At 34.9% G+C, this 72,089-nt stretch overlaps 4 protein-coding genes and 2 long non-coding RNA genes across 9 annotated transcripts; 1 reads left to right on the plus strand and 5 right to left on the minus strand.

Moving 5' to 3' along the window:
- The first annotated feature begins 5,219 nt into the window (after window positions 1-5,219).
- LOC112711575 (uncharacterized) lies at window positions 5,220-5,850 on the plus strand. The gene is made up of 3 exons (XR_003157532.2): window positions 5,220-5,284; window positions 5,438-5,503; window positions 5,587-5,850. It is a non-coding gene; the product is annotated as an uncharacterized lncRNA (long non-coding RNA).
- Window positions 5,851-11,007: 5,157 nt separating this feature from the next.
- LOC140175203 (ankyrin repeat-containing protein ITN1-like) lies at window positions 11,008-11,592 on the minus strand. Its single transcript, XM_072202146.1, has one exon. The coding sequence runs from the start codon at window positions 11,590-11,592 to the stop codon at window positions 11,008-11,010; it is 585 nt and encodes a 194-aa protein (XP_072058247.1).
- Window positions 11,593-15,506: 3,914 nt separating this feature from the next.
- On the minus strand, window positions 15,507-22,242 carry LOC140175204 (uncharacterized). Its single transcript, XM_072202147.1, has 6 exons — window positions 22,010-22,242; window positions 21,348-21,836; window positions 21,021-21,175; window positions 20,430-20,477; window positions 16,379-16,386; window positions 15,507-15,999 (listed from the first exon to the last, which is right to left on the minus strand). The coding sequence occupies exons 1-6, from the start codon at window positions 22,062-22,064 to the stop codon at window positions 15,768-15,770; spliced, it is 987 nt and encodes a 328-aa protein (XP_072058248.1). The 5' UTR covers window positions 22,065-22,242; the 3' UTR covers window positions 15,507-15,767.
- Window positions 17,459-20,730, minus strand: LOC140175364 (uncharacterized). The gene is made up of 2 exons (XM_072203420.1): window positions 20,401-20,730; window positions 17,459-20,305 (listed from the first exon to the last, which is right to left on the minus strand). The coding sequence occupies exon 2, from the start codon at window positions 20,077-20,079 to the stop codon at window positions 17,614-17,616; it is 2,466 nt and encodes an 821-aa protein (XP_072059521.1). The 5' UTR covers window positions 20,080-20,305; window positions 20,401-20,730; the 3' UTR covers window positions 17,459-17,613.
- Window positions 22,243-44,927: 22,685 nt separating the features above from the next.
- On the minus strand, window positions 44,928-48,468 carry LOC112711581 (uncharacterized). Of its 3 annotated transcripts, none has more exons than XR_011866037.1 (3): window positions 48,122-48,442; window positions 47,372-47,518; window positions 44,928-46,451 (listed from the first exon to the last, which is right to left on the minus strand). It is a non-coding gene; the product is annotated as an uncharacterized lncRNA (long non-coding RNA). The 3 variants fall into 3 exon arrangements; XR_003157536.2 differs by having other exon boundaries at window positions 44,928-46,504; XR_011866036.1 differs by lacking the exon at window positions 44,928-46,451 and having other exon boundaries at window positions 47,192-47,518; window positions 48,122-48,468.
- A 2,534-nt stretch (window positions 48,469-51,002) lies between these two features.
- Window positions 51,003-54,791, minus strand: LOC112711582 (uncharacterized). Of its 2 annotated transcripts, XM_025764259.3 has the most exons (14): window positions 54,372-54,791; window positions 53,594-53,705; window positions 53,365-53,477; window positions 53,149-53,271; window positions 52,851-53,023; window positions 52,686-52,761; window positions 52,483-52,569; window positions 52,317-52,397; window positions 52,104-52,136; window positions 51,911-51,964; window positions 51,780-51,821; window positions 51,548-51,626; window positions 51,374-51,444; window positions 51,003-51,261 (listed from the first exon to the last, which is right to left on the minus strand). In XM_025764259.3, exons 1-14 carry the CDS (start codon window positions 54,552-54,554, stop codon window positions 51,157-51,159), a joined length of 1,332 nt encoding a protein of 443 aa, XP_025620044.1. In that variant the 5' UTR covers window positions 54,555-54,791; the 3' UTR covers window positions 51,003-51,156. The 2 variants fall into 2 exon arrangements, with proteins under 2 accessions (XP_025620044.1, XP_025620045.1); XM_025764260.3 differs by lacking the exon at window positions 51,911-51,964 and having other exon boundaries at window positions 54,372-54,695.
- Window positions 54,792-72,089: the final 17,298 nt, after the last annotated feature.

The following is a 72,089-nucleotide window of genomic DNA, read 5'->3' on the forward strand; positions in this document are numbered from 1 at the left end:
ATTAACAGGAAGAATTGTTGATTTTTGTTTTTGTTGAGTTAATTACTATTGCTTTTTTTCAAATTTCGGAGTTAGTTTTTTACTTTGATCTGAATTTTTGTGCTATTGATCTAAATCTCGGAATTTTGTTCTCAGTTAGTTGTACATATTCTTCATGTTAATTATATTTTTGTATTCTTTTATGTAAAATCTATATGGACTTGGGTTTTTTCACATTGAATAAAATGAGATTTTGACACTGCATGCAATGTTCTAATGTTACAGTGAACCCAATCTATCATTGAAGGATAGAGTGACTTTAGACTCATTAGCTAATTCTGTTGAGCAATTGACCCAAATAGTCCAATCTCTTGTTCAACGATTGGAAAATAATGTCAGCTCTCCCTCTAAGGTGTTTAAGGTCTTTGGTTCCAATTCTAATACTCTTAACCAACAAAGTAGTGCGTCGAATAATTCATTGTTGCTATGGTGTATTGAGAAAGCCAAGACAGATCTGTCAATTGCTAAAAAAAGGAGAACAGATTCACTTGCTCCAATCGATATTCCTGGATTAGAGCTACCTAGTGTGAGTACTAAGTAATAAGTAGTTTATTATTATTGTTATTATTTTTTCACTAATAACAGTTTTTCTTATATATTTAGTGGGTGCAAGTCTGTTTTAGACCAACAGTTTCAATGGGTTTGAACGAAACTGAACTTGCAATTGCAGCATACTTGTATGGTAATCATTTGATGGATAAGTAAGTAAACTCAATTAGAATTTTATTTGTTAACGGTGTTGTTGATTTGTTTAGCTATTTTTATTTATGTTAAATTATCTTTGGCAGCTACAAGGAGGATATAGTAATTTCAGAGTTTACAGCTTGCAGAGATGTATTCAGGAGCTTGATGCCAGGAAAGCCAATCGTTTCTCTTGTGCTAGACTTAGTAGCAGATATGATGAGCATAGAGTTGACCAGAGAAAGTGGTTATTGGTTTTTACCCAAAACTTTTGCAGTAAGTATTTAGGAGTGTATACTAAAATAATATTGGTAGTTGTTATTTGTATTGCGCATATAAACTAGTGGCTGAAATAATGTAGCTGTCAGAGAAGACAAAATTGGATCCTAAAAGTCTGCCGCTTTGTATCACATATGGTTATTTGGGCAAAGTTGACTGCTTAAAAAGAGTAAGTTTATATCATTTTAAATTCATATTAGCAAATATTGGCATAAAATAATTTTAATAACTAAAATGACTTTCTCTTGATTAGGTCTTTATCCCTGTATCTGAAACTACTGATGAATGTCATGAACACTGGTACCTCGTAGTGATTGATCGTGTTAAAGGACAAATCATTTTGCTAGACCCATTACCCATTGAGAAACAGTTCAAGCGAAAGAGGACAGCCTTGAAATTAGTAACTATATTTTCCTTTTTTTGTTAATTATCTACATATATGACTAAAAAAACAAACTCTAACATAGACATAAACAAGCCATTTATTTGGACGAGGTATTGGAAGATCGTTCATTCTATGACTTTGAGACCACTCCAAATCTGATTTCTTCACAATTTGAATTTGAAGAGCCGGAAGGCCTTCTGACCCTCGAAGCTGGATCGTAAGATCGTATAATTAGTAGTTATTGATATGAAATTTATGCAATTATATAATACTCTAATATAGCTTCCTCGATATGTAGGAGTGACGCGGGTGTGTGGGTTGCAAGTTGGATGATAGCTTGTTTTGAAGATGATAATTTTAACATAAAGGTAATGTTATGCACTAATCTTTTCCTTCGTTCTTTCTTCTATATTTAAGTAGTTAAGCCTAATGTTAATTATTCAAATTTTATTAGGTGGATGATGGGGTTTGCATGAAGATTGCAGTCTCACTCGTGTTAAAGATTCATAATACGATCAGCTATACGGTCAAAAATAATGCCATTGAAAATCTTAATAAGCTGAATGATAATCACCATCGTGATGATTATGAATTTCCACAAGATTAGATTTGCAACATAGGATATTTATTATTATTTTTGTTTTTATTATTTTCTTGTGGGCATATGAGCCGTCTAGTGACATACGACATTATATTTTGTTTACGTTTGTGTTGGTATTTGTTTGCCGGATTATTTAATTTCTCCATTTGACTATGTATGAATTTATACTCTTTTGGAGATTGAAATTTAGTTCTTTTATACTCTTTTATACTCTTTTGGCCTTAGTATGTTGCATGTCAGTGGTTTTTCTTCAATTGTAGCAATTGGAATGCAACAGAAAGGTTAATCTAGAACTAGGGGGCTTCACTCTTTTTTATTTTGATTTAGAGCCATAAGTAAATGCAAACTCTTAAGTAAATAAATTCAGGTCCACTTTGATATGATGCACAAAATCTGTATGGCTTTTTTTCTTTCCTGGTAATATTTTGATCTATTGAATCTAGGAAAGAGGGGAGAAGTTTAATATGCACAAATACTCTCAAACATGTTACATACTAAGGATTGGCACTGACTCAAAAAGAGGAACCCAATATTCCGCTTTGTTTTGTAATTTTTTCTTTCTTTGTTATTTTCCTGTTGTGCCTTATAGTTTAAACAATTTGATGCTTAATAGGATCAAGATTGTTATGAGCTTTCAGCTGAGTATGAAAGGAAGCATAAGACTGAGAAGTTGGAGGAACTTGGGAATATGCTAACTGGTCTTGATGCTGGGGATTCTATTGTCATTGCCAAATCATTTTCCCACATGCTTAATTTGGCTAACTTGGCAGAAGAAGTTCAAATTGCCTACCGAAGAAGGATTAAGCTATTAAAGATGGGCGATTTTGCTGATGAGAACTCTGCCATCACTGAATCTGACATTGAAGAAACCTTCAAGAGGCTTGTCACTGAACTGAAAAAGTCCCCACAGGAAGTGTTTGATGCTTTGAAGGAGCAAACTGTAGATTTGGTCCTAACTGCTCATCCCACTCAGTCCGTTCGTCGATCTCTGCTGCAAAAGCATGGAAGGTTTGTCACTGAACTCAGGAATAATTATAGTCCATTAACTACGAATTTATCGTTCCAATTCACCAGAATCTGGAAATCATTGACCTCATTGGTAATCATTGTCCTCTTTTTTCAGGATAAGGATCTGTCTGACCCAGTAGTACGCAAAAGACATAACACCGGATGATAAGCAGGAACTTGATGAGGCTCTCCAAAGAGAGGTGCATTCTTGATTTTGTGTCGACACAGCTCTGAAGAACATCGGAATAAATGAGCGTGTCCCATACAATGCCCCTCTTATTCAATTCTCTTCTTGGATGGGAGGAGATCGTGATGGTACCTTACTTTTTTTTTCCAAAGATTAGCACACAAACTTATTTCTCGTTAAATCTTAATCTTAATTATCTTCAAAGTATTCATGTGGAATAGATTTAAAATATCTTCACCTCCTCCATGATGCTTTGCTATTTCTTTGTTTGTTTTTCTTTTTGAGTTTTGATTCTCAGCTTCATATGTATAATGTCCATTACAGGTAACCCTAGGGTAACCCCTGAAGTTACAAGGGATGTGTGTTTGCTGGCTAGAATGATGGCTGCTAATTTATACTTCTCTCAGATAGAAGATCTCATGTTTGAAGCATTAAAAGCATGATCCTTTTTAGCCAAGCTTCTGCGTCTGTTTTTTGGCCAACCCTTGTTCTGCCCTTTTTGGCCAACCCTTGTTCGAGCTGCTTAGCCCTCTGTTCAGTCCTCTACGCCGTGTGTTCAAGCCTCTGTTCAGCCTCTGTTCCGCGGCCTTTCAGCCACCGTTCCGCCATTGTCCGCCTCCATTCAGCCATCTCCGTCGCAATTTAAAGCTCCTCCCTTTCCCTCTACTGTTTGAATTTCAGAACTGCTCCATCCTAGGGTGATTTTTTTCCTTCTTGTTCTTTCTTGTATTAATTATTCAGTTATTGTTTTTTTTTATTGTTGTTTTCATGGTTAGTATGTTTTCTAGTTCTTATTTTGTTGTTAGTTTGCTGTAGTTTAAAATGTTAATTGTTCTTGTTATTTTGATTTTCAGTTTTAATTGATCTTATTAACTTGTTAATTTGAACAGAGACGGAACGAGATCATATCCAAATACGGACTTGCCGAGGGATATTTCTTTGCATTTTGATCATTCCCTCTTGATGTGGGAGTTCTAGTGCAAGTGGGATTTTTCTTTTTTTCTGGGATTTTGGACTCAAGTACCAGTGTGGAATGGGACGGCAAATATGATCCAAAATTTTCAGGCAGCTGATGTATTCCTGCTAGCATTCTCTCTCATAAGCAGGGCTAGCTATGAAAATGTTGCCAAGAAAGTAAGATTGGTATATACTTATTATTATTATTGTTCTTTTTTCTCTCTACTATGGACTAATTTTTTCTTTTCCTCCTTTTCCAGTGGATTCCTGAGTTGAGGCATTATGCTCCTGGTGTTTCAATTATTCTTGTTGGAACAAAACTTGGTTAGATTCTTGTTCTTTCTTTACCTTCTTGATGTTTTGATGCCCTTGTTATCTACCTGATAACCTTCAGCATGATAGTAGTTCCGTGATCCTGTGAAGTTTCATCTTATTATCATACTAATTGCTGTCTTTTACTCATACTGTGTTTCTTTCATTATTAGAAAGTTGGGGAATAGATTCTGGATTCCAATGTCATTGCTGTTATTTTTTCCCTTTGATTGCTTGTTATTCAGTAGTGGTTTAGAGAAGGAAGTTCATCCTCGAAGATTACCTAATTCATGACTTTAATCAAGAATTGATTCAGATATACCAAACCATTTCATGGAATGCTTTCTTAATTTTTTCCTTTACCTCCTTGTTTAACTAAAAGGCTAATGTAATGATTGTTTTAAAAACTAAATGGTTGTTGATAAATCTTGAAAAAACCTTGATTTATGAAGAGTATTAGGAATTTTAAAGTGACAGAAGATTGCTACTACCTAACATGAGTAATTTGCCATGGTGGAGCTGGTGTTTCCATAAGTTCTTTTCTTATTGACTCGTTAGAATTTCTATTTCTTGATAGTCAATAACAAAAGTAGAATTTCTATTCTGAAAATTTTGTCTCTGGTCTCAATTTTTCATATAGTTTCTTTTGGAATTTGTCTTCTCTCATATATAGTGCTAACTTAATTATATGTATTTAATGCTTTCATTGTAAAGATGTCATTATTAACTTGCTTGAGCATTTCTTGACAACCAATATGCGACTTGTGTACATCTTCGGGATGATAAGAAGTTTTTTCTAGATCATCCTGGTGCAGCGCCTATCACCACAGTGCAGGTACTTCCTAGCTTTCATTGCTTCCATTACCAATATCCATTGCTATCGCTTTGTGTCTTATTTCATTGTCTTTTAGCCTTCAGTTGGTGTTCATAAGAGAGACCATCTGCTTACTTTATACATTAGTGATATGATTTTCTCTCTTTGTTGAAGGGTGAGGAACTGAGAAAACTTATCGGTGCTCCAGTTTACATCGAATGTAGTTCAAAAACACAGCAGGTACATATATGTTCTCTGCATCTATAAAAATTCTAAAGGTTAGATAATATCACGTCCCTAATGATATCTGCCTTTGAATACAGAATGTGAAGGCTGTTTTTGATGCAGCCATCAAAGTAGTTCTCCAGCCTCCAAAACAGAAGAAAAAGAAGAGAAAGGGTCAAAAAACCTGTTCCATATTGTGATCTTCTCAGTTCTAAATTGGTAGTTGGCAGAGGATGACATGGCTGTAGCCATTTCTTGGTAGTCTTTGCCATTCTATATCTTTGCTGCATAACACATGATGGTGTTGGTGTTCCGGAAACATTACTGAACCAAATGTTCGGACGAGAGGGACAAGAATCCGAGGAGGGTATTAGTTTGCTCATCAGCAGAAAGTTGCTAAAGCTGATGAATGGAGACGTGCGGTATCTGAGGGATGCTGGCAAATCATCTTTCATCTTAACAGTTGAACTGGCTGCTTCCCAGAAATTGATTGCTTAAAGTTATAGGAAAATAAATACTTTGAGTTTTTGTACATCATAGAGACTGACATAGATTAGTTGAGACAAATTTTGTACAGAAGGCTCTTTCTTTTCATTTTGAAGATTGTCCATTTTGGTCTCTTCCTTGTATCATTCCTTTGAAAGTGTAAAAATAGCACATGAATGAAAGAAAGTTATTGCATCTCATTTGTTGACTAATTTATTTTTTATTGGCTTTATTGAATCTGAATCATCTTTTATATCTTTATGCAGCAATTCAAAATTAAGTTCAACATTGTTTTGAAGAAATTCTCTGAAGTTGATGATTTGTTTCATTTAAATTAGAATTTTGAATGGCGGTTGAAACTACAATTGTAACTCTACTATGAACTCACAGTTTTCTTATATTAGAAGTGAAAAGAAGAGACATTCCATGTCATTATAAATAGTAACACAAGCTAGAGACATTCCATGATTAAGTGTCACGAACTTCAATTTTTACAGTGATTCTGGTTTTGCAGAGGGCTATGTTATAGAACTGCAAATTCATATCTTAACCTTTAACATCTCCATTTGCATTCATTTTTGAACACATAGACTGCTCATAATTTTAGAATGCAAGAAAAAAAAAGGTGAAGGGAACATTTAATTATCCAAACTTGAATCCAATTTTGATTTGCTGCATAAATAAGAGATGATTCAGAAAATTTAACCATATATTGAGTAAAATTGCAGTTGGCCTTGGATGAAAATAGAACTTAAATCAGTTAAATGTAAGACTGATCTTTGCTTTTTGAAAATGTTAAGGCATTGATAAAACATCAATAAAGAAATAAGAGAACAGACATATATAAATAAATAAGCCATACATCCCATGTTAGAAATTTCTTTAGCTATAAAGGAGATGTTATCAGTTGAAATTTACCCTTTGTTAGTGTAAAATTGCATTGGCAGGTGGTGGAATCAGCTTCTTGTGTATCATTGGTGCCATGAATTAAAGTTTTCTATAATTCTATCCCTTTTTTCTATATTAAAATCTTATAATTTTTTAGACTTGAGAATTAGTGCAACCTATGAGAACAAATGAACAATGAAGTATGGTTTATCTTACACCAGGCATAATTGTTACTACTAGATACTGCATATGGTTCCCTTTGAAGAGGTAAGATAAAATATTTAAAAAAGAAAAAAATGAAATACTAGAGTAGTTAAATTCTTTCTTTGTCATTAAACCAAAAAACAGAGGAAACACTTTGAACTTGTCATAGTAATGGTCATTCTTCTTTCATTTACTTTAAAAAATGTGTAATCTTTACAAGTAACCTATTGTACAAAATATGTGTACTAATCTATGTCAGTCTCCTGCAGCATGCGATTCATCGTCAATTCAAGTGAGAGGTGATTTGTTGGAAGACATCTTCACTGCATGAAATTGTTAGACCTCCCATAGGATGATCATATCCAAATTCTTCCTCAGCTTGGCTCAACAAGTCGGATTGAAGGTTGGTTCAAGTATGAAACGGGGATCACAAACCTCTTCCTCCACCGCCACTCTCTTTTCTCTTCAAACTATTTCCCGGATTCCTTTCCTTGTATTTATCTTCCTCTTCCTCATCAAACACAGCCTTCTTCGATGAATTATAAGAGTCATTAACAATAGAGTAATTCACAGTAAAAACAGTAAGATTCACAGATTAATCAATAATTATTCAACCCATAACAAGTTCACAAATTAACTAACAACAATTATTCAATAATCGTTATAAAAAAATTACCTAGAAGCTAGAAGCCCTAGAACAGAGCAGAGCAGTTCCTGAGCAAGAGGGGGACAAGGGCACGACCGAAGGGATGACAGGTGGAACAGAGATAGCGCCGGCGACGATGGAACAGAGCTGCTCGACGGAAAAAGAAGGCAAGCCCGGCGACGATGGAACCGAACTGCGCGACGGTGCTTTCAAAGCTGAAACAGTAGCTGCACGATGGTGGAACAGAGCTGCACGATAACGACGGTGGCTTCGAAGCTCGTTTCGGCGACGGCGGCGGGCGATGGACGGAGGTGAGGGAGTGAGATGGATGACGGAGAGAGGAAGGATGAGTTCAAGGGTGATGGGAGGGAAAGGTTCGCGTTTAGCCGTTTGCGTGCGACGCAGAGACAGATGAGAGAGATCGAGGAGTACAGAGAGAGAGAGAGAGAGAGAGAGAGAGAGAGGATAGGAAGAGGAGAGAAGAAGATGAAGAAGACTGACATCTTCATAGACATGAACGAGAAGGTTTATGATGAAGAACAATTTTGATTTCTTGTTTTTTTAATATGTTTTTGTTTTGTTATTTCAATTATTTGAAATTATAAAATTAGGATTAATTGAATTCTAAAATTTGATTAATTTAAAAGGATATTTTTGTCTCATCAAATAAAGAAAGGATGTTTAAGTCTTTTTATAAAATTAAATAAATAAATATTTTTATTTTTATTTAATTAAAAGGGTGTTTTAGTAAAAGTGGTGATATACTATATATTTAAAAAAGAAAAAATTAAATACTGACGTGGAAAATAAATTCCACGTGGCTTATTGTTATTTGTCCATATCTTAAACGTATCGATACGTATTAATTTATCATCGTACCGTAACAATCACCATTTTAAATATTTGACTAAGCATAATTTAATCGTTTATCGTATAGTTGATACCTAATTTCCTTATTCTCTTTTTCTTCCTTACCTGTGTGGCTAACAAAGCCTCAACACATTGAAGGAAATTAAAAAAATAAAAAAATAAACATTTTTTTTAATATTAACCATTATTTAATAAATCACATCCTACTCAACAAATTTAGCATACAAACTACAACAAAAATGTGAAAAACACAAAAGGAATTGGCTTGCTCTTTGAAAGCAAGCTTTTCGAGCTTGCAATTTGGATGTGATGCATCAATTGAAAGGCTAAAATCCGATGTGGAGAAGTCAGATAGCCTTCTTGAGTATGGTGACCTCCCGTAAGAAGAGTTTCGAGCAATAAACTTACAGAGTTTCTTGCACTCGAAGGCCTGCAAATGAGTTCACAAGTTTGAGTTTTACAATTCAAAATTATCTAAGCTCAAACAGTTTCAGTGAATATATATACTTTCATGAACAATTAATATGAAGTACAAAATGAATTTTTCCAGTGATATCAATGTTCAACAATGAATGATATAAGCTACCTTGCACTACTCTTTCTAGCATTACTCATGGCAGTTTCATGGGCAGCCTCTTGCATCATGATAAGCTTGGCATAGACTCTATTTTCGCCTTTGGCAAAAAGCTCATCATGAGTTCCGATACACTTCCTTGCTGAAGTATTGCAACAAGGTCAGCTTTCCGAGAATCGTGGAAAGGCGATGTGCAATCACAAGTGTTGTTCTACCAATCATAAACCTATCAAGTGCTTCTTGCACTAGCTTTTCTGACTTGAGAGTCTAACGCACTTGCCGCCTCATCTAGGAGAAGAATTTCCGGGTTCATTATTTTGAGATAAATCATTATTTCTGTTATTAATTTCATTTTCATTTCTTTTAGCCATATATTTTACTTAAAGCTTCTAGAATTGGACTAGCAATGATGGTAACAACCCATGTTTGTATACTAGTGTTAGATCTTAAATCAAATAATGTGATTCTTTTCACATGGCACAACCACCACAACCACAAATATGCATTTACTTGTTATTGTTTCTTTGAGACAAAATGCAAAAATCTTCTTTTACCTAAACAGACACTTCAAAAATGGATGAAGCATTGGCTAACCTGTGTTTCACAACCTTCTGAAAGTTTGATAATGAAAGAACGAGCATTGGCTACTCTTAAAGCTTCCTCTTAAGAGTATGTTTTTTCTCATTGTTGTCACAAACAAAGCCGGTTCTTAGCTCACTAGTCATATTTGCTGTCTCAATCATTTTAACATCAAACTCTTAACATCATTCGTATCTAACAAAACTTGTCCTACGCACAATTTCTTCAATTAATTAGTGTCACATAACATATCATATCATATGGCCTTTAATTAATATGCATAACTTCAGTTCTAGAATTTTTAACAAATAAGTAAACTACATACTAAATAAGAATGTAACTTTACTTAGCCATCACTCAAATCCAGTGATGAAATTTTAACTTTTGAGTTTACCTAATGAAGGGTAATAGAATCTCTCTATGAGGAACAAAACCGTGCTCCTTCCCGGACTTGCTTCTTCTGCCGTCGGCTACAACGAGCACAAGGAAGGCATGCGACTGAGTGCGAGATAGTAACGATACGGGAAACGACGACAATGACTAGTCTCAAGATCTTTTTCTGCCGTCCGACGACGACGAGCGCAGGAGAGACGCACGAGCGCAACTGAATGCGAGAACCAGTGAATCACAAAGAGAGATGAGAGAGCTCGAGTTTCATTGAGACATTGATGAGAGAAAGGAGATAAGACATAAGGCGAATGAACGATGTCGTATTAAAAATTAAAAAAAAATTATGCCTAATCCAGTTCAGATTATATAAACCGACCAGATAAAATCAAATTGAATTTAAAAAATAAATTATTAACCGGTTTTAGAAATTTAGTGATTGATGTTTTACCTGCAAATAGTATTTTTCTTTAACTTCTTTGAATAAAAAATATTTTACCTAATATTCATCACGCCACTTAACAGTGAACAATTGTGCGCTTAGAATATGATAAAAAAGAAAAAGACAGGAGATCAATTATACTATGAAACTTGGACAAATAATTTTCATGAAGTAAGAGCAATTAAGAAATCACTAGGAGACTAACAAACTAACCAATTATTACCGTTCATAACCGTCCACGCAACATAGTAGAGCAAGAGAAATGGTTACCTTTATTTTTCTCCGATAATTTTATAAAAAAGATATGGTACATTATATTGCAATACAAAGAAGAAGAGAAAACTATAAACCAAATGATAATTAGATTGAAATGTTCAAACACAATAAGAATTCATCAAAGTTCAATACCACACTAGCTACTTAACTAGCTTTTAGTTTTAGTCTCAAAGCCAAGGCTTAATATTTTGATCAAAGATGTCTGGTGCATAGGTTGACTTAAAGATCAGAACAAGCAATGAAAATTGCAACCAAATATATAAAGTAACCGGAACAGAGGCAAGCAGAGTCACAGGAATGACGATCCATGATCGGTTTTGGAGCATAAGGAAAAGAGAAGCACAAAACGCAGCCATCATGGTTGCAAGAGAGATGAACATGGTGGAAAGGCCTATCATCAGCTTTGTGGGCAGTGACTTGAGAAAATCATCCTCTGCATAGCGAGAAGTGAGGAGACCCAGAAACATAAGCAGTGAAGTTGTGGAAGAGAAGAGTGACACTGCATCTAATATTATAAACAATAGAAATAACTTTTTATGCAAGAAAATTGGATATCCCTTGCTTTGGTCATTGCCACCGGGAACAGTGAAAGCAGCAGAAAAAGTGATGGTAGCTACAAGAGCTGCTACAACACCGCAAGAACTAGCTGTTTCTTTGGTCCATTTCTCACCTTCTTTCACCAAATTGGTATGTTGTTCTGTGAACAGTGCTCTGGGTGTCAAATTGTCATCGTTTAAACGTTCCCTTATCATAGGTGTTGTGATACTGTAAGTATAATACCCACAACTAATTGGCCCTAGGATCACTCACTCATATAAATGACACTATCATATTTTTCATCTCTCAAACTCACTAACACTCATAAAACAAGGGAGAGAATTTTCACATTTCAAAACATACACATTTCATTATAGAACACACAAAATACATAAGGCATATATGCCTTTATATAGGCAAAGTTTCATACTAAAAGTTCATGATTCTACTAGCTTCTTAATACACATACTTATCCAACTTTGCTTCTTACTTTGACTATTCAAATAAGTAATTTCTAGCACATCTTGAAAATTCTTCATTAAACTTAGTCATCAATCTTGAAGCTTCCAATGCACTTCATGATTCTTCTAGTATGGAGGTGATGAGTGCAACTTCCTTTTAATTCAAATTCAATTTGATTTTGAACTTCTTTATTGTTGTAGAATGTTGTAGTTATACTACTCTCTTGAATGTTCTTCAAAAATCTTCAAGCTTCCAACATTAGCTTCTAGCAATATCTAGCCAATTGATGATTATTGTATTCAACTCAAACTTTGCTTCTTCAATTCTTTAACCATGTTTCATGAAGATTCTAGTCCATGCAAGTTGATTTAAAATTTTAATCAACATTGCCTCCCTTAAATCAAACTTGCAGAATTAAGCATCTTCTTCAATTTGTAAAATAACTCGATCTTCAATGGCTTTGTAAATATATCAGCAATTTGTTCTTCAGTTGGACAATACTGGATCACTAGTTTTTGTTTATATCCTTTTGCAACTAATCTTGCTTTGAAACGATCAACTTCACCACTAGGTTTGTACTTAGTCTTGTAAACCCACTTTACTCCAATCAGCTTCTTATCTGCTGGTAAATCTGTCAGCTCTCATGTGTCATTCTTCTCAATGGTATGAATCTCCTCATCCATTGCTTTCTTCCAATTGTTGTCTTTAAAAGCTTCTTCAAAGTTCAACGGCTCACAATCTAAAAATAGAGCAAAATTTATGATTTCTTCATCAGACGGATCGTTGTCATTGCCAACTTCATAATCTGCTAATCTAGCAGGTAGTCTCCGCTCTCTTTGAGGTCTTCTAGATGATTCAGGTTGTTCGGTTGCATCTGGTTGTCTTTCTTCTTCATCATCACATGTATTTGAAATTACAATCGGATGTTTTTCTATCTTTGTGTCCCAGTTCCACATGTCTTTCTCGTCGAACGTCACGTCTCTGCTGATGATTACTTTCTTTGTTTCTGGATTGTACAACTTGTATGCTTTTGAGTCTGTGCTATAGCCAATAAAGATACACTTCTCGCCTTTGTCATCTAACTTCTTCCTTAATTGATCTGGTACGTGGGCATAAGCAATACACCCAAAGACTCTGAAATGATGAATGGAAGGCCGCTTTCCACTCCAAGCTTCCTCTGGAGTTTTATCACGAACACTTTTTGTTGGACACCTGTTTAAAATATGAACTGTTGTTGCGACTGCTTCTGCCCAAAACTCTTTAGGCATTTGTTTTGACTTGAGCATGCATCTGACCATATCCATGATGGTTCTATTCTTTCTTTTAGCCACTCCATTTTGTTGAGGAGTGTATCTAGTTGTTAGTTGGTGTTGAATTCTGTGTTGCTTAAAGTATTCTAAACATGTAAGATATTCTGTTCCTCTGTCTGTTCTGAGAATTTTGATTTTACAGCCACTTTGTTTTTTGACAAACGCCTTGAATGTCTTAAAGACATCACATGCTTCTGATTTCTGCTTCAGAAAGTATACCCATGTATATCTACTAAAATCATCAATAAAAGTGATAAAGTACCTGCTACCACCATTACTTAGAACTTCTACAGAACAGAGATCTGAATGTACAATTTCAAGTAATCTTCTAGCTCTCCATGACTTTCCTGTAGGGAATAGATCTCTGTGCTTCTTTCCCAGTTGACAAATCTCACAAATACAATTGGGAATATGAATCCGTGGTAGACCAGAAACAAGTCCTTTTCTTGACAGGTAGTTTAGGCCAGAAAAATGAAAGTGCCCAAATCGCATATGCCACAACCAGTTATCATCAAGTATCACAGAACTCATGCAAGAGGGATTAACATGTTGAATTTTTAACGGAAATATTCTGTTTGAAGTCATCTTTGCTTTATCAATGAACCTTCCATTGTTGTCAAATATAGTGCAATATCCACGATAAGTTATCATCTTATATCCCTTCTCAGATAATTGCCCCATACTCAGTAAATTGTAATCAAGTTCAGGAGCATAGAAAACATCAGAAATATAACTCAGAGAACCATCTTTCAATCTAATTGGTATGTGCCCTTTTCCTTCAATAGGGATCTTTGTACTATTACCAAACTTCAATAAAAGTTTAACTGAATCATCTATTGAAGAAAATAACTCCTTTCTACCAGACATATGATTACTGCAAGCATTATCCAAGTACCATATATTTTCATCTTCAGCACATGAGTTACTTGTAAAAAATAAAGTCTGAGTACTCGGATTATCATCAATGTTTTGATGCTGATTTTCTGCAACGTGTGCTTGATTGTTATTCACCATTTTGAATCTGCAATCTGCTACTTTGTGTCCATACTTTCCACAATGAAAACAGTTAAAATTGGTTCTTTCTTGATAAAAATTGCCTCGACCTCTTCCTCGGTTGACAGGCCTGAAATTCGTTCCACATCTTCCTTGATTAGGTGGTGTAAAATTGTCGTAACTTCCTTGGTTGTAATTGCCACGACCTCTACCTCTAAAACTTCCTCTGCCTCTACTGTGAAAATTAAAACCTCGACCTTCTTGTGTACGGCTTGATTCTGCAACGTTGTTGAAATTCACTCGACTTTTCAGGGCTTCCTCGGTTGATTTTTCTGACTTCTCCAGTATTCTACTGATGTGGCTTTCCATGGTTCCTTGCAACTCTGCAATCGTCATAGTATCCATATCGTGGGACTCTAGTATCGTAGTCACCACATGGTCATACTTCATCGGCATGATGCGAAGAATTTTCTCCACTACTTTGCTATCGGGCATATCTTCTCCATAGACTCTCATCTTATTGACAAGATCTGTAACACGAGTAAAATATTGCTCAACAGTTTCTGAGCTTGACATCTCGTACCTTTCATATTCTCTTCTTAAAAACTGTAGCTTTGCTTTTTGAGCTTTATCTACGCCTTTGTATGACAGCTTCAACGTGTTCCATGCTTCCTTTGCACTTTTGGCATTTGCTATTTTGCCAAACACCGTATAATCAACTCCTTGATGAATTTGAGATAGCGCCAATTGATCTCTCCTTTGTTGGGCAGCATCTGCTCCTTCTTGCAAACCTGGTTCAATGAAATTCCACAGGTTCTGGGCCTTCAAATGGGTGGACATCAAAGTCTCCCAATAACTATAATCAAGCTTCCCATCTAACTTGGGACCGGACCACACAATATTAAAAGTGTTTGCCATACTGACTCTATGAATAAACAACTATGTGAGAACTCTCTCACACCTCACAAACTCTCAAACACCAGGCGCTGGATTAACCAGCTCTGATACCAAATGTAAGTATAATACCCACAACTAATTGGCCCTAGGATCACTCACTCATATAAATGACACTATCATATTTTTCATCTCTCAAACTCACTAACACTCATAAAACAAGGGAGAGAATTTTCACATTTCAAAACATACACATTTCATTATAGAACACACAAAATACATAAGGCATATATGCCTTTATATAGGCAAAGTTTCATACTAAAAGTTCATGATTCTACTAGCTTCTTAATACACATACTTATCCAACTTTGCTTCTTACTTTGACTATTCAAATAAGTAATTTCTAGCACATCTTGAAAATTCTTCATTAAACTTAGTCATCAATCTTGAAGCTTCCAATGCACTTCATGATTCTTCTAGTATGGAGGTGATGAGTGCAACTTCCTTTTAATTCAAATTCAATTTGATTTTGAACTTCTTTATTGTTGTAGAATGTTGTAGTTATACTACTCTCTTGAATGTTCTTCAAAAATCTTCAAGCTTCCAACATTAGCTTCTAGCAATATCTAGCCAATTGATGATTATTGTATTCAACTCAAATTTTGCTTCTTCAATTCTTTAACCATGTTTCATGAAGATTCTAGTTCATACAAGTTGATTTAAAATTTTAATCAACAGATACTCTCCACTTCCTTAAACCACTGCAATTCTCTTTGCATCTGTAAAAGGGCCCCAGGAATTGGACTAAGTTGTATTGGAGGAGCTAGCATTCCTGCCATGTGTAGCATGGAATTTCCAAAGTAATCTATGGAGGTTGAAAGAAAAGGTTTCGCACTAAGGCCATGAATAAGATTGTAAACGTTTGCTTGACGATACTCCACAGCGAGGGAAAATATGCGCCTCCTTTTTCATCATGGATCGCATAAAGTGTAAAGTGCACCTTTAATGCTTCCACAATGAATACAGCATTCCCTCGTTTTGCTGCCTCAAATATCGCATTCCTTATTCCACTTTCTTGTATTTCTTTATCATTTAAAGGAGTCACTCCTCTACATGTAGCACGTAAGAGTGCAAGATATTGTTGGTGCCCTAACTTTGCTTCGCGTATTTTCTTAATTCCTGTTGTATGCGTGTCAAAAATCTAATTATTTTCATGTGAAATTTCATATTATTAAAAGAATATTAAGTTGTCAATATTCATGTGAAATTTTATGTGAAATTTCATATGGTACCTAATAAATTGTCAATATTCCTAACCAATCCGAGCAGTAACCCTACATACACATCATCCTAAAAAAATAATTAGGGAAAAAATGATACAAATTAAAATGCCAAAATTCGAGCAAAAAATAACTACTCTCGTTATTTTGGATTTAGATCCTCTAAAGTTTGAATTTCATTTTAAAGAGTAAAGTATGATCTTCTACCCTTAAATAATTTCTCTTTCATATTTATTCTTTGTCTCACCTATGAAATCAATGATGAAAGATCACACTTTATTCTCTAAAATAAAATTCAAACTTTAGAAAATCTAAATCCCATTATTTTAATAATACTTGGAAGTTGAAAGAGAGGAAAAAAAATAAAAAAATAAATTAAAATAAAACTTTGACTTACTTTCATACAACCATCTTTTCCAAGATGGGAATTTGCTTTTATTATCACGCATTGCTAATTTTGGACAATCCCTCACCAAGTCCACAGCCACATCTAATTAATATGCACGCATCATTTAATTAGCCACATCCAAAAATCGTGTTAAATTACAGCCATTACCAAAAGGGGATCAAGATGCAATTGTAATGTGATACTAATTTACCATGAAAACAGTCCTCGTATTGCAATATATAAGTGTCATATAATTTCAATTTAAAATATTTATGTTAATAAATAATAAAATAAGACAAGTTTTAGAGACCGTTTATTTCAGTGAAGATTCAATTAAATTTTGTTACTTTATATAAAATTTAAATTAAACTGAAATTAAATATTATAGTGATAAATTTTATAATTAATCTCGAGTTACTATTTGTGAAATATAATACATAAACTAATTGTAAGAAATTAACTGATATTCACTAAAAAAAAGCTAGCTCCTTAGTATTATTCTTTAAATTTATCATACTAAATTCTAATATTAAATTCTAACTCTCTAAAAAACAAAAGTTAAAAAATATTTTTTCAATAAAAAAGTAACTAATATTCCAACAATAATTAAGTTTAATTTCAATGAATAAAGTTGGGTTACATGATCCAAGATAGAAGGATATTTGAAATGTACACATGAACTCACCACTACCAGCACTCCTTGCATAATTATCTCTGATGCTGTCATTAACAACTTCATCTAGGGCAAATTCATGGGCTAGGTGCACGTGCAGTGGCGGAACCAGAAATTTCATAAGAGGGGGGCCAATTAAATATAAAATATAACAAAAAATTAACAAAATATGATTTGTAGCATATATATCAAAAAAGTAATTATATTATATAAAAGTCAATGTTCAACTACATACTTTAAGATTTTGATATTTTTAAACTTGCTCGACGATGCTTCATGGAACTAAAATCATCAATTATCATCTCTGAAGTGAATTTTGAAGCAATTTTCTTTTCAATATATACAATCATACAATCTGCTAAAAATTCATCTTCCATCTTGTTTCGAAGCCTTGTTTTAATAATCTTCATAGCTGAAAAGGCCCGTTCAGTTGTTGCTGTTGTCACAGGAAGAGTCAAAACAAGACGAATTAATCTATCAATTAAAGGATATATATTTGATTTTCCTGTCTCTGTTAATTTTTGACACAATTCAGCAAGAGTAGACAAATTCTGAAAATCTGGAGCTTTAACCACATCAAGTTCATAATGTTGTAACTCATAATCCAATTGAATCTTTTCTTGCTCAGAAAAATCTAAAGAATAGAAATTCTTTACAAGATTGCATATGTTGCAAACACTGAATAACTTGAAAGCATCTTTAGGATCTAGAGATGTACTCAGTATGAGGAGCTCGGTTGCTTGCTCACTAAATCTACTATTTAGCTCTTTCAATTGAAAATCTATCACGCTAGTAAAAATGTCAACACGATAGTGGTGTTCAACAGTGACAACATCCTTTTTACGACGAGACCGAATTATGTCACTAAAAGAAGCACCCATATCAGGTATCTGAATAGCATGATCATTGCAGAAAGAACTAACTTTCTCCAAAAGTGCTCCCCAACTACTATCTCTTAACTGTTGAATCAATGACTTTGTACTAGAAACCAGATGCATAGCATTCAAAATGTCTTGAGATTTTTGTTGCAATGCTTGACAAAGTTTATCAGTGATTCCCATGATTTCTTTCATCATATGCAAAATGAAAACAAAATCAAATGATAATAAAGATTTAAGAGCATAAGTAGCATCACCACGTTGAGAATATGTAGATCCATTAGTAGCCAAATCTTCCAGAACTGAAGTTGTTGCTCCAAACATACGTAAAAGGCTACAAATTGAGTTGAAGTGAGAGCTCCACCTGGTATCTCCTGATCTTTTTAATGTGCCAATTTGATTTGCTCCTCTTCCTGTTTCAATTTGATTAGTTGCAACTAAATGGGAAATTTCAGTTGCATAAGCAGATCGTAATTCATCATTGCGTTTGCAAGAAGAGCACACAACATTGATAATATTACTCAAACTTTGGAAAAAAGCATGAACATCAACAACTTCTTTAGCCGCAGCAACAAGAGCTAGCTGTAATTGATGAGCAAAGCAATGAACATAATATGCATAAGGACATTCTTGAATAATTAAAGCTTGTAACCCTTTCCACTCTCCACGCATATTACTAGCTCCGTCATACCCTTGACCTCGAACATTTTGAATGTTGAGATTGTGATGAGATAATGCAGAACAAATCTCTTGTTTTAGAGTAGCAGAAGTAGTATCTTTGACATGAACAACATCTATTAGCCTTTCTTTGACAAATCCATGCTTATCAACAAATCTAACAACAAGTGCCATTTGTTCTCTTCTAGATTCATCTCTAGCTTCATCAACAATCAAACAAAACTTTGCATTACCAATCTCATTGCGAATTTCATTTTGCACCTTTCTAGCAAAAACATGTAGAATTTCCTTTTGAATAGAAGGTGATGTGTATATTGCATTTTGAGGAGCATTATCCAAAACAACTGCATCCACTTCTTTATTGTAAGAAGCTAATAATTTTAACATTTCAAGAAAATTTCCTCGATTCTGAGACTCATGACTCTCGTCATGTCCCCTAAAAGCACAAGCTTGAAACGTTAACCATTTGACAGTATCAATAGAGGCTTTAAGACGCAATCTATTGCTTAAAACTTGTTGTGAGCTTTGCTTAGCCAATACTTTGTCAATGTGACATAATTGATTAAGCAAATCTTTACAAGACTTAACAGCAATATTATGAGGAGAATTAAGAGATTTACCCACATGAGATAAAAATGCACAATCCTTTCCATTATTCACTTTTTTCCAATTGCGAAATCCTCCTGATGTGAATGGACTTGATTTTCTAGAAAATAAATAGCATGGAAGACAAAATGCAGCATCCACTTCTGGCGAATATTCTAGCCAAGAAAAACTCTTAAACCAATGAGCTTTGAAACGACGAGGATGACTTTCTAGACCAGAAAGAGGGTACTCATCCATAATAAATTGATATGGTCCAAACTTTATGTATGCTCTACGGATTTCATCTTGTTGATTGATAGGATAATTCCAAATTTGCGGACGCTTTCCGGGATCACGCATCAATGTATCAATATTAACTTGATCTATTTCAGTCCTTGCTATTTTGGAAGCAGAGGGTTGAATATCTTGCTCAACAAGTTGTGTCACAGGTTGTTCAATAATATTTTGAACATTACTCAAAGAATCTGAAGCTGAATTTTGTTCATCATATATTCTCTCTTTTCTCTTGAAAAATGAGTGAATTGTTTTCATCTTTGACATTTTTAACTTAACTTGAACTATCTAACAAAAAAAAAACAAAAATAATTGCATATATATTATTTTCTTAAAAAAAATATTAAACCTATTGAGCAATAACAAATAATTTTAGAAACACAAATATATAATAACCAAAAATAAAGTTATTGATTTACCTGATTATTTTTTGTTCCAAGTCTCACAAAAAAATAATTCTATTGAGTTTTGTCCTCACTTCAATCTTTGAACACTGTCCATTATAAAAAAAAATAAATTAATTATTTTAAATAAATAATGTAATTAATACTTGACATTGTCATTAACTTAAAAAAAATTGAAATATACCTCTTTGAATCTTTGTTGTGCATTCAATGGTTAATATTTTGTTGTTCACTTCTCTTCAATGGTTTTTCTTCATATGTCTTGTTTTGGTATGGAAAGAAAATTAGAATGAGAAGAGTAGAAGACCAAAAGTTTGGGAATCACTAAAAGAGAGAGAAAAGTGGCGCTATGCCTATGATAGTTTGAAACAAATATTTGAAAAATGTACTAGGGTTACTTTAATTAATAGTATGGGCTTGGGCTAGTATAATAGAACCATTTTTATTAATTATTAGAATGGGCTATTTGTTAACAAGAGCAACAATAATTCAAATATCTAATACATAATGCAGTTTTTAGTTTTTTTAATTTATAAAATTTTGTAAGTTATATTTTTTTTAATATTATATATAAAAAAATTTAATATTATTTTACTATTTACTATTTTTTTTAAAAAAATTTGGGGGGGACCATGGCCACCTTAGGTCCCCCGTAGATCCGCCACTGTGCACGTGGATCCCTTTATTGTTGTATAAGCAAGTGTAAATGTGAATTTAGTCATACATATAATATAAGCTACTTTCTTTATTTTAATAGTACTTGGAAGAGAGAAAAATAAAATAAAAAATAAAACTTTAACTTACTTTCATACAACCATCTTTTCCAAGATGGAACTGGATTTGATCTAGTGACGAGGAAGGTGCTTTTGCTAACGTCAACAATAAGTTATCCCCAGCTCCCTGACCCTGATTACGCATTGCTAATCTTGGACAACGCCTCAACAAGTCCACAGCCACATCTAATTAATTTCCGCCATATAATTACAATTTAAAAACACTCATGTTGATGAAATATATAAGACAAATTCTAGAGAGAGTAGTTTAATTTAGTAAAGATCAGAACCAACTAAACTTTGCTACTTTATATAAAATAATATTATTGAATTGAAACGGAAGGTAGGATATTTTTACCAAACATCTTGGAATAGTAGCACCTGACGAGAAGATCAGCGCCATATTTGCCATTTTCAGGGCGCAACACATGAAATGGAGTGACAGAATACAAATAGCGAGCCAGTTCATTGTGGCCCAATTCAACAGCCCATGTCACCGGAATCCAATAATATGGGGTTGGAAGAGTGAGCAACCTATCATGTTTTGAGACGATGCATTTTGCAGCTGAAATGTTAAAATTCTCATCCTTATTTAAAACAGCAGAACACAACACTGTGTTTGAATCAGTTGCCAGCTCAAGATCATTCGGTGACATGAGTTGCACTAACTTGTCAACAATGTGCAAATGCCCAAACGTAAGTGCAATATGAAGTGCTCTTCCGCGCCAGTGCGTCATCACCTCTGCCCTGATTGCTCCTGTCTCCACCGCCGCCAACTTTAAGGTCTCGTCTAAGTCTCCCCTTCGCACTGCCTCCAGTAATTTTTTCGTATTTGCTTCTGTTTCATCTGTATGTTTGATTCAAAATTTTAAAATATATATTTTTTTATTTGTAGTATATAAGTTGTATCAATTCTATTTTCATATATAGACGGGCATAAAGAAATACATATAGATAAAGATTCTATATGTATTTATATATATTTTTATACATGATAACTAATTAATAAAATAAAGTAACCTGGATTCCTTGATGCGCTTCCTTGTGCAGCAGAAACTGGTTTTGGTCCCTCCATGACGGAACGAAAATCAATTTGGTATATTGTCGTCAGCGAGAGCAGGCACCAAAATTGGAGATAGACACTTACACAATCTAGTTTAGGTAATTATATATGCTATCGTCTGTACTATATTATAAGAAATCAGACCTGGACATGGTATCTTCTCACCAGAATCGTGTATAATATGTTGCCCTCCTCAAACTCAAAGAACCATTATATTCTATAGCTTATTCTTTTAGTGCTTAAAAGTTGTCTAACTTATTAAAAATTAATATTTAATTTTAAAAATAAAAAATAAATAATTATTAAATGTTTAAAATTTATCATAAAAAATAAATTTGATAAAAGTTAAACATCCGGTTATAGACAACCTAAAATCCACTTATTCTGTCTTTCTACTTCTGCCTGGCTTTTTCTGACTCTCCCTTGTGTTTTTCATTTTTCTCTTTTTAATTAAAAATATTATACATATTAAAAATCTATTGCTAAATTAACTAAGGTCTAATTCTTATGATTGAAGTGTAACGTATTTACTATTTTAACTAAGGTCTAATTATCTGTATTCATAATTTTACTAAATTTCTAATTGAATTTTTATAAATTTCCTAAGTATATATTTATACGAACTAAATTAAAAAAAATTAAGTGATAAAGACTGAATCACAAATTAAATTATACATCAATGTTTCATATTTCTTTTAAATTGGGTGAAGTCTATTTGTCCTTTATTATTATGAAAATATAATAGAAGACAATTATGTATTTTCAGATAAAAAATTAAGAAATAAATATTTTATAATTATATTATATGAATTTAATTATAGAGTAATCATTAAGAATTGTAATTCATTTTTCAAACTATATATATACTTTTTTTGAAAACATACAAATGATGAAAAAAACAATTTTTTTAAATAATTAGAAAGATGGTTTAAGACTCTTGATTATTTTTCTTAAATATATTAGTAAACTGAAGAAAAATAATGTATCCGATAAAAAATATTACATTAAAAATATTATCTTTTAGTATGTTATTAATTCATTCAATATCATGAAAAAAATAAATGAAAATATTTTATTTTTATGTGCAATTCTAATTTACTTTTATTTGTAATCAAGTTCTTATTATTTACAATTTCTTTCAATTAAGCCTTTATAAGAATATACCTATAAAAATATTTCGTTTTCTTTACACATTTTTGTAATGGCAAACATCTCATCACAAACGTTTATAAAATATGAAAAATTTAATTACAAACTTTTAAAATACAATAATCTATTAATAAATTTGACAAAATTACGAAGAATCCAAATTGATTATAACACTAACTAATTTCTTTTTCTTTTACACATATCTAACAAAGAAAAAGTAAATTAATAAACACATTTGACTATAATGAATTAATTTCATATTTATTATTTTATCATCTATTAATATCGTAGTATATAATAAAGAGATTGTGTTTTTTTTTAGAAATACTAAATAAATAAATTATTTTTTAATCAAATTCAATTAATTTTTTTTTCTTTTATGCATCTCTTCCTTCTTCTTCAATTAATTTTTATTATATCAATAAATTATTAAATTAATTTAATTACCAAAATAATTTAATTATGTAGCATCATAGTGTTTTTCGTGACCACAATGATGAACTAATAAAGTAATAATACTTTTCCTTCTGGGGACTCAAAGAACAATTATGTTTTCTTTTTGCTTCTATCCACACCTTTTTATGGATTTTGTATTTAAATAAATTAAATAAATATTTTATTTATGAAAATAAATATTTTGCAAATTTTTTACAAAATTACATCATATGATTTATTTTGTTTACAGTATAAACAAATAATTATTCAAGTATTTTATTTATATTGTAAACGAAATAAAATTGAAAATGTAGCAGTTGTATGATATTTACACATGTGTTGTGTAACAAGTTTATTTTGTTTATAGTATAAACGAAATACGTGAATAGTTATTTTGTTTATACTGTACATAAAATAAGAATAAGAACGTCTATATATAAAAGTTTCGTTTATAGCGAATGTGAAAGTTTTAAACCCTTTATTTCTTTCACTTTTTTCTCGCTTTACTCTTCTCTAACTAAATCTACGAGTTACTTGAAGATTACGACATGCGCCGATCAATACGATGTGAACATTAATAGGCTGAACGTCATGTGGCACGTTGTTAGGACAGACGACTTTGAGGTTGATCTTGTTTTTTGTTTAATGCTTATGTTAAACATAAAATATGTTGTCGTAATATGGATACCTTCATAGAAATAGTGTGCAATAGATATTAGGCATAGGAATATATTTTTCTAACTGATTTGAATGATCCAATGGAATATTAGACATACTTTTACATGAATTTGGTAAGTAAAACTTTATTTCGATTTGTTTTTAAGGACTTTAGTTATAAAAAAAATAATTAAAATATATTAGTAAATTTAATTACGTTTGAATACGTAGAGATTTGTATTTATTTAATAATTAGAAAAATGGTTTAAGACTTGTTACGATGGGTAATCGGAGATTGATGGGTTGGATGACGTTGGTTGGTCCAAATGTGTGAAGGAGGAGGATTCCGAATGAGTATGCAACTCGGGAGACTCCGTCCGACTTGTTTGTACGAGGAGATGGGGTGGTACCTGTAAAGACACTCCGATGCCTAAGTTAGCAAGGGTGTGAGCAGGTCTAGAGAGTATTGGGCGTAGAGATACCTGAGGGGTGTCAGTGTATTTATAGTGGTGAGCCAATAACCACCGTTGGAGCAGTGCCATATCTTTAGGGTGTTAACCGTCCCATTATCTTAGGGAGGTTAAGATATGGCTTGATGAAGCGGTTAGAGAGATTTTAGGGGCGGTTACTCATTTGAATGAGTGTTTATCTGCAGCTAATCTCGTGCCCGACTTCTTTAGGACAAATTGTAGTCAACACCGACTTCTTAACACGAAGGTCGGTGCTCAGCAAGGCTCAATCCTCTGGACTAAGCTTTTCTTTTGGACCTGGGCCCTTATTATTGGGTCAGGGTATGAACAGTGCCCCTACTTGAGCCCAAGATCTCTTTAAGGCTTGGGTTCGAGTATTTAACTCGGGTTCGTAGCCGACTTTCTTGGAGGAGACGCGGGTTTTTAAACCGACATGATTTTCGCGACCTTTTGTTTCTGACAGTTACATCTATTCAAGCGTCGTGTCCGTTAGGGATGCACTTAGGGATTGATGGCTTTGGTAACGGTGCACTCTCATTAATGACTGCTCCATTTTTACCATTATGCCCCTCAGCATGTTTATAAATATTTTCCTTCTCTTTCATTTTTCCGTTTCTGCAATCTTTCAAATTTCTTCTTTCTTCGTTTGTGTTGCATTCTTGCGCTTGGAGACTTCTGCTTCTTCCAACCTTCACTTTTGGGTAAAGGTTAGCTTTTCTTCTTTCATGACATGCTTTGTGTTTGCATGCTTTTATTTTGTAGGTAGATAGGTTGGTTTGTAGACTTTGGCTCCGTATCTCCTCCCTTTAGAGACCGTGTTTTTGATTTTTCTTTTCTTTTTCTTTTGTAGGTTTTTGTCATCCTTTATAAGAAAAAAGAAATGGCTTCCGTAGATGTTCTTTCTCAATGGGTTGATGTCACGGTCCTAGGGGAGGAACCCTTGGTCGATGCTGAGTTTATTACTCATCTTCGTACTCACCACCGGATTTGTACTTCGGAGGAGGACGAGCCAAAGTATGAGTTGGTAGTCCCGGGTCCGGAAGACCGGGTTTGTTTTGGGAGGGCCAATGAGGCGGCCCCTCATTTTTTCTTTATGTATGAATGTATGATCACCCGTTTGGGTGTTTTTCTTCCTTTTTCGGATTTTGAGATGTCTGTTTTGCACCACTGTCGAGTTGCCCCTACCCAACTTCACCCCAATTCCTGGGGTTTTCTGAAAATTTATCAATTTATTAGTCACGCTTTGGACTTTCCGACCTCTTTGAGGATTTTCTTCTTTCTTTTTCACATGACTAAGCCTTTTAGTGGGCTAAATAACAAGCAGCAATGGGTGTCTTTCCGAGCCATACAAGGCCGGAGAATTTTCACCCTCTTTGACGAATCTTTCCATGACTTCAAAAATTATTTTTTCAAAGTGCAAGCCGAGAGGGTCACCACCCCTTTTTCCTGGATGAGAATTCTTCCCCTCGCTTTCCCCTCTATTGGTTGGAGGCCTCCCCTTGTGAGAAGTACGGTCTGGACGACCTGGACGAGGTGGAGGCGGCCATTGTGGGGTTTTTCCGAGAAGTGTGGGGGAGGGCCCCACACTTGGACACTAGGAAATTCCTCCAGGGATCGCCGACCTTTGTTCGGTCGCAACTAGGTAGTATATGCATTTCTTATTTCCGACTTGTATCTGCCGACTTGAGGTTTGCCAACTTGTAATTTTTGCTAATTGTTTCTTTTGCAGACATGGCAAGGAAGAATGCTCAGGAATCTTACCAGAGAGTTCAGGAGGCTAAAGCAAAGTCCCGGGCCAGGGCTGGTGGTGCCAGGGCGATCATCTCTCCTCCTCCTCCTCCTCCTCCTCCTCCTCCTCCTCAGAACGTGGGGACTCCCTCTCAGCCCATTGTGATTTCTTCTTCAGCCTTATCTCGGCCACTCCCCTCCGCCCGACTTCTTTCTGAGCCAGAGAAGAAGAAGCGCAAGAATTTAGAGTCTGGCTCTTCTTTCGATGGTGGGGTTAAGGCGGATGCTCTTGCATTCGTCCGAAAGAACATCTATCCTCATATAAGTATGGATGATGTTTCTGTTCGAAACCATCTCACCACTCTGGCTGAGGAGAGTTTTAGGGCGGCGGGTGTTTGTGGCAAGCTTTTGGATATTTTTGAGAAGACTCCTCTCAGCTCTTTGGGGTTAACCTCGAAGGTTGAGGAGCTGGAGGGGAGGTTTCTTTCTTACCAGGAGCATGAGAGGGAGTTGAAGGAGGAGGTCGCCAAGCTGAGGGCGGAGAGAGATAGCCTTCGGGAGAAGGAGAGCAAGTTGTGGGCCCAATGCAACATGGAGGCGAGTTTGAGGAAGACAGCACAGGAGAGTTATCAGAGTTTATTTCAAGATCTTGTATCTGTGAAGAAGGATTTGCTGAACTCTCGAAATGCGTATGCCGAGTTGGAGGACTCTATCGCTGATGGTGCCGAGGAGTCTTGGAGGATTTTCCTGGAGCAAGTCAGAGTTATTGCTCCCGACTTGGATCTTTCTCCTTTACATCCTGACAAAGTTGTTATTGATGGTGTTATTGTGGATCCCCCTGCCCCCGTAATCGTTTCCGAGTCAGAATTGAAGACTCGGGGGCAGAGGATTATTGAGTCCCCTCCTCGTTCTAAGGACACTTCGAGTTCTTCAGTTGTTCCTCCGACTTCCTCTTCATCTCCTGTGGATGCCTCTCTTCCCGGTCCTGGTGGCGCTCCTCCTGATTCTGGTAGTGGTGATCCGTCTACTCCTCTGCAGAAATAACTTTTTATGGCTATATGGGGGCTCGGCCCGTGAGTCCCCCCTTTTTTAAACTCTTTATATGTTGTTTGGTGGTGTTTGGACAATTTCTTTTGGCCTTTTAGGGCCGTAAACAAAATATTTTAGAAAGTGCCCTTTTTAAATAAGGGTTTTTAAATTAACAAAATAAATACCCTTTTTTGGATAAGGGTTTAAGTTACCTTATGCGTGTGTGCTTTTCTGATTTTGATTTTTCAAAGTCCCCTTGATCTTTTTCCGAAGACCTTTCCCATTGGCTCATCTGTTTTTCCGAGCCTTTTTGTTTAAGGACTTTTAGACAGCCTTTAAACTTTTTCCTAGGTTTTTCAATCTCTTTTTTGTTATTCCTTATGCCCAACTTTGTTTTATTGAGTTTTTATGACTTAGGTTATTTTTGCGATGCGTTTTTCTTCTGCTCGGTTCTTCACTCCGACTTTTGAGTCGAAGTGTTTTCGAGCTTTTCTACTCGGAGTTTTGTTTCGACTTACGAGTCGAGTTGTTTACGATCGGCTTATATAACCTCTTTACACCGACTTGTACCTCGTCGTTTTATCCTGACGACCATCTAGGTCGGTTCATGGGATTTTCACGTTTTGTCGAGCTTAAGTCGGCGCGTTTCGTAGAAAGACTTAGAAAATAGAAGGGAGCTTATAAGAGATATTGTAGATGAGAAAAAAAAGATCTTTATTAATTGGGGAGGTACCTTCTTGCTACTAAGGGTTTTTAATAGCCTACTTTCCCTTAGCCTCTACTATGATGCCTCGTTAAAAACCCTTCTCCAGAAAAAACCCTTTAATTTTTGGGAAAAAATCATGAAGTTGGGAAAAGAGTACATCAGGGAGTAGAGTTCGCTTTTAACTGTAGTACCTTTTCATATTACAAGCATGCCACGACCTTGGGAACTCAGTGCCGTTCAGGTCAGTTACTTTATAATAACCTTTTCCTAAAACTTCATTGACTTTGTATGGTCCCTTCCAATTTGCGGCGAGCTTTCCTTCTCCTGATTTGTTGACTCCAATGTTGTTTCTGATTTAGACCAAGTCATCCGGGGCAAATGTTCTTCGAATGAATATTTTGTTGTACCTTGTAGTCATCCTCTGTTTCAATGCTGCTTCTCTTATCTGGGCATCTTCTCGGACTTCGAGGAGTAAGTCGAGCTCCTCTTTGTGCCCCCGTATGTTTCCGACCTCGTCATGGAGAATTACCCTTGGGCTTTGCTCATTGATTTCTATTGGTATCATGGCTTCTACGCCATAAACTAGTCGGAAGGGTGTTTCTCCCGTGGCGGATTGGGGGGTTGTCCTGTAAGCCCATAGCACTTGAGGGAGCTCTTCAGCCCAAGCTCCTTTTGCTTCTTGCAATCTCTTCTTTAGCCCTGCCAGTATGACTTTGTTGGCTACCTCGGCTTGCCCATTGGCTTGTGGGTGCTCCACCGAGGTGAACTGATGTTTGATTTTCATACTGGCTACTAAGCTTCTGAAGGTAGCATCAGTGAATTGGGTTCCATTATCTGTAGTGATGGAATAAGGTATCCCATATCTTGTGATGATATTTTTGTAGAGGAACCTCCGACTTCTTTGAGCGATGATGGTGGCCAATGGTTCTGCTTCTATCCACTTTGTGAAGTAATCTATTCCCACGATCAGGTATTTGACTTGTCCTGGCGCTTGGGGAAAAGGACCTAACAAATCCATTCCCTATTTTGCAAAAGGCCATGGAGAAGTGATACTGATGAGCTCTTCTGGTGGAGCCACGTGGAAATTTGCATGCATCTGACATGGTTGACACTTTTTCACAAATTCTGTGGCATCTTTCTGCAAGGTCGGCCAGTAGAATCTAGCTCGGATTACTTTTCTGGCTAGTGACCTTGCTCCGAGATGGTTTTCGTAGATCCCACTATGTACTTCCTCCAATACCTCGGGGGTTCTTGAGATCGGTACACACTTTAACAATGGTGTCGATATCCCCCTTCTGTAGAGGATATTTCTCACCAAGGTGTAGTGTTGTGCTTCCCTTCGGATCTTTTTAGCTTCTTTCTCCTCTTTAGGGAGGATGTCGAATTTCATGTATTCGACTAAGGGGTTCATCCATCCGAGGTTTAAACCGACTACCTCAAGTACTTCTTGTTTGTCTTCTATTCTTGCTACTGAGGGTTCCTGGAGGGTTTCTTGAATCAGGCTTCTGTTGTTCCCTCCTGGTTTGGTACTTGCTAACTTGGACAGGGCGTCTGCTCTGCTGTTTAAATCCCGAGTTATGTGTTTAACCTCGGTTTCTGCAAAATGCCCAAGGTGCTCCAGAGTTTTGTCCAAGTACCTCTTCATGTTTGGGTCCTTTGCCTGATACTCTCCACTTATCTGGGAGGTCACCACCTGTGAGTCGCTGTATATCATCACCTTTGTAGCACCGACCTCTTCTGCCAATTTCAATCCGGCAATTAAGGTTTCATATTCTGCCTGATTATTTGAAGCTGGAAATTCAAATTTTAGGGAAACCTCTATCTGGGTTCCTCTTTCATCTACCAATATTATGCCTGCGCCGCTTCCTGTTTTATTGGAGGATCCGTCTACATAGAGTTCCCATGTAGTCGATTTTTCCTCCTGATCCCTTGCGTATTCTGCAACAAAGTCGGCGAGGCACTGGGCTTTAATTGCTGTCCGAGTTTCATATCTTAAGTCGAACTCGGAGAGCTCTATTGCCCATTGAACCATTCTCCCTGCAACATCCGTCTTTTGGAAGATTTGCTTCATGGGTTGGTTCGTACGGACTCTTATTGTGTGAGCCTGAAAGTAAGGTCATAGCCTTCGTGAGGCTATTACTAAGGAGTAGGCAAACTTCTCTAGTTTGTGGTACCTTAGCTCAGGGCCCTGTAGGACTTTACTGATGAAATAAACTGGATGTTGTCCGACCTCGTCTTCTTTTATTAGGGCTGATGAAACAGCTTTGTCCGCTACGGATAAGTACAGGACGAGGTCTTTTCCAGATGCTGGTCGAGTCAGAATAGGAGGTTGGCTTAAAAACTTTTTGAACTCTTAGAACGCCTCCTCGCATTCCGGAGTCCATTCAAACTGACATCCCTTTCTCAATAAGGAGAACAGAGGAAGGGATTTTAGTGCCGATCGTGCCAAAAATCTGGAGAGGGCTGCAAGTCGGCCATTGAGCTGCTGGACTTCTCTCACACAAGTCGGACTTTTCATTTCTAGGATGGCTCTACACTTATCGGGATTGGCTTCTATCCCTCTTTGTGTTAGCATAAACCCTAGAAACTTCCCTGCCTCCACCGCAAAGGCGCACTTTGCGGGATTTAGTCTCATCCCGTGCAGCCTTATGGTGTCAAAGACTTGTGAGAGGTCTGACAAGAGGTCGACTTCCTTCTTGGTTTTTATCAGCATGTCGTCGACGTATACTTCCATTAGGGTCCCCAGGTGAGGGGAAAACACTTTATTCATCAACCTTTGATATGTGGCTTCTACATTCTTCAATCCGAATGGCATGACCACGTAGCAGAAATTAGCTCTGGGTGTGATGAATGATGTTTTCTCCTGGTCTGGCTCATACATCGGGATTTGATTATATCCCGAATAGGCGTCCATAAATGATAAGTACTGGTACCCCGAGCTGGAGTCCACTAGGGTATCAATACTTGGTAGGGGATAAGGGTCCTTGGGACATGCCTTATTTAAGTCGGTATAGTCGACACACATTCTCCATTTGCCATTCTGTTTTTTGACTAGCACTACATTGGCTAGCCATGTTGGGTACTTGACTTCTCTGATGAAGCCAGCTTCCAGGAGCGCCTGCACTTGCTCTTCTACTATTAGGGCTCGTTCTGGACCGAGCTTGTGTCTTCTTTGTTGTACAGGTCGGGATCCTGGATAAACCGAGAGCTTGTGGGACATGAGTTCCGGGTCTATCCCTGGCATGTCAGAGGCCTTCCAGGCGAAGAGGTCGGAATTATCTCTTAGGAGCTCGGTCAATTTTTGTTTTAGGGTTTCCCCCAGGTTGGCTCCTATATGAGTATTTTTCCCTTCCTCTTTACCGACCTGTATCTCCTCGGTTTTTCCTCCCGGTTGTGGTCGCAGCTCTTCTCTGGCCCTTGCGCCACCGAGCTCTATTGTGTGAACTTCTCTGCCCCTTCCTCTCAGATTTAGGTTTTCATTGTAGCATTTCCTCCCCAATTTTTGGTCTCCCCTTACCGTTGCTATTCCCGCTGAGGTCGGGAATTTCATGCAGAGGTGAGGAGTGGATACCACTGCTCCGAGCCGATTAAGGGTAGCTCTGCTGATTAAAGCATTATATGCTGACCCCACATCAATGACTATGAAGTCTATACTCAGAGTCTTTGATTTTTCCCCTTTTCCAAAAGTGGTGTGAAGGGGCAAAAATCCTAGTGGTTTTATTGGCGTGTCCCCTAATCCATATAGGGTGTCGGGGTAGGCTCTTAATTCTTTCTCATCTAACCCTAGCTTGTCAAAAGCGGGCTTAAAAAGAATGTCCGCCGAGCTTCCTTGGTCTACTAGGGTTCTGTGGAGATGGGCATTTGCTAGGATCATAGTTATTTCTACTGGATCATCGTGTCCAGGGATTATTCCTTGCCCATCTTCTTTTGTGAATGAAATGGTAGGGAGGTCGGGTGACTCTTTCCCGACCTGGTAGACTCTTTTGAGATGTCTTTTGCAAGAGGATTTGGTAAGTCCCCCTCCCGCGAACCCTCCTGAGATCATATGGATATGTCTCTCTGGTGTCTGCGGTGGTGGGTCTCTTCTATCCATATCGTCTCGCTTTCTCTTTCCATGACCGTCCGGCCTTTCTATGAGATATCTATCAAGCCGACCTTCTCTAGCCAGCTTTTCTATCACATTTTTAAGATCGTAACAGTCGTTTGTGGAGTGACCATATATTTTATGGTACTCGCAGTAATCGCTGCGGCTCCCCCCTTTTTTGTTTTTAATGGGTCTAGGGGGTGGCAATCTCTCAGTGTTACAAATCTCTCTGTATACATCCACTATAGAAACTTTCAAAGGAGTATAAGAGTGATATTTTCTTGACCTTTCGAGACCGAGTTCTTCCTTTTTCTTAGTTTCCCTTTCCCTCTCTTTTGTTGAGGGAGGGGGCCCAGGTCGCCAACTCAGGTCTCTTAATTTGGCGTTTTCCTCCATATTGATGTACTTTTCAGCTCTTTCCTGTACATCACTTAGAGAAACAGGGTGTCTTTTAGATATGGACTGCGAGAAGGGACCTTCTCTGAGTCCATTGACTAATCCCATTATGACTGCCTCTGTGGGCAGGTCTTGAATCTCCAAACATGCTTTGTTGAACCTTTCCATATAGGCTCGTAAAGATTCTCCGACCTCCTGTTTTATTCCCAGGAGGCTCGGTGCATGTTTCACTTTGTCCTTCTGGATTGAGAACCTCATCAAAAACTTCCTTGAGAGGTCTTCAAAACTAGTAACCGACCTCGGAGGGAGGCTATCGAACCACTTCATCGCTGCTTTCGATAGAGTGGTCGGGAAGGCTTTGCATCGCGTAGCGTCGGAAGCATCGGCTAGGTACATCCGACTTTTGAAGTTGCTCAGGTGGTGCTTTGGATCCGTGGTTCCGTCGTAGAGGTCCATATCAGGGCTTTTGAAGTTCCTCGGAACTTTTGCTCTCATTATGTCCTCGCTGAAAGGATCCTCCCCCCCTAAGGGCGGCTCTTCTTGTTCGTCACGGGAGTTGCGACTTTTGAGGGAGGATTCCAACTTTAAGAGTTTTCTTTCTAACTCTTTTCGTCGTTCCATCTCCTCTTTTAGGCTCTTTTCAGTTTCCTTTTGCCGCTCCCGCTCTTGTTCTAACTGTTCCAGGCGGCTGTGGACTAATCCCATGAGTTCAGTTACATGGGATGGTCCTTCTTTTTCTGACTCGCGCCCTTCTGAGGAGTTTACCTTCGAGTTCTTTACTCCAGAGGTGCCTTCTCTGTGCTGATTATCAATTTCCTGGTGGAGGGTGAGGTCCACATCGTTATTGCCTGTGTCCAGATTCTCTTGCTCAGAGTCTGTCTCCACATGACCTTCTTCGTGGGATATGTCCGCCATCGGTGAATGATCTCTCGGGTCCCCGGCAACGGCGCCAATGTTACGATGGGTAACCGGAGATTGATGGGCTGGATGACGTTGGTTGGTCCAAATGTGTGAAGGAGGAGGATTCTAAATGAGTATGCAACTCGGGAGACTCCGTCCGACTTGTTTGTACGAGGAGATGGGGGTGGTACCTGCAAAGACACTCCGATACCTAAGTTAGCAAGGGTGTGAGCAGGTCTAGAGAGTATTGGGCGTAGAGATACCTGAGGGGTGTCAGTGTATTTATAGTGGTGAGCCAATAACCACCGTTGGAGCAGTGCCATATCTTTAGGGTGTTAACCGTCCCATTATCTTAGGGAGGTTAAGATATGGCTTGATGAAGCGGTTAGAGAGATTTTAGGGGCGGTTACTCATTTGAATGAGTGTTTATCTGCCAGCTAATCTCGTGCCCGACTTCTTTAGGACAAATTGTAGTCAACACTGACTTCTTAACACGAAGGTCGGTGCTCAGCAAGGCTCAATCCTCTGGACTAAGCTTTTCTTTTGGACCTGGGCCCTTATTATTGGGCCAGGGTATGAACAAGACTCTTGATTATTTTTCTTAAATATATTAGTAAACTGAATAAAAATAATGTATCCATTAAAAATATTACATTAAATATATTATCTTTTAGTATGTTATTAATTCATTTAATATTATGAAAAAAATAAATGAAAAATTTACTTTTATTGTAATCAAGTTCTTATTATTTACAATTTCTTTCAATTAAGCCTTTATAAGAATATACCTATAAAAATATTTCGTTTTCTTTACACATTTCTGTAATGGCAAACATCTTATCACAAACTTTTATAAAATATGAAAAACTAATTACAAACTTTTAAAATACAATAACCTATTAATAAATTTGACAAAATTATGAAGAATCCAAATTGATTATACCACTAACTAATTTATTTTTCTTTTACACATATTTAACAAACAAAAAGTAAATTAATAAACACATTTGACTATAATAAATTAATTTCTAATTTATTATTTTATTATCTATTAATATCGTAGTATATAATAAAAAGATTGTGTTTTTTTTTGAGAAATACTAAATAAATAAATTATTTTTTAATCAAATTCAATCAAAATTTTCCTCTTTTATGCATCTCTTCTTTCTTCTTCAATTAATTTTTATTATATCAATAAATTATTAAATTAAATTAATTAAATTTAATTATGTAGCATCATAGTTTTTTTCCTGACCACAATGATTAACTAATAAAGTAATAAAACTTTCCTTCTGGAGACTCAAAGAACAATTATGTTTTCTTTTTGCTTCTATCCACAACCTTTTTTATGGATTTTGTTTTTAAATAAATTAAATAAATATTTTATTTATGAAAATAAATATTTTACAGTTTTTTTATGAAATTATATCGTATGTCTTATTTCAAAGACTAAAAATATAACGGTCATATGACGTTTACACACGTGTTATGTAATAAGTTTATTTTGTTTACAGTATAAACGAAATACGTGAATAATTATTTCGTTTACACTGTAAACGAAATAAGAATAAAAACGCCTATATATAAGAGTTTCATTTACAGCGTATTTAAAAGCTTGAAACCCTTCATTTCCTTCACTTTTCTCCCACTTTACTCTTCTCTAATCAAATCTACGAATTATTTGAAGATTATGGTACACGTCGATCAATACGATGTGGACATTAATAGGTTGAACACCACGTGGCACGTTGTTGGGGCAGACGACTTTAAGACTAGTCTTGTTCTCCATTTAATGTTTATGTTAAACATAAAATATGTTGCGGTAGTATGAGTACCTTCATAGAAGTAGTATGCAATAAATGTTAGGCATAGAAATATATTGTTCTGAGTTGTTTAAACGATCCAGTGAGATATTAGGCATACTTTCACATGAATTTGGTAGGTAAAACTTTATTTCGGTTTGTTTTTAACGACTTTAGTTATAAAAAAAGAAAAAAGGATAATTAAGATATACTGGTAAACTTAATTACGTCTGAATATGTAGATGTTTGTATTTATTTAATATAAAAATTTCTAAATTTTTATACTGAAGTTGTTATAACTTAGTTATTAAGTTGAATGTTGCAGTAATTTTTTTGTTATTTTAGATATTTTAATTTAGATTTAATTATATAGAAGTTTGCCAATTTCGGTACAATTTTTTTATTTAGATATTTTTATTTAAATTTAATTATATACACGATTATTCATTCAGTTATGCATTCAATAAGTAACCAGTTTTATTTAAATAATTTGAAAGTGTAGATTATATGCATGTTTAGTTATTTGTTAACGTAATTTTATAATTCAGTTTGAGTTGTTATGTAAACGTCTGTTGCTTGGACGAAATTTTTTAATGTTAGATTAAAATAATAACTCAGTTAATTTATTTAAAAAAAATTGTTGTTAGAATTATCTAATATGAGGTTTTTATAGCTTTATAGGTTGATAAACTTTTGATATGGGTTTTTTATTTTTTACCAGCTGGGTCGGCTACTTCTACTCAAGAGAGTTAGTCACAGACTCCGACCACCAAACGGCATTTTCTCTTACTTGAGGGAGGCTGGATTTGGCGACGTCGTACCCCTGAGGATAACTTTGAATATTTTAATTTAGTCATTGAATAACCTTACTAATAAAATCAACAAGTCGTTGATGCTTACTGTCATCTTCCAAAACTAAGGTTGAAGTCATCGTTTCTTCAATTATAGTCAAGTATAAATATAAGGGTTTTTTGGGTTCTTGTTTTGTTAGAACAGGAGGAGACAATAACAAATTTTTAAAATGTTAAAAAGCGGTCTCACATTCTTCTGTCCATACAAAATCGATTCCTTTCCTCATTAAATTAAAAACGACTTTGCTTTTTCAGCAAAAGTTCCCAAAAATCTGGATAAGGTGGCCGACCTATGAGCCTCTATACCTTTTTGAGGTTTTGAGGACTCAACATATTGAGTATAGCTTGACACTTTTTAGGGTTAGCTTCAAAACCCCTTTGACTTACCAAAAAACCTAAGAATTTACCTCCCTAACCCCTAAAAGCATATTTTGTTGGATTCAACCTCATCTGGAGAAGCCGGAGGTAGTGAAAAATTTCTTGCAGATCAACAATCAAGTTAAAATCTTCTTTGTCAACATATCATCAATATAGACTTCCATGTTTTTTTTTTCGATTTGTTGCTTAAATACTTTGGCCATCAGTCTTTGATAAGTGATCCATGCATTTTTCGAACCAAACGACATTACAGCATAACAATAAATCTCTTTTGGGATAATAAAAGCAGTTTTATCTTCATCAGGTGGATGCAAATTTTGTTATAACCACTATAAGTATCCAGGAAACTTAATATCCGATAACCCGAGGTAGAATCAATTATCTTATCAATTTTGGGTAATGGGAAGCAATATTTTGGGCTGGCTTTATTCAAATCAATGTAATCAATACATATACGTCATTTTTCATTAGATTTTTTTACCATTACAACATTGGACAACCATGTTAAATAAGTTAACTCCCGAATAAATTCAGCATCCAATAACCCTTGTACTTATTTCTTAATCTTGGTAGTTGGGTCTGGCGACATTTTTCAACATCGTTGCACAATCGGTTTGAACATAGGATCAATAGCAAGTTGATAGGACATGAGTATATATAGGATCAATTCCAGACATATCGGAAGGTTCCCATGCAAACAAATCAACATTGCCTCTCAAGAAACTTTGAAGCTCCAACTTCCACGGATGAGGTATGTCTTTATTAATCATTGGTGTATTTATTTGGAACATCTCCAATCTGGAACTTCTTTAGGTTCCAGTTGGTTTTAGTCTGGGCTTTTCTTGAACCTGGGAGTCTAAGTCCACCAAAATTACACCAGTTGAATCCTTAATTTTATCCCTCAAGGTCAAACTTGCTTTGTTGCACTTTACAGCAGCTACATAATTTTCTTAGATAGTGGCTACACAATCTTCGGAAGTCAGAAACCTCATCACTGAAAACTTTGTTGATATAAAAACACAGAAGTTATTGATTATCTTCCTTCCAAGGATCACATTATAAACTATGGAATCTTTTAGGATGACAAACTCAGCTTGTACCACTCAGACATCAACACCTTCTCCCACAGTAAAAAGGATATCTATATCCCCATCAGACTTAATAAAATGGTCTCCTAAATCCACTACCCCTAGGAGATGTCATGTTAAGTGCTTATCTTTAATCCTAACACATCATAAGCATTTCTAAAAAGTAGATTTAAACCCGCTCTAGTGTCAATTAGTATTCTTTTAACAATACCATTTTCCAACTTAGCAGTGATTATCAATGACTCATCATCATCAAATATGGTATATTGAAAATCATTTGCTGTAAATTATACAATTGGGATATTAGTCACTTTTAAAACTTATGAACTTAAAGCCTTGACATCTCTCTTCACTATGTTTCTGGATTTTGCCAATCTATTTTTGCCTGCAACCATATTTAACACCACCTGGGTAGTATCATCTTCAATCTCAACGGTCTTGGTATTTTGGGGAGTTCCTGGCTTCCCGATTGTCACCATCGTTATGTCGTCTAGACGTTCTAATGTGCTAACAAATTCAAGAAGCTTTTCGTCTTGAACTGAATGCTTCAAATCTATGTAATCCTCAGTCATATGATGATAGAACTTGTGATAATCACAATTTTGTGTTTTATTCAAAGAAGTTCTAAGCCAGATTTGCCTTGCTTTTGGAAGTATTTTCCATTGCAACACTTGTTGATAAATTTCAGTTAATAAGGCTAACAAGGGTGTACACATCGATAATTTCCCAACTTGTGGTGTCATTGACTTAGGAGTAAAGGATTGCACTGAGCTTTCGGCCTTATTAGATTACAGAGTTAGATTTTTCCGTTTAGTCGAGACCATCTTCGAGGCATTCTCTTCTCGCATATACTAAAAAGAAATATGATGAATTTCTTCCATTCATTTAACATCTTTGGAAGTAAAATACAACCTAAAATCACCCTCCAGCAAACCAACAATAAGGCATAAGCACACAACTTCAGGAGTTTATGTGTTAACCTTTAGTAATGCCTTATTAAAGTGATCTAAGAAATCTTGGATGCTTTCTCACGCTCTTTGCTCAACACCAAGCAACGAAATCGAGTGCTTGACTTGAGTTCTTTTGGTAGTAAAATGTGCAAGGAACTTTGTTTTAATATCAGCAAAAGAGGATATGGATCTAGAAGGCAAAGTGTTGAACCAAGCCATTGCTAGTCCCAGTCATGTTACCTGAAAAGCCTTACACCAGATTGCATCACCCACTCCTTAAAAAATCATTCTTGCCTCAAAGTCATCCACATGTTCTAGAGGATCTGAGATCCCCTCATACTTCAGGTCTGTCGACTTATCAAAATGTTTTGGCAATCGAACTTGCAAAACATGAGGAGCAAAAAGAGTTTGTCCCATGATAACATGTTCCTGAGCTTCCTTATGCCTTTTAGGAGTTAAACTCCTATGTGGAGTTCGTCAGAGTCCATCCCCTTTTAGACTGGGGTGGTTAGGAATCTCTTCTTATTCTCCTCTTTGGAGATCACGATCATTCATTGCATCGGGGGAATCCTTCATATCCCTTCGAGGCGAACGTGAACGACGCCGATAATCCTCCTGTCGTTGAGCGTGAGCTCTTTCTGGAGTTCTTCTTTTATGACTATGATCTTGATTGCCTTGATTGTGATCGCTCTAACAAGTTGGCATTCTAGCTGTTGCACTCGATGGCGCATTGCTTGCTGAAGGTGATTAATGACCTAAAGAAGGTGGTTTAATCTAGGGTCTCTTTTTAGGGTTTTAATACTTGAACACCAAAACAGATTGAAACTTTATTACTACTATGTCTAAGATAGCGATTATGGAGAAGACAAAAATTATTTTATCTCATAACTTATAGAATAAAACAATGCAGAGAAGAGAAGCTTACACCACCATATATCCTGATTTGGTTTTCTTGTGCAATGAAACCTACATCCAGTCTCCACCACAATAATAGTAAAATTTTCATTATCTTTTTCAAAGATTACAAACACCAATCTCCTAGGATTCTTCCAAATCCTATTTAGGAACTCACAAGCTTCTAACCAAGCTTGTTTTTTCCTAGGGATTCTCCCTAATCCTATCAAAGAACTCACAAACTTCTATACAAGCTTTTTTCAACTAAGCTCTCATGCCTAGACACTTAACACTAAGTATTCACCTAACTTAACAAGGAAAACCTCTCAGGATCATGACACAAAATAGAAAATGTATCAAAAGAGATTGACATATTTAATAGTTTTTTCTCAAAATTCAACTTTCTTTGCCTTTTCTCTCATATGACTTTTTCGAATACCTCACTAAATGCCTTTTTACCACGAAAAATTAAAGAAAGATAAACTGAAAAAGAAAAAATCAATGAATAAAGGAGAAGATGAAAGTAGCTTGAAAGCTGTGAAAAACTCAAATTTTTGTTCTCACTCCTTCCCTTGAGTCCTTGTCTGGTTACTCCTTTTATTAAGGGGTATTGCTTTCAAGACTTGAAGTGGTGACAACTTCTGCACAATAAAGACCATGTATAGCTTGTCTTCTCCTCCTAAAATCAGAGCAGAAACGCAGGGATAGTGGAGGCACAAAGTTGCAGAGGAACATTGCAGCTACAGCAGAGGATCGTGCCTGGAGAGAGTGGTGGTCTGCTGTCCTTGTTGTTTTTTCTTCCTTTTAGTGGACGTCATATAATGTTGTTGTACTACTTGAATCGGCACCATTTGATTCTTCTTTTGGCTCCAAGTTGTGATCTTTTTTCCACCAACCATTTGATGAAAATTGATTTGCATCCACATTGAAGAGAACCCATTTTTTTCTTTTACCGAAACTGAAGCTTCAGCTCAATGTTGCAGTAGTGAGCCTCAATGTTGTCTTTGTGGACCAAGGGAGGCAGTAGCTTTTAATTCACATCAACGTCCAAAGATGATCCTAAGATAGCTTGGTCTATTTTCGTCAATTTCAACTCTCATATGTAGAGGTGTTTATGGTTCAATTTTTTCATAAACTGAACAAAACTACACTAAATTGTTTTAAATAATTTAAAAACTGAATCGGACTGTTTTGTCATATAAAAAATTCGTTTTAAACCACTTTATAATAACAGTACATCAGTTTAAACCAATTCATAAAAATAAAACTAATTTTAATTAAAAATATCAATTTAAATTGATTTATATTTTCAAATAACAAACTGAACTGAAACTATAGTCTTTATAAAAACAAATCCTTTAAAAACCAATTTTTTATGGTTCACTTTGATTTTAAATAAAATATAACTGATTTTATTCAAACTCTAAAATGTGAAAAACCCTCACCGTTCTGCCGCTATCGCTACCAACCTTCTTCCAAAACTCAAAAACGACATTCCTCTCTCCCTGCTGCCATCGCTACCAACCCACCACTGTCATCACTGCCGTCGTCGTTGTTGAACTGCTCTCCATCGGTCAGTTCTGCAGTTACGGCATCGCTCACTGTCGCGACTTCTAACACTGCAACACCATTCCTCTTTCCACTGTTGCCGCTGCTACCAACCCACCACTTCCATTGTCACCATCGCCATCATTGAACTACTGTCCATCGGTTTGTTCTGGCGTCGCTCATTGTCGCGACTTCTAACACAGAACGATATTCTTCTCTTCACTGCTGCCGCGACTTCTAACAACACAGCAACACCATTCCTCTTCCCACTGTTGCCGTTGCTACCAACCCACCACTTCCATCGTCACCATCGCCATCATTGAACCACTCTCCATCGGTTTGTTCTGGCGTCGCTCATTGTCGCGACTTCTAACAGAGAACGATATTCTTCTCTTCTGCTGCTGCCGTTACCAACCCCTACTAATGCTATCTAACACAGAAGGTCATCTCTTTTCTCTTTACTTTCTAATTTCCTTCTTTACACTTTTTAACTTGGGTTTATCATTATCTTTTACTATGATTGGAAGCAGGGGAGACAATAATTACAGCTTTCTTACATCAGGGTGTGCTCTATTTTGTTCAAAGCCTTTACCTTTCGTGGATGACTACTATTTTAGAAAGCTAACTAGTTGTTGATGCTGCATAAACAGTAAGAGTCTCACTTTTTCAGATTTTGTAGTCTCTTGATTAGTAAAAAAATGATCTTGTTTGGAATTAATTTTGTGAACATGAGCTTGAGCAAAAGCTTATTTTGTATCTAATTTTATGTTTAGAAATTTGGATTGTGATTAGCAAAGATATATCTGCTATTTTATAGTTGGTTTTAATACATGGCATGAGGTTGTCATTAGTTTATCTACCAAACTTATATGTTTTTATTTATAATTCTTCTATTCTTTTGTGTTCATTTTCATAGAAATCTGTGTTGACATAGACCTTGAATAATATACATAGACACATTGATTGATATGCAAGAGTTATCCACTAAGTTGGTTAAGTCTATTAGTCATTGTGTTGGTATTCTTTGTATTATTTATGAAGCTTGCATATTACCTCTAAATAACTATAAATTGATATCATGATGAGTGCAACAACAAATTGAAAATGCAGTGCATGAACAAAGTCGATTTATTATTAGCATATAAATGACAAAATGTCAAAAAGTGAAAAGGTTATTAGTAATTATTCTTCAAATTTTGTGCGGTTTTTAATTAGTTATTTGATTTACAATTAGGTTTGTTGCTCAAATTAAAAATGTCTAGGGAGAAGAGCATTCAAATTCTACTATCCCTCAAAGGTATATCCTTAAAGGTACAGAGAAGTATACGAGATGTAAAAATTACAATGATCAAATAAAATATGCGAGAAAATAAGTGCTATGTCCTCATTGAGTGTTACCAAATTTGACCGAACAGTATCTTCCAAGTATCCTCATTAAGATGTTTGTAACTGAAGAGCTATCTTTTCGATTTGTAGAAAGAAATGTGTTTCGAAGGCTCTTACATAGCTTGCAACCCAAGTTTAAAATTCCTTAGCGTACTACATTAGCCTGTGATATACTTTCTCTTTATGATAAAGTGAAGTTACAAAAATATCTCTCTTATCATAGTCAAAAAATGTGCTTTACAACTGAAACTTGGACGTCGAGTCAAAATTTGACTTATATATCTCTAATGGCACACTCTATTGATAATTATTAGAAGTTGCAAAAGAGGATATTGAATTTTTGTCGGGTTGAGGGTCATGCTGGAGAAATACTTGGTAGGACTATTGAAGGCTATTTGGATGCTTGAAAATTGCATCAAGTTTCTACTGCAATGGTTAACAATGCAGCTCCTAATGACGATGCAATTTTATAATTGAAGAGAGATTAAATGCATGGAATAGTCTAATTTTGAACGGGACTATCTTCATATGTCTTGTTGTGCCCATATCTTGAATTTGATAGTGAAAGATGGCTTGAAAGAGATTGATGACTCAATTATAAAAATTATCCTCTATAAAAAGTGAAAGCTTCAAAGCCTGCATTGAGCGGGAGAGCATCAACTATAAAGGCCTTATTTGTTTGGATCTCGAAATTCAGTGGTATTCGACATATTTAATGTTGGAGGCAGCATTGAAGCTTCAAGTAACGTTTGATTTGAACAAATCTGATTGTGTGCCTACATTGCGCATTTCTGGGAGTTTGTATGTTTCTAGTAATAAATACATGAAAAAAGTCTTTAGCATCGGAAGGTAAATCAACTTGCATTGTGAAAATAGTGATGTGAGTTTAAGGTTAATGGCATCTAAAATGCAAAGAAAACATGATAAATATTGGAGAATTCTAAATATCATTAACATGTTAATTGTAATTGTGCTTAATTCATGTCACAAGTTGGATTTTGTAATTTGGATTTGGATGTATCCTTCGATATAGAAAAGGGAGGAAAACTCAAATCAAAATTGTTTAATTGCTTAAATTCCCTTTATAATCACTATCAAGGCAAAGAGAATGAATCTCAAATTAATCAAGATACAATGATCAATGAAGAGGATAAAGATGGATATCCTGAATATTTATTTGCAGTGAACTGGACGTGATTCAGATGCTAAATTTAAATGACAGATATCTGAAAGAAGATTGTAAACCTATAAACAAGTTGGCAGAGTTGGATAAGGTTGGTGGAAGAAAAATTCAACCCGACTCCCTATTCTCGAGAAGTTCTACCCATACTGGTTTCTATAGTTGCTATAGTTGCTTCTGAGAGTGCATTTAATACGGGAGGAAGGATTATTAACCCTTATCGAAATTCCTTGACACCATATATTGTAGAAGCTCTTGTATTACTCAAAATCGGTAATAGATGAGTCTTTTGAACTAATTGAAAATTTTGAAGAGATTGAAAAAATTAAACAAGGTAATATACTTTTTTTTTATTGCTTGTTTATTATTAATTGTTAGTTTTCTATAATTAATGAGATATTTCTTTCATATAGAGAGAAATTCTACAACAAATATTGGCACATATATTTTTTTAGATGATTAGAATATTGTAATGGGTCAAAATTATGTTAGATTTGAATTAATTTATTTTAACTTTGTTTAGGTTAATGCTATATTATTTCATGTTTTGAATGTTGTCATTGAACAAAAAATAAGACAATATTTTAGTTTATTAGTATGTGCATATTTTAGGATTTATGCAACTTTTGATTTTTATACAGGATGATTTAAAGCCTCTTTGATATGAGAGAGAGGGAGGAGAGAAAAGGAAAGAAAGAAGGAGATAGAGGAAGAAAGAGAGAGAGAGAGGGACAGCATAAATACTAATCAACTAAAGCATTGTCTTATTTTTTGTTCCATGACAACATTTAAGACATGATATAATATAGTATTAACCTAAATAAAGTTAAAATAAACTAAATCAAATTCAACACAATTTTGAAATTGCAATATTCTAATCATTTTCTAAAGAAATATGTATGCCAACATTTGTTATAGAATTTTTCCTACATAAAAAAAATCTCATTAATTATAGAAACTAACAATTAGTAACAAACAAGTAATAAAAACAAAAAAAATACATTACTTTAGTTCAACTTTTTCAATCTCTTTAAAACATTCAATTAGACTAAAAGACTCGTCTATTACCCAATTATGACTGAATACAAGAGCTTCCACCATATGTGGTGTCCGATAAGGAGTTAATAATCCTTCCTTCCGTACTAAACGCACTCTCAGAAGCAACTGTAGAAACTGGTATGGCTAGAACTTCTTGAGCGATACGTGCAAGCATATGAAATTGGGTTGAATTTCCTTTCCACCAATCCAAAATATCCAACTTTGCCAACTTATTTCTAGGCTTACAATCTTCTTTCAAATATTTGTCAAGTTCAAATTTAGTATTTGAATCACGTCCAATTGATTGCAAATAAATATTCAGATATCATCTTCTTCCTCTTCGTTGATCATTGCATCTTGATTACTTTTAAGACTCATCCTCTTTGCTTTGGTAATGATTATAAAGGGAATTCAAACAAGTAAATAATTTTGACTTGTGTTCAACTCCCTTTTCTACACCAAAGGACTCATCGAAAATTCAGTTTACAAAATTCAACTTGGGATATGAATCAAGCACAATTGCAAGTACTTATCATATTTCCTTTGCATCTTGGAGGTCATTGATCTTATGCTCAAATCACTATTTTCACAATACAACTTGATTTTTCTTTCAATGTTAAAGACTTTTTTCATGTATTTATTACTAGTAACATACAAACTCCAAAAAAATTGTAATTTAGCAGCGTAGAATATTTTTAAGAATGGTAAAATTGACTCTGCATAAGTCCAATAATTATCTGTAGACACACAAAAAGATTTGTTCATCTCATTTTTATATTTATCATCTTGCAACTCTAGCAAATCAAACGACGCTCGAAGCTTCAATGCTGCCTCCAACATTGAATATGTCGAATTCCACCAAGTTTTGATATCCAAACAAACAAAGTTCTTTATAGTTGATGCTCTCCCGCTCAATGCACACTTTGAAACTTTCACTTCTCATAGAAGATGACTTTGACATATTTTACTGCATTGCGAATTCTTGTAATCAAATCATCAATCTCTTTTAAGCCATCTTTCACTATCAAATTTAATATATGGGCACAATAATGCATATGAAGATAGTCTCCCTTCAAAATTAGACTATTTCATGCATTTAATCTCTTTTCCAAGTATAAAATTGCACCATCATTAGAAGTTGCATTGTCAACCATTACAGTAAAAATTTGATGCAATTTTCAAGCATCCAAACAGCCTTCAATAGCTCTACCAAGTATTTCTCTTGAATGACTCTCACCTGACAAAAATTCAATATCCTCTTTTACAACTTCCAATCATTGTTAATAAAGTGTGCCGTTAGAGACATATAAGTCAAATTTTAACTCGACATCCAAGTGTCAATTCTCAGACACTTTTTGACAATGTTAAGAGAGATAATTTTGTAACTTTACTTGTCGAGAAAATATGTCACGGGCCAATGTAGTAAACTATGGGATTTTAAATTTGGGTTGTAAGCTATGTAAGAGCCTTCGAAATACATTTCTTTCTATAAACTCTTTAGTCATAAACATCTCAGTGAGGATACTTCAAGATACTATTCGGTCAAACTTGGTAACACTCGGTGAAGATATAAGACCACTTGTTCTCCCTTTTGTCTTTTTTCTCTTGCTCAGCTCATTGTCCAAGTCAAAAGCATCGCTTCCAATGTTGATGCATAACACGTATTCTCTCCGCATATTTTATTTGACTATTGCAATTTTTACATCTCGCATACTTCTTGATACCTTCCACTGGAATGAAATATTTCCATATCTATAATCGATTTTTACGCCCAGAATATCCACTAGATTGAGGAGGTAATGAGGGATTAGCAAGAGGAGCAGCAAGATTTGAATTTTTTTTTCCTCGGACATTTTTAACATGAACAACAAATTTAATTGTAAATTAAATAACAAATTAAACAAAACCACACAAAAATGGAAGAGTAATTACTAATAATCTTCTCACTTTTTGACTTTTTGTCATTTATATGCCAATAAATTGACTTTGCTTATGCACTGCATTTTCACTTTGTTGTTAGGCTCATCGTGGTATCAATTCATAGTTACTTAGAAGTAATATGCAATCTCCAAAGAATACCAACACAATGACTAGTAGACTTAACCAATTTAGTTGGTAACTCTTGCAAACCAATCAATGTGTCTACGAACATTATTCAAGGTCTATGTCAACACATAGATTTCTATGCAAATAAACACATAAGAATACAAGAATTATTCATCAAAACATATAGGTTTGGTAGATAAACTAATAACAACCCTAAACCATAGATTAAAGCCAACTATAAAATAGCAATATGGCCAAACATCACTCTCTTCAGCTAATAATAGTAGATCCACTACAAATTGGCAATAATTATTACTACAAGAATAAAGGATTTACTCGGCCAAAAGGGTGAAGGACATTGGAAATTTGGAAGCAATAACTGAAATTTAAAACAAATTTGGAAGCAATGCAGAAAAATAATTCGTTACAGTAAATAAAACCAGATATATTTTTGCTAATCACAGTCCAAATCAATTCCAAATTTCTAAACATAAAATCAGATACAAAACAAGCATTTGCTCCAGTTCATGTTCACAAAATTAATTCCAAACAAGATCAGTTTTTACTAAAGAGGCTGCAAAATCTAAAAAGGTGAGACTCTTACTGTTTATGCAGCAGAAGCAAAAGCAACAGCTAGTTAGCTTTCTAAAATGCACACTTCAGGTTCTTGGTGCACTTGCACCCTTGTAATGTGGAAGAGCTAAACTGTGAATTTACAGCATAAGGTACTGTAGTCCTCTTTAGCCTGTAACTAAGTTCATTATGAAACAGAAAAAAAAAATAAAGCGTTACTAACATGTATACAACCATCATTTTTTACGCCGAAATGATATATATAAATAAGAAAAAAACTAATACAGAATTCAAGGATACTAAATTATACATGATAGTAGAGTGCATTTTTCATGCTTTTGTTAAGCAGAGAAAAGATTTAAAAATAGATTCCACTAAGAAACTAACATTTTTTCCAGCCAAGAATTAGCCAAAATTATGAATAAGGATGAAGTTTTTAGATTATTATTATTAGAGAAGGAAATATCTAAAGAAATAAGTATATCAGGTAATGTTTTTTTTCTACCAGCGAAATAGCTGAATTATGCACCACATTCTGCAGCATGGTGAATTCTTGAAATTGAAGGGACTAGTTGTGCAGGATAAATCCATTTGAGTTATGTAAAATATAAACCATTAATAACTTGTATATAGGTCAAGTATATTACTGATAGTACAAGCCCTATTCAACTCATGACGTATGACTATTGACTCTGAAACAGACAAGAAAACAAAAAGAAAACAATAATTACATGATATTCTACAATGTTTTATAATATTCCAGAAATGCAGCATATATTACCTTGACTTAACATCAAAAGGTTGAGCCAAATAAGATCACACTGCAGAGCAGGAAATAATGGTCTAGTGCTACTTCTGTTGTGTCTTGGTGAAAACATCCACCAGTATCATCCACCCATTAATAATAAGTTCAAAAAAGAAAAAACAAATGTGAGGCAAAAGTTCATTTTTCAATAGCAAGAAAAAAGAGATGAAGCTACCTTGTCATTCATCTCTTTCAATGCTGTGCTTGCATATCCTCTGTGGTGTACCCAACAAATGCATAGCCGTTGGAGAGTTATAAGGTTTGTGAATGCGGTAGATGTTTCGGTGGGTTGTTTGTGATTTGGGTTATACCCGGTTCTCTTATCTAGGTGTGGGTCAGAGTTTTCCGGCCCATACAATGATCCAAAAATTTGGTTTTTTTCTTAATTCTCTGACCAAACAAATATTTTATTTATTAGGGAGCAAAAATTTTCATGATGGAGAATGGAACATCATCAAACTGGTTGGCATTTGTGTATGATGGCTAGAGAGTAGAGAATGCATTGGGGTTCAAAAATCCTAGCTGTGACTAGAAAGTGGTTATATACTTATATGAAACTGGTTCGATTAAGGATAAAAATATTTTATAAAAAATCAGTTTTTTGTTTTAAAAATACTTTATACATAAATATATCATTTTATTATATTTAATTTAACCATGGTTAAACTTGGCTAGACTTTTAATCTTTTGAATTTTTTGTTCCATCAGTTTAATAACTGGTTGAGTTTTTAAAACCTTAAAATTTTTTATATTTTCTACTCTTTTAAAAATTAGGATATAATATATCCATTTATCTTCTTATTTCTGTTTTTTTTATTTTAGGCATAAAAAAATATTGTCCACGATTTTCTAATTTTTTTATTCTTTTATTATAAGTACTTTGGAATATATAGTTAGCCTTTAGAATATTTAAAAAATATTGTTTATCATTATAACATTATTTATTAATGTATTTTCTTATATATATATATATATATATATATATATATATATATATATATATATATATATTAATTAGAGAGACTAATAAAATTATATTTAAACTACATAATTTTACCGGATAAAATTCAATTTTCTGGTAAATTTAATATCTTGTTTTTTCTTTGAGAAAAAGACAGATAATTCTCTATCTTTTTAAATTTTTGACAAATATATCTCTAACAAAATTTAAATACAAAAAAGTCTCTGACTTTAATAAACGGAGGACAATTTAATCTTTCTGACTATTTGTCTCTCATACACCAACGAAACTAGCTGACGTGGATGAAACGTGTCTAGGTGTCCGTTACGGTGCCACGATGAAAGGGGAATAAAGTTCGAAGGATAAATAAGTCATTAACGTCATTTTGCAAATAAAGTTCGAAGGACAACCTTAAAAATTTAGTTCATTGTGCTTCTATATGTATCATATATTACTATCTAATTGAAATATACTTATATTATGTATCATATATTACTATCTAGTTTAATAATCAAATGTGTCACATGACACTCTTATTAAAATTAAGAGAAAATATTTTTTTTCAAAATTAATAAACTCCCTTCCTAAATTCTCTCATCTACCTCTCTCAATTTTTTTATTTCTTTCTACTATTTTTACTCTATATATAATTTATATTTTATATTAATAATTTGACAAATCAAAATATGTCATCCGATATTTTTTTACAATTAAAATATTTTAAATGTAAAATTATACACGTTAAATTATTTTAAATTTTAGATAACGAATGTTAAAATTAATTATTAATAAAAAATTAGACTTTTTCATATAAAAATAATAACTAAAAATGTTATTATTTAATTTTTTATCTACAGATATCTTGGTCTTCTTAGTCAGAGACTTTTCTCAACTTAGAATTTTTTTGTAAAATTAGTTTGATTTTATAAATCTTTTATGTCATGCATAATTTATACTGTCAGAATAAAGCGAACTATAATTTAAAAAAAATATTCCTGTAATGTTATTACGCATAAAAATACTAGTTCTAATATAATACACAAATGCACTAATGCTAACTTAATACATGAATGATGCACAAGTGAACTAATGCTAACTTGATGCATAAATGAATGATGCTAACTAATGCCACTTATATCATAAAAATTGAACTAATGTAATTTAACAAATTCTAATATAATACAAATAATCTAAATAATCTAATGTAATTTTTGCAATTTTAATACAAATAATGTAAATTGCAGAATACAACAAGTTAACTAGATTTTAAAATACAAGCATAATTTTTTAAACTAAATTCTCATAATAGAAGCATAATAGAAGCATAATGAACTAAATTCTCAAGGACCTATTTGTCCTCCGAATTTTATTTACAAAATGACGTCAAGAACTTATTTGTCCTTCGAACTTTATTCCCCTTTGGACACCATTTCATCCACGTCAGTCAGTTCCGTTTAGTGTATGAGAGGCAAATAGACAGAAGGATTAAATTGTCCTCCATTTATTAAAATCAGAGACTTTTTTGTATTTAAATTTTGTCAGGAATGTATTTGTCAAAAATTTAAAAAGTCAGAGACCTATGTCCTTTTTTTCTTTTTCTTTTTCTTTTAGTATTTAAATTACTAGTTAAATTTAAACTTACAAAAGTTAAGATTACTAATTCACTAGTTAAATAAACAAAAAATTTGCATTATTATAATTTTTATACGATCATACAAATCGTAAAAGAGAACTACAATAATTAATAGAATAATGCTATACATCCAAATTTTTTTTTAACTAAGTCCAACTAAGTTGGTCTAACATAACAAAAACAAATTATGACTAGTATTATTTTAAGTCTTATTGTTTAATTTGGTTGAACTTTGTTCATAAAAAAACTTAGATAGTCTAGCATTACTCTAATTAATAATATAAAAAGAAATTGTATTAAAATGTACTACATTCTTTTCCCTCTACTTATATAATTACATTTTCAAAGCCAATTGTATTATAAAATAAAACAAAGATAAAAAATATGGAGCATAAATCATAAAGGCAAATGGATTCACTATTCACTAAGAAGAGCGGTTTGCTGGTTGTTCTCTATGTCATCATCACTTGAGCAACTATGATCATCGGGCTTCAGCAGGCAAGCAAAACAAAGTGAAATTATCTGAACAAAATTAATTTGAAAGATTTCAATGTGAGTGGAGAGTGACAACTATAAAAATTAAAGAATGTAGATATATACATTATGGGAGAAGAAAGAATATGAAATGTGTTACCATGCATATTGATGCACATATAATACTGAAACCTTTGCAATCAAAAGGAGCATTTGTAGATAGAAACCATGCTGAAACACCAGTTGTTAATTGTATGGTAAGCACTAATCACTAATAAGAATTTTTTAAAAGATTTTATAAGTAGCTAGATAGTAAAGTTATTGTTCCACTTACAAGTCAATGGAGTCATAGCAATAGGTGATAGTAAATGTGATATAGATTGTGTTCCACCAATAAAACTTTGTGCTTTTCCCTGCGGTATAATAGCATGAATGATTGTGAGAAGAGTATAATAATAAGAAAGATGTTGAAATATTATTGTTCCTTTATACGATGTTTTATTTGTGCTATTAGTTAATTGTTTGTTGCTTGGGATGATGTTGATTCATAAAGAAAGAAACCAAACCTGATTGACTGAGCTTGATGCTTTTGAGATAATAGCATATGTCTGTATAAAAAGAAATAATACCAATATTAGAACCTTATGGGATTATTAATAACATGATTGCATCATAGGAAGAGTCATCTACTACTTACAGCGGGTTTTACAAGGATATAGATGACACCAAAAGAGGCACTCAAGTATGGTACCTGTATTGGTGTCATGAATTCAATTACTTACAAAAAAATAATAATAATGCAGATTGTAGAACTGGCAATAAGTAGTTTAAAAAGGTATATATATATATATATATATATATATATATGGGCAGTTGGCAAGTTTACTTACCCAAGATGCCCATGCTAATCCATAGAGCCATGCCTACATAGAATCATATATGCATAGAATAAGGTGTCAGCGACTCGAACTCAAAATCTCTTGATTAGAATATAAGATATTTACCATTTTGACTAATCTCATATTTGTTACTACTATATATATTTAATTTATAAAAATGTGGACTAACAGACACTTATTAATACACTAGTATAAATAACTTACATATGCTATTGATGCAAGCAATGCAGAGCAAAGTATCACTTTCTCTCCAACCAGTGGATTTAGTAGGGGAAGCACCACCATCTGGGAGCAAAAATTGAATGTAAGTTACTATGTCAAATAAAATTTTGTAAACAATTTTAGACAAGCTATATGCTAACTTATGGACCTGAGAAAATATTGAACCAATTCCAACCATCATCAGAAGTTCTGAGAACTGATTTTTGTTGAAACCGAAAACGGCTTTCAAATAGTACTGCACAAGGAATTATCAGACTGTCAAGTACAAAACATAAAAACTTGGTACAATATGCTAAAGAACCAATTATCTGAAAATATTTAATCTCAAGTTTTATTCAATTGCAAGCATACCAGTAAAACACTGTTTATGCCTGACATTCCCAACTTGTAAAAGAAGGTGACAATAGCCATGCCCCTCAATGTTGGACTGAAAAATGAAAATACAATTACTTAGAACTCAAGCACTGCACATTAAAAAAAAAGAAAAGACAAATGAATCCTAAAATTAATAACAACCTGAACATGACTATTTCTGCAGCTTTTCTCATAGATTTGTATCTCTGGTTGAGAAAATCAACTACCTTCATGCAGCATCCTGACTCATGATTTTTTCTCGGAGCAACTTTCACCGTCTCAATGAGGAAGAATTGCATATAAACAGGACAAAATATCAAAAGTGCTATTGAAACCTGAAACCAGTGAAGCAGTGTACTTTGTTACTAAGATTCGTTGTCAATAGGAAGCATCCAAAAAGGAATTCACAATATGATATGAATATGCATAAAAAGGTAACTACATATGTATAATTATGCACCATGAAAATGTAGCTTTGGGGAAGAAACCGAGCAAGGAAATTCCCAAGAACATGTGAAGCAGAAAACATGCCAGTAATCCAACCAAATACAGCTGCTCTTTTGCTTTCACTGATAACATCTGCCTAAGGACAGAGAGAAGAAGTGTGTGTAAAAATTCTTTACTATTTTTCTTCCCATTTTTGGCCTATGTTCAATTATTCAAGAATAAATCTTACCACATATGCAGCAGAAATGCAGAAAATGCTCCCTTGACTGATTATAAATGAAATTGTTCGAAGAACATAGTAAGCATAGACAAATCTCTCAGATTGATTCCAGGCAAGTAAAGCTGTAACAAGAATAACAGTGAAAGGTGAATAAACAAATAACAAAATGTTGTAAGTGATAGTAAAAATATATCAACAGAAAACAAATGGAAAAACAAAACACAGTGTAATGGCATACCAAAAGGAATAATAGTAGTTGACATGGTAATGAGAAGCAAAGGCTTACGGCCATGTTCATCCGAAAGCTGACCTAGTATTGGAAGAACCACCATCTTGAAAATTCCAACAACCTGCAGAAAAACATTACTACTCCAGTAATACGACAATTCAATTAAGAAGAAAAATTACACAAAGACTTGTCCAATGAAGAACAAAATTGTTGGCAATATGAATATAGTGGACCAAATTAGAGAAGCAAGAGAGTATAATTAGGGGAAGAAAATTATTGATCCCACTATTTATATGAACTTTTTTTACTAGCATAATAAATCACTACAGCCTACTACTAACTTCGAGTTAGTCAAGTGATTAGCAAACTCGACTTCTTTCCAATGATCTTGGGTTCAAGTATTGAGATTGCAAAAACATATGCTAGGAAAGATAATCATCGCTTCTCGAACCAGATTAGTAAGATCAATGCTACTCATCACTAACTAGTTTCCTTGCATAACATTAGTCTAAGAATAATGTTATTCTTCAATAATAGTATGATATTATCACACAGTTATGATATTAGAAGCAAAAGGCCAACAACATGCATAGCTCTTAAACTCTAGACTTTTCGGACATAGAGTTCTAATACCATGTCATAAAATCGCTCATCCCAAAAATTTAAGCTGACGGGAGAAGGCAACATTAATGGTTATATTTCTAACACTTTTTTATCAAACAAATTAATAAGACTAAAAAGAAAAGTAGACACAAAGTGCACAAGTAAATGAGAGAATGATTAGTACCGTTTGTTGAAGGCCATTGATGTAAATGGCTTTGGAGCAAGTAGTGTGACGAGGACAGAGAGCAGAAGTGGTGACATCAACAAGAACAGAAACGGTCATTTCTTCAGCAACCCAATGGATGCTAAGTGGAAGCAGCAAGTGAAGCAAAGGCTTTAGCTCCCTTAGCCCACTCCACCATGCCATGTAGCACCTTAAGCTTAATTGGAGAACAATGTAATAATAATGTGGATGTGCCTGTTTGTTTCAATTTTCTAACTTAGGAATAGGTAGAACGCAAGGTGATTATTTATATATTACAAGAGAGGTTATGCTTCACCTCATTATTCATTTGATTTCGGAATATTTTTAGCTACTTATGTAATTCTTATAATATTACTTAGCAAATATTTATTGGGGTAGAAAAATTAACCTTTGTTAGCTTTTCTTTCTAATATCGTAAAGTATACCAAAAAGGGATATATATGAACAAAATTAGCCTAATAAGTTAATTGATGTGATGCAAGACACAATAACGTTGTCGAAAAACATATATTGGGATGGTAACCATAGAGGAAGAAAGATTGAAGAGCCTTCGACTACTCTTTGTCGTGTCCATTTCACTGAGTAAAGTTTGCAGCTTGGCTGCATGTGAAGTGAAGTGATGTGGATAAACTATGGATTTCTTACCTCCATTTTTTGTTTTTTTTTTTCTTCTTTTTTTTTTTGAAAAGAATATTGTATGTAAAATAATATATATTAAAGTATATTTTTTGTTTTTAAAGTTTATTAAAAATTTTAAAATATTTTTAAATTTTATTTTATTGTAATTTTGTCTTAGAAATTTTTTATGTGCATTAAATTTATTCTTCATGACTAATTTAAAAAAAAATATGATGAATTTAAGAATAATTTTATAAAAATAATCTTTGATATAAATAAATTAAACAAATTTATTATATATTATTATTAGATTAGTCTTAAATTATTTAAAATTTAATTATTAAAAATATATTTAATGTAAATTAAAAATTTTTGAGACAAAATTAAAACAAAATAAAAGTTAACATATTTTAAAATTTTTGACGAATTTTAAAGACAAAAAATTATAATTTATCCAATAATATATTAATATCACCTTTAGTTTGTATTATCTTGCACTACTAGCTTTCCCAGCTAAAAATCCCCCATAACTATAATTTTCGTAAAAAACAAAAAATTGCATATATCTATCCGATTCTGCCATATATTTATTCATAATAATCTTACAATATAAGAAGATAAAATTATTGCTTCATTGGCGGTTTTGATCGCTAAGCTGCACGAAGCATGCCGTTTCCATTTATCACATTATTATTATTATTCCTGAAAGTCAAAATGTATGCTATGCTGCATGAAATAGCCTGCCTCACTTTTCAATTTTAAATAGCAAGATGTAAATGATATTTAATAAATTTGCGGTATGTATTTTTATTTCTCAATTTGTATTTTAGAATACACAAAATATGTAAGAAAATCATACGGAGGACAAAATTATCTATCGATAATTTAATGAGTATATATAATGTATATTCTGTTGGTCACGTTTATCTTTCTATTAATCGAATTAAATTCTATTTCTATTAAGAGTTAACACTAAAAAAAGTCAATGCATGTCATATTTTATTTTAATTTGACGCTATACATTCATTAAAGTGGTTATAAAAGTAATAATATATTTTTTTTGTGACTAAAATTAATAATATATGTGAAATTACTTTAATATTTTTAATATAAGATAGAAATTAAAAAACTAAATCTACATAAAACAGAATACACGAAAATAAATTAAAATCTAAATTTAGAGAAATTCTAAATGTTAATATACAAAAATGTCCATATCTCAACAAAGGAAGAGTTCCATATCCTAACGTTGCGTCAGACTCCTTATCTTTATAGAAAAACAAGAAAAAAAATTTGTGTTGATGGATCCTAATCTCAAGTGAGACTCACACAAATTTTAAAATAAATAAGAGTATATATTTATTTTGGTCCTTAAAAAATTTTAAATCAGACATTTTAGTCTTCAACTAAAATTAATTATTCGATTAGTCCCTAACAATTAATTTCGGCAGTGACTTAGGTCCTTGGCTCCGTCAACTCGAACGGAAGACAAAATGGTCCCTGAAAACTCTAACATGTGGCAAAATGATCCCTGACAATTCTAACAAGGGACAAAATGATTCATGACTCCTTTATTCGAAAATGACATTATTCTTCCACAATTTTTATCATATCTCGCGTAATCCTAACATTCATACTCTCCTTCTTCACATTCATAGTCTTCTTTTCCATCTTTTCCTTCCTCCTCTTTAGCTCCAAGATTAAGTCATGGTATAATTGTCACACGTCTCGCACCTACCTTAACATGTCATGGACCACACACTTCCTAAATCTTTGTGACTGGTACATCCACCTCCTCTGCACTTCACCCACCAAAAGCATCCACTTTCATGTCTTTGATAACATCACCTCCAACCCCGAGAACGTCCACGACATCCTCAAGACCAAGTTCCACAACTACTCCAAGGGCACGTTGGTGCACGAAAATTACACTCACACTATGTAATTCCGCACAACTAACCAGCAAGTGCACTGGGTCGTCCAAGTAATACCTTACGTGAGTAAGGCTCGAATCCCACGGAGATTGTTGGCTTGAAGCAAGCTATGGTTATCTTATTATTCTTAGTCAGGATACCAATAGGGTTTAATGGTTTCAGGGCTAAGAGAAGGGGGGTTGAATCTTAGCCCCCTTTTCTGGTGCTAACACTTGCTGACCTTCAGAGAAGATTTTTCTGTTTTTGCTCGTCACTGGACACGAGCAACTTTGTTTTGTCTCGTCCCTTGCCACGAGACTTTTTGTTTTGTCTCGTCACTTGGCACGAGATAATTCTGGTTTTTGCTCCTGTGTAGTAGAAAACAGAAATGGAGTAGAAAGAGAAGAAGATTGCACCCAGATATATCCTGGTTCGGCTGCTAAGTGCAGTGCAGCCTACATCCAGTCTCCATCACAAACATGATGGAATTTCACTATAATCAATCAGATTACAACTTGTAAAGTGCTAACCCAACTTACAAGGGGATTCTCACAGAATCATGATACACAATATAGATGAACAAAGGACCTCTTAGACATCTATGACTTTTTCTTTTAATTTTGCTCTCTCTGCCTTTTTCCGCTCTATGGCTTTTTCATACAAACCTCACTTGTTTGCCTTTTTCCATGAGACTCAAGACATGACAAAATTAAACAGAAAAATTACAAAACAAAGAACATTGAAGGAGAAGAGAAAAGTGTTAGCTCAGGTAGCTCTGAGAACTCTGTGCCTTGCACTCTCAAATTTTCTCCTTGCTTCAAACAGTGGTTGTTCCCCCTTTTTAAAGAAGAGGAAAGCCTCCACACTTGAAGTCAAAACCGAACCAACTTCTTCCTCCTTCAACAAACACAGAACCGGTTCGGCCACACAGAGAGAGAAGAGATAACCATGCATTAACCAACATGCAATTACCTCTAGTCCTTTCTTGATCATCACCGTTCATCAATCCGGGCTCTCCATCCTTGGCTTCCTCTCCAAGATGGATTTCTGGCCCTTGATGCTTCATGATGATGATGACTTCATCTACTTCAATCTCTGCCTTCAACCATCACTTCGCCACTCTAGCTACTCCCTGTGGTGGTTGAGCAGAATCAAAGACAAGCCATGCTTCAAGAATCTCCTCTAGCTGGCCGAATCTTCTTCTTCCATTTTTGAGCATGAAAGACTCAAGATAATCTCACCAAATCTAACCACATTTGGTGAATATCTCAGCCACAGCTCATTTTTATTTTAGTATGTTTTCTTGCCATCATTGTGATGGTCTTTAGGCTTGCTTTCTCTCCATTTCGGTAGCTCACTTTTGCTTCCATGGCTGCCAATGTTTTCTGAGTAATAACCGAAGAGAGAAAGAGTTGTGAGAGAAAGAAGGAAGAGAATATGGACATTAACTAAGGTAGTTTGATAAAGTAAAATAAATGTTTACTTCCCTTTACTGAGTAACGTGTAGTTCAATGATGTCCATCAAATCAAAGTCATTCATATTCTCTCTCATAGTTCCCATGCAATATATGGCAATTAAATGAATTTTGGAATCCATCTAATGTTTGAATCCTTGGATCCGTTGAAGGCAATTTTGCTTTCTTTCTTCTTTGGTTTCGGATCATGCATGGAACCTTTTATCATTAAAAGAATTTGGGCTTGTAACATTGAGATTAAAACTGGCCCATTTGGTTAACATTTGCTTTCCTGATAGAATTGATTTCGGATCAAGCATGGAAAGCATTTATCAAAATTAAATATGGGCTTGGTTATAATATCATTGAGTTTGGCCCATTAAAACAAAAATTCAGCCATTTGACAAGAAACATGTAGCAAGGCTGAATGGCAACTTTAATTTGGGCTTGCATCAACTTTCCTTTTTATTTTCGGCCCAATATCAAAACCTGCAGCACAAAATCATTAATTAACATATGATTAATGAAACTCAAATTAATAATTTTGTAATTTATTATTTTAATAATGTTTGTTCATCATCAAATTAAATTAGAGTTTTCCAAACTCATCAATCTCCCCCTTGATGACAAACATTATTAAAATTGAAATGGAAAGAAATTTAAAGATTGAGTAAAGAATACTCCCTTTGAATTTGAATTTCTCCCCCTTTCTAAATGTCACATAACTCCCCCTTGATGTATGCTTATTTTACCAAGGGAAGCACTTACCTGTAACATTTAAAATCAAGCTTCAAGTAACAATGTTATTTAGCAAATTTTATGATGCTAAATGCTTGATTTATGAGCAGTTTTAATTGATAATCAAAACTCATTTGATATCATAAACTGATTTACTGCTCAAACTTTTTCATACAACAAAGAGCTATCCAAATATTTTTCAAACATTTTCCTGTTTAGGATATCAGAGCAAAACAATATGATGAAAAATATTTGAAGAACAAAACAAGGCAGTTTTTATATTTAACACAATTTAAAGGAACTGCCAAAAATAAATTTTCAATCCAACAAGTTTATCAATGATGAATCAACAGCCAGGCATCAAAATAAATCAATCATTATTATAAACCAAATGCCAAATAAACTAATCATGATAAACCAAATGCCAAATGCAGTTTAAACAGCAGTGACCATAGTAAAACCAATGCAATAACAACATGCATTCTTTGAGCAAGGGTGATCATGAATGTTCAAAAATTGAAAATTTCAACCCTTGTTCCCCTGTTTTTCCAGCCCCTGTTTCGTTCCAATTTCAATTTTGGAACCTAAATTTCCTCCCCCTTTTGTCATCATGGGGGCACCTGCAAACAGAATTTTTCTTAGGAAACAAAATATGCAACATATAACCAGACAGAACAGAGTATCACAAGACAAAAGTATCCAATCAATCAAAAGTTTAAACAAGAACCAAATAACACCAGAATTCACATAAAACATCAGATAGATTGTACTCCTGATTCAGAATCAGTATTCTTGTCACCAGCTCCTTCTCCCTTTATGAATGAAACCTTATTCTCAACATCTTCATTTGTTAGATCAACTTTAAAATATTCAAAGATGCAGGTGAGAAACAGTCCATATGGCAGATTAGGCCTTTTTGAACTCTTGACAGATTTCCACATGTGCCTTATCATAAGGTATGCAAATGATATTTGAGATGAAGTAACAAGAGCAAAAAGGACAAGAAAGTCAGACACTGTTACCCGATGGCGTGGACCACTTTGTGGCATGAGAACATGAGATATGATCTTGTAAAGAAGAATTGTCTTATCTGGACCAAGTTCTCTGAGAGTTGGTGCCATACCATCCATTTTGGAGAGATTTTCGCAGGTGTGATTTAAAGCCATCTGGTAGGTGATTCCAACCTGTAAATTCCATTTCTTAGACATGTATGCTCTTGGTCCTTCTTCTTTGTAACCTATAGCCATCCCAATGGTTCCAGTATCAAGATTTATATGACTCTTCTTCACATATGAGTGGATTGTGCCATCAATAAGTCTCATGTTGGCGTAGAACTCACGGACTAAACCTGGGTAAACTGGCTTCCGGATGTGAAGCAGAGGAGTCCATTGAAGATTATCAAACAGAGAGGAGACATTGATCTCGTTGGCAGAGAGTGAGTCTAGGCTGACTTGATAAGAAGCACAGAGATCGCGTTCTTTCAGAACTTCATTGTGGAATTCATGGGAAGCACATGAGTCGAACCTAGATGGATCATAGTGAGAATGTGGCTTATGAAACCTTTTCTTGAAATCCCATGACTCCAAATTTGCTGGCTCCTTGGTGTCATTCAAGGCAATCCCTTTAAGCTTCTGAGTGCTCTTTTCGGGTGTGTCCTTTTTGTTCATGATAATGAGAGTGAAAGAGTAGGAGATGAAAGAGTGAATGGAACCGAATTGTGTGAGAGAGGATGGATAGAATAAATGTTGAGTGAAAGGAGAATATGAGATAATTAATGCACAAGGTGGGTGATTAATGACCAGTGTGGTTTCCAAGAGTTTGAAAAGATGGTTTCCTTAAATCAAGGGATTAGTTGAAAAAGAAGGATTTGATTTGACCTATGCTTCTTCCATAAGATATGATAAGACAATCAAGAGATTTTGTGGATTTATTTTTCAAACAAAATGGGAAACTAACAAAACTGCTATGGTGGGGTCATGGAATTTTGGTGGGGCCCATAAAATTTTGAATTCTGAGTTGCCTCCCCCTTGACCACAGCTCTTCCATTATACCATTATTTTTTATCTCGTCCAAACCTACGAGAAAAACTGAACAGAGTCACAAATTCACAGATTTTCAATAAAACTTAAATCAAACATTCCCAAACTTTTCCTCAATGTACAAAATCTGTCTTCACAGAGAGGTTTTGTAAAAATGTCAGCAATTTGGTCTTCAGATTTTACAAATTGAATATCAATAGTTCCCTTTTGCACATGTTCCTTAATAAAATGATATTTTATCTCAATGTGCTTAGTTCTTGAGTGCAGAACAGGATTTTTTGAAATGTTTATAGCACTCATATTATCACAAAATAAGGGTATACTATTGATTTTTAATTTGTAATCTTCCAATTGTGTGTTTTAACCAAATTAATTGTGAGCAACATGCAGATGCGGAAACATATTCGGCTTCAGCAGTGGATAGAGCCACTGTGGCTTGTTTCTTGCTTGACCACATGTTGAGTGAGCTTCCAAGAAAGCAACACATGCCGGAGGTGCTCCTCCTATCCACTCGATCTCCCGCATAATCTGCATCACAGAAACCTACTGCACAAAAGTCATCAGATTTAGGATACCATAATCCATAATTACAAGTTCCCTTAATGTATCTAATGATGCGTTTAACAGCCGTAAGGTGGGATTCTTTTGGATGTGATTGAAACCTTGAACATACACCCACACTTTGGACTATATCCGGTCTAGGGGAGGTAAGGTACATGAGTGAACCTATCATTCCTCTATACCTTGTTTCATCCACATCTTGGCCATCATCATCTTTTTCAAGTTTAGTATTGGGATGCATAGGAGTGCCCATTGATTTGGAATTTTCTAGGCCAAACTTTTTGATAAGTTCTTTTGCATACTTTCCTTAGTGAATAAAAGTACCACTAGGAGTTTGCTTAATTTGGAGGCCAAGAAAGAAAGTAAGCTCTCCCATTAAGCTCATCTCAAACTCACTAGTCATCAGTTTTCCAAACTCTTCACACAAGGAAACATTGGCCGAACCAAATACAATGTCATCAACATAAACTTGAACAAGAAGGATATCATCATTAGATGCTTTAATGAATAAGGTAGTGTGGGTGGTTCCCCTTTGAAAATGATTTTCCAACAAGAAGGCACTAAGCCTTTCATACCAAGCTCTTGGAGCTTGTCTAAGACCATAAAGAGCCTTAGTTAATTTAAAAACATGATTTGGAAATTCTTTATGTTCAAAACCGGGGGGTTGAGCCACATACACTTCCCTATCAATAAAACCATTAAGGAAGGCACACTTAACATCCATTTGAAACATTTTGAAACCCTTATGGGCAGCATAGGCAAGAAGCAACCTAATTGCTTCCATTCTAGCTACCGGAGCAAAAGACTCGTCAAAATCAATACCCTCTTCTTGATCGTAACCTTGGGCCACTAATCTAGCCTTGTTACGAACAACTTGTCCATCCTCACCAAGTTTGTTTTTAAACACCCACTTAGTACCCGTTACCTTCTTACCATCCGGATGAGGTACTAGTGTCCAAACCTTATTCTTGTCAAATTGAGCAAGCTCCTCTTGCATTGCTTTAACCCATGATGGATCCTCAAGAGCTTGTTTGACATTGTTGGGCTCTATTTGTGACAAGAGAGCAAGATTGCTAGGTTCGGTTGGCCTTTTGGTGGCTGATCTTGTTGTTACTCCTTGAGAGGGATCACCAATGATGAAGTCATGAGGATAACCCTTCATAGACTTCCATTCTCTAGGCTTTCGGACAGGTGTAGAGCTTTGATGAACTTCTGGTGGTCTCACTGTTTCAGTTGCTCGTGCCTGCTCAGGAGACAAAACGGAAGTTTCTCCTCCAATCTGACGAGACAGAATCGGGCTGACAGATTCTTCATTTAGCACAGATTTGGGATTTTCTTTGCTTGTTCCAGCCTCTTCACAATCTGAATCATTATCCTTCACAGCACTGGAAATTAAGTTAGAATCACAAAAAGTAACATGTATGGATTCCTCTATTGTCCTATGCTCCTTGAGATAAACTCTATAGGCTTTGCTTGTGGTGGAATATCCAACAAACATTCCTTCATAAGATTTTGGATCAAATTTTCCAAGATTTTCTTTATTATTAAGCACAAAGCATTTGCATCCAAAAACATGAAAGTACTTAAGATTTGGAGGGGTTCCTTTCCATATCTCATAAGGAGTTTTCTTTAACCCTTTTCTAATGATTGTTCTATTCAAAATATAACATGCTGTGTTCACAGCTTCAGTCCATAAAAATTTAGGAATTTCATTCTCACATAGCATGGCCCTAGTCATTTCTTGAAGGCTTCGATTCCTTTTTTCAACCACCCCATTTTGTTGGGGCGTTCTAGGGCATGAAAAATTATGAGAAATCCCTAAGTCATCACAGAATTTTTCAAAGTCTTGATTTTCAAATTCTCTTCCATGATCACTTCTCAAATGGGCAATTTTCAAATCCTTTTCATTTTGAATTTTCTTGCAAAGAGTGGAAAAAGCATAAAACGCATCATTCTTATGAGTAAGGAAAAGTACCCAACCGAATCTAGAGTAATCATCAACCACAACAAGACCATAATATTTACCTCCCAAACTTTGAGTTCTAGTAGGACCAAAAAGATCAATATGTAATATTTCCAATGGCCTTTTGGTTGAGATTCCATCTTTTAATTTAAAAGAGGATTTTACTTGTTTGCCCAATTGGCAATCATCACAAGTAAGATCCTTATCAAACTTGATGTTTGGAATTCCTCTAACCAAATTCTTTTTGACTAGCTTAGAAATTTGGTACATGCTAGCATGACCCAACTTTCTATGCCAAAGCCATTTTTCAGATTCAAGAGAGGTAAAGCATGTTACATTTTGTTCCTTTAAATCCTCAAGAGTTAATCCATACACATTATTGCATCTTTTAGCTTCAAATAAAACATCCCCAGTTTTCTCACAAACAACTAAGCAAACAAGCTTCTTAAAAATAACTTCAAAACCCAAATCACACAATTGACTAACACTAAGTAGGTTATGTTTCAAACCATGTACAAGAAGAACATCATTTATACAAGATGAAAAGTTTTTACCAACTTTCCCAACAGCCACTATTTTTCCTTTTGCATCATCTCCAAAAGTGACAAGTCCTCCATCATATTCATCAAGCTTTATGAAGAAGGTTGTCTTTCCGGTCATATGCCTAGAGCATCCGCTATCCATGTACCACATATTTTCTTTTTTCTTGGATGCTAGGCAGACCTACAAAATAAACTCAAGTGACCTTAGGTATCCAAATTTTCTTGGATCCTTTCACGTTAAACCATCTCTTATGTCCCAGATCATTGTAATCAAAAACAACTTTGTAAACTTTATCACCTATCATTCTTTCTCCAAAGAAATATTGAACTGGAAAATGACCACTTCGGTTACATAGTCTACAAAATCTTGGAGTTGCTATTTTGTTAAAGGAAGTTGGGTCTTGATACTTAACATCATTCGAAGATGAAGCAATGTTTTCAAAATGTGATTTTTCAGATTTATAAAAACCCAACCCAGCTTTATCATAAAGAGGTTTTTGACTAGCCAAGATTTGATTCAAATTTTTAGAACTTTGGGTGAACTTGGCTTAGTCATCCTTAAGTCTTTTAACCTCTTTAAGCAACTCTTCATTTTGCTTAAAACAATTCACATATGCAAAGACAGAATGGTCACTTTCACAGCTTCTAACTTGGGCTTTTAACTGCTTATTCTCTTCCACAAGATCACAAGCAGTTTCGGCCTCTCTTAGTTTTTCTTTGAGAAAGTCATTTTCAGCTTTAAGAATGAAATTTTGTTGTTCAAGATCTTGATTCTCAGTTAGAAAACATCTTATTTTTTCAGAAAGATGGTCTATCATAAGATGAAGGTCTTCAGTGTCAGGGTTTTGAAATGATACCTGATCTATCTCATTTGCCATGAGACAGGGCTGTGATTTAGTCTCAGACTCTTCATCATCATCATCTGAGTCATTTTCCAAATCTTCCCATGTGGCCATCAGTCCCTTCTTCTTCACTCTTTTCGGCTTCTCTTCCTTTTTCAACTTGGGACAATCAGATTTGAAATGACTCATTTCCTTGCAATTGTAACAAGTTACTTTGCTAAGGTCTTTCTTCATCTTCCTTGAGGTGCTGCCTTTGCCTTTGAGCTTCACCATTTTCCTGAATTTTTTTGCAAACAACACAAACTCATTTTCAGAAGAGTTATCACTGGATTCATCATCCAGAGGGTTAGTCATAGAAGAAAAAGCAATTCCTTTCTCTTTTGAATCTTTTTTCAAATAGGAGTTTTCAAAAGCAAGTAGATTTCCTCTCAAATCATCAAGTGTTATGGAATCTAAGCTACTACTCTCAGAAATAATTAAAGCTTTTGTTTCCCACTCTTTTGTAAGACATCTCAACACTCTTCTCATTAGCACAGATTCAGAATGTGTAATTCCCAGAGCATCTAAGCCAACAATGATGGAGTTGAACCGTTCAAACAGTTCATCAATGGACTCTCCTTCCTTCATTGCAAACATTTCATATTCCCTGTTCAACATGTCTGTCCGAGTTTTCTTTACAATGGTGGTTCCTTCATGAGTGATTTGCAACTTGTCCCAGATTTCCTTTGCCATTGTGCATCGTGATACTCGTCGGTACTCCTCAAAGCTGATAGCACAGTTGAGCAGATTTATTGCTTTGGCATTTAATTCCACCTTCTTCCTATCTTCCTCGGTCCAGCTTGCTTCTGGTTTAAGAGTGACTACTCCTTCAGCACTTGTGGTAGATGGGAATTGAGGACCTTCTAGGATGATCTTCCATAGTCTGTAATCTACTGCTTGTACAAATATCTTCATCCTCTCCTTCCAATAGGTATAATTTTTCCCATTGAAAAGGGGAGGTCTGTTGCTTGATTGACCTTCAGCCAGATTGTAAGACACCACATTTGCACCACTGTTTTCTGCCATGAGGATCTTTACTCTAAGCTGCAAAGCTTGATCTCTTTGAGACCAAGCTCTGATACCAATTGATGGTTTCAGTGGCTAAGAGAAGGGGGGTTGAATCTTAGCCCCCTTTTCTGGTGCTAACACTTGCTGACCTTCAGAGAAGATTTTTCTGTTTTTGCTCGTCACTGGACACAAGCAACTTTGTTTTGTCTCGTCCCTTGCCACGAGACTTTTTGTTTTGTCTCGTCACTTGGCACGAGATAATTCTGGTTTTTGCTCCTGTGTAGTAGAAAACAGAAATGGAGTAGAAAGAGAAGAAGATTGCACCCAGATATATCCTGGTTCGGCTGCTAAGTGCAGTGCAGCCTACATCCAGTCTCCATCACAAACATGATGGAATTTCACTATAATCAATCAGATTACAACTTGTAAAGTGCTAACCCAACTTACAAGGGGATTCCCACAGAATCATGATACACAACATAGATGAACAAAGGACCTCTTAGACATCTATGGCTTTTTCTTTTAATTTTGCTCTCTCTGCCTTTTTCCGCTCTATGGCTTTTTCATACAAACCTCACTTGTTTGCCTTTTTCCATGAGACTCAAGACATGACAAAATTAAACAGAAAAATTACAAAACAAAGAACATTGAAGGAGAAGAGAAAACTGTTAGCTCAGGTAGCTCTGAGAACTTTGTGCCTTGCACTCTCAAATTTTCTCCTTGCTTCAAACAGTGGTTGTTCCCCCTTTTTAAAGAAGAGGAAAGCCTCCACACTTGAAGCCAAAACCGAACCAACTTCTTCCTCCTTCAACAAACACAGAACCGGTTCGGCCACACAGAGAGAGAAGAGATAACCATGCATTAACCAACATGCAATTACCTCTAGTCCTTTCTTGATCATCACCCTTCATCAATCCGGGCTCTCCATCCATGGCTTCCTCTCCAAGATGAATTTCTGGCCCTTGATGCTTCATGATGATGATGACTTCATCTGCTTCAATCTCTGCCTTCAACCATCACTTCGCCACTCTAGCTACTCCCTGTGGTGGTTGAGCAGAATCAAAGACAAGCCATGCTTCAAGAATCTCCTCTAGCTGGCCGAATCTTCTTCTTCCATTTTTGAGCATGAAAGGCTCAAGATAATCTCACCAAATCTAACCACATTTGGTGAATATCTCAGCCACAGCTCATTTTTATTTTAGTATGTTTTCTTGCCATCATTGTGATGGTCTTTAGGCTTGCTTTCTCTCCATTTCGGTAGCTCACTTTTGCTTCCATGGCTGCCAATGTTTTCTGAGTAATAACCGAAGAGAGAAAGAGTTGTGAGAGAAAGAAGGAAGAGAATATGGACATTAACTAAGGTAGTTTGATAAAGTAAAATAAATGTTTACTTCCCTTTACTGAGTAACGTGTAGCTCAATGATGTCCATCAAATCAAAGTCATTCATATTCTCTCTCATAGTTCCCATGCAATATATGGCAATTAAATGAATTTTGGAATCCATCTAATGTTTGAATCCTTGGATCCGTTGAAGGCAATTTTGCTTTCTTTCTTCTTTGGTTTCAGATCATGCATGGAACCTTTTATCATTAATAGAATTTGGGCTTGTAACATTGAGATTAAAACTGGCCCATTTGGTTAACATTTGCTTTCCTGATAGAATTGATTTCAGATCAAGCATGGAAAGCATTTATCAAAATTAAATATGGGCTTGGTTATAATATCATTGAGTTTGGCCCATTAAAACAACAATTCAGCCACTTAACAAGAAACATGTAGCAAGGCTGAATGGCAACTTTAATTTAGGCTTGCATCAACTTTCCTTTTTATTTTCGACCCAATATCAAAACCTGCAGCACAAAATTATTAATTAACATATGATTAATGAAACTCAAATTAATAATTTTGTAATTTATTATTTTAATAATGTTTGTTCATCATCAAATTAAATTAGAGTTTTCCAAACTCATCAGGGTTCTTTAGTTTCAATTGTAAAAAGTGAAAGGGCATAAAATAAGTAATTGTTACGCAATAATGGAGAGTATGTTGGAGTTTTGGAGATGCTCTGTCTTCTGAATCCCTGCAACATAATGCTTTCTTACTTTCAAATATGCAAGGCTCCTTCCATGGCAAGCTGTATGTAGGGCGTCACCGTTGTCAATGGCTACTTCCCATCCTCTCAGTGAAAATGGTCCAAATGTTCTGTCACAGCACGGCTAATCATCTGTCGGTTCTCGATCATGTCGGAATAGGATCCATTGATCCTTTTTCGTCTGTCACTACGCCCAACACTCGTGAGTTTGAAGCTCGTCACAGTCATCCGATCCCTGAATCCTACTTGGAATACCACAGACAAGGTTTATACTTTCCGGATTCTCAAGGATGCTGCCAATGGATTCTAGCTTATACCACGAAGATTCTGATTAAGGAATCTAAGAGATACTCATTCAATCTAATGTAGAACGGAGGTGGTTGTCAGACACACGTTCATGGGTTGAGAATGGTGATGAGTGTCATGGATCATCACATTCATCACGGTTAAGTACGAATCAGTATCTTAGATAGAAACAAGCGTGTTTGAATGGAAAACATAAATAATTTCCTTAATTCATCGAGACGCTGCAGAGCTCCTCACCCCCAACAATGGAGTTTAGAGACTCATGCCGTCAAAACGTACAAAGTTCAGATCTAAAATGTCATGAGGTACAAAATAAATCTCTAAAAGTTGTTTAAATACTAAGCTAGTAACCTAGGTTTACAGAAAATGAGTAAACTAAGATGGATAGTGCAGAAATCCACTTCTGGGGCTCACTTGGTGTGTGCTGGGGCTGAGACTTGAGCTTCTCACATGCCTGAGCTGTTTCTGGAGTTAAATGTCAGCTTGTAACCTGTTTCTGGCGTTCAACGCCAGAATACAACATGGAACTGGCGTTAAACGCCAGTTTGCATCATTTATATTCGCGCAAAGTATCGATTATTATATATTGCTGGAAAGCCCTGAATGCTACTTTCCAACCCAATTGAGAGAGCGCCAATTGGACTTTTTTAACTCCAAAAAATTCATTCCGAGTGAAGGGAGGTCAGAATCCAACAGCATCAGCAGTCCTTTTTCAGCCTGAATCAGATTTTTGCTCAGCTCCCTCAATTTCAGCCAGAAAATACCTGAAATCATAGAAAAACACAAAAACTCATAGCAAAGTCCAGAAATATGAATTTTGCCTAAAAACTAATAAAAATATACTAAAAACTAACTAAAGCATACTAAAATCTATATGAAATTACCCCCAAAAAGCGTATAAAATATCCGCTCATCACAACACCAAACTTAAACTGTTTCTTGTCCTCAAGCAACTAGATAAATAAAATAGGATAAAAAGAAATCAAGAAGCAATAGTATCTTAGAATTTTAAGTGAAGCTCAGATTCTAATTAGATGTGCGGTACTAGTAGCTTTTTGCTTCCGAATAGTCTTGGCATCTCACTTTATCCTTTGAAATTCAGAATGATTGGCATCCATAGGAACTCAGAATTCAGATAGTATTATTAATTCTCCTAGTTTAGTATGTTGATTCTTGAACACAGCTACTTTATGAGTATTGGTCGTGGCCCTAAGCACTTTATTTTCCAGTATTACCACCGGATACATAAATGCCACAGACACATAACTGGGTGAACCTTTTCAGATTGTGACTTAGCTTTGCTCAAGTCTCCAATTAGAGGTGTCCAGAGTTCTTAAGCACACTCTTTTGTCTTGGATCATGACTTTAACCACACAGTCTCAAACTTTTCACTTGGACCTGCATGCCACAAGCACATGGTTAGGGACAGCTTGATCTAGCCGCTTAGGCCTGGATTTACTTCCTTGGGCCCTCCTATCCATTGATGCTCAAATCCTTGGATCATTTTCACCCTTGCCTTTTGGTTTAAAGGGCTATTGGCTTTTTCTACCTCTTTTGCTTTTTTTTTCACTGCTTTTTCTTGCTTCAAGAATTAATTTCATGATTTTTCAGATCAGCAATAATATTTCTCTTGTTCATCATTCTTTCAGGAGCCAATAATTTTAACATTCATAAAATTCAATATAAAAATATGCACTATTCAGGCATTCATTCAGAAGACAAAAAGTATTGCCACCACATATAAATAATTAGAATTTTCTTTATTAAGAACTCGAAAAAAAAAATATTGCCTCTTTATTCTAAAAATCTACTATTTTATTCATGTTTGATGATGATGAGAAAAATAAATTATAGGTTAATTGGAGATAAAATCAAAATAGAGATACTAATTACTACTACTTCATATATGACTTCTAAGGTAAATTCCTAATAAGAACAATTATCACATAGTTAAAGCTAAGATTAGGACTCAACAACCTTTATTTTGGGAGGTGCATGCTCCTTTAATCTGTGGGGTGCTTGGCCTTTCAAGAGACAGCTTCTGACGCTTCAGTTCTCTCAGTTCACGCCCTTGCTCTTCTTGTTCCTTAAACAGTTTGCAAAGCATGCTATTTTGATTTTGCTGTTCTTCCTTTAGTTTCTCCATAGCTTCTTGCAAATTGGTGACAGATGCTTCAAGGCACTCCCAGTATTCAATTTGAGGGATTTCCGGGAGGAATTCCTGTGCTCTCCTCTTGATGGGGTCATCCTACACCTGTTGTCCCTCCATTGACTTTTTGGTAATTGGTCTCTCAACTGAGATATACTCAGTTACTCCCATCTTCACCCCAGCATCTTTACATAGCATAGAGATTAAGCTTGGATAAGCCAATTTGGAATCTTTGGAGTTCTTGTTTGCAATTGTGTAAAGTTCACAAGAAATTCCACTTCTTTTCCCCACATAATACAATGGATCATTACTACTCTTTTGATGGTGACTTCAGAGTGGTTGCTAGTGGGCAGTATAGAACGCCCCATGAAGTCCAGCCAGCCTCTGGCGACTAGTTTGAGATCTTCTCTCTTGAGTTGATTTGGGACACCCTTTGTGCTGGTTATCCACTTGGTTCCAGGGAGGCATATGTCCTCTAAAATTTTGTTCAAGCCCTTATTTGTTCTCATCATTCTCCTAGTAAAGGAGTATAGGTCATCTTTCAGCTGAGGTAGCTTGAAGATCTCCCTGATTTTGTCAGGATGAAGGTGAACAATCTTTCCTCTAACCAGAGTTCGATAGTCATAGAAGGCGGCTCCAGCTAATCTCTGCCTGTCTGTTTGCCACAGATTAGAGTAGAATTCCTGAACCATGTTCCTTCCCACCTTTGTCTCAAGATTAGCTAGGATTTCCCAGCTCCTGTTTCGAATTTGCTCTTGGATCTCCGGATATTCGTCTTCTTTCAGATCGAATTTAACTTCTGGGATCACTAACCTTAGACCTATTATTTTGTAGTAATGGTCTGAATGTTCTTTGGTTAAGAACTTCCCTTGATTCCAAAGTGGTTTTGGAATATTCTCTTTCTTGCCTCTTGGAGTGGTTTGTTTTCCCTTAGGAGCCATGATCTTAGTGGGTATGGCTTAGTGATCACGGATAAACACACCAAACTTAGAGGTTTGCTTGTCCTCAAGCAAAAGAAAGGAAAGGAGAGGGATAGAAGGAGAGCTAATTTCAAATGGTAGAAGAGATGAGGGAGGTCGAATGTGGATTTAAAGGGAAGGAGGGTGGGTTTTCAAAAATTTTGAAAAAAGATAAGATAGAAGATATGGTTTGTTAAAGATAAGTATGATAGGAAAAAGATGTAATTTAAAATTGAAAAGTTATGAAAGATATTTGAAAAAGATAAATCTGAATTTTTATTTGAAAAAAAAGATTTGAGATGAATTTGAAAATATAATTGCGTTTTTGAAAAAAATTTGAAAAAAAGTTGGATGGGATTTGAAAGGATTTGTGTTTATGAATTAAGATACATTTGATATCTTTGAAAAAGGGTTTGAAAAATTAGGATTAAAATTTTTGGAATTGAAGAATGAGAGTTTGTAACATGTTTATG

Source organism: Arachis hypogaea, chromosome 9, assembly GCF_003086295.3.
Source record: "Arachis hypogaea cultivar Tifrunner chromosome 9, arahy.Tifrunner.gnm2.J5K5, whole genome shotgun sequence".
Classification (NCBI taxonomy): Eukaryota; Viridiplantae; Streptophyta; class Magnoliopsida; order Fabales; family Fabaceae; genus Arachis; species Arachis hypogaea.

What these genes read in the sequence shown, in the direction of transcription:
- LOC140175364 (XM_072203420.1), bottom strand. Translation starts at nt 20,079, where the DNA reads ATGTCAAAGATGAAAACAATTCACTCATTTTTCAAGAGAAAAGAGAGA.
- LOC112711582 (XM_025764259.3), bottom strand. Translation starts at nt 54,554, where the DNA reads ATGGCATGGTGGAGTGGGCTAAGGGAGCTAAAGCCTTTGCTTCACTTG. An exon ending in TCAATGGCCTTCAACAAACG is followed by an intron (nt 53,706 to 54,371) that starts GTACTAATCATT and finishes GTTTTTCTGCAG; the next exon opens with GTTGTTGGAATTTTCAAGAT. An exon ending in ATATCCTTGTAAAACCCGCT is followed by an intron (nt 51,822 to 51,910) that starts GTAAGTAGTAGA and finishes CTTTTTATACAG; the next exon opens with ACATATGCTATTATCTCAAA.
- LOC140175203 (XM_072202146.1), bottom strand. Translation starts at nt 11,592, where the DNA reads ATGATAAGGGAACGTTTAAACGATGACAATTTGACACCCAGAGCACTG.
- LOC140175204 (XM_072202147.1), bottom strand. Translation starts at nt 22,064, where the DNA reads ATGGAGGGACCAAAACCAGTTTCTGCTGCACAAGGAAGCGCATCAAGG. An exon ending in AAGCGCATCAAGGAATCCAG is followed by an intron (nt 21,837 to 22,009) that starts GTTACTTTATTT and finishes TCAAACATACAG; the next exon opens with ATGAAACAGAAGCAAATACG. An exon ending in CTACTATTCCAAGATGTTTG is followed by an intron (nt 21,176 to 21,347) that starts GTAAAAATATCC and finishes GAAATTAATTAG; the next exon opens with ATGTGGCTGTGGACTTGTTG.